This window comes from Chenopodium album, chromosome 4 (genome assembly GCF_948465745.1).
Source record: "Chenopodium album chromosome 4, dcCheAlbu1.1, whole genome shotgun sequence".
Lineage (NCBI taxonomy): Eukaryota > Viridiplantae > Streptophyta > Magnoliopsida > Caryophyllales > Amaranthaceae > Chenopodium > Chenopodium album.
In genome coordinates, this window is record NC_137837.1 from 22,049,795 (window position 1) to 22,121,883 (window position 72,089).

Genomic DNA, 72,089 nt, shown 5'->3' on the forward strand with positions numbered 1-72,089 from the left:
ATCATGCGGTCTACCACTCACTTGGCATTCATGTTTCTCAGGCACGGTACCGAGCACTCGATAAGAGACGCAATCTGAGACGTGTTCTTATCGAAGATATTTTCATATCAAAGACATTGGAACACTTGCCCTTTTTGTACACTTTTTTTTATTTATTTTTTTGCTTATTTTTGCTATTTCAATTTTTTTGAAGTACTCAAGCTTTTATTCTTTGAAAAATTGCATAAGTTGCACACCATCCCATCCCAAGGTTAGGTAGATGTAGGTTGAAAAAAAGAAGGGTCTATCATTAGACGAGGCTCAAAGTGGTTTATGAAGAAAGGATGTAAAATTAAAAAGTGAAAGGAGATATGATGTGGCTATAAGAGGTGCCTCAAATCATTGGTATACCTTGTGCTTAATTCGACATGGATTTTTTTTTTTTTTTTTAATGCAATGCAATGTGATGATCATATGTAAGGAAATAAATGCTCATTTTATTAAAAGAAAATAAAGAATCTACAAAATTAATCTAAGGAAAGGAAAAGGTGCCTATGCTAGACTTATTGGGGAAAGAAAAGATGAAAAGGAAATAGAAAAAGAGGCCATGAAATCTTGTCGTTGCAGCTCTCCTCTTGTCTTGTGTCATTCGCTTCATCATCACCCAGTCTTCTCGCTAGCTAGAGGCAATGGGACCTTGTTTGCTTCTATGAGGTCTTGAATGAGATTTTGAAACCTGTAGCATTCGTCAGTGGTATGACCGTTTCCTTGATGGTACTTGCAATAGGAATTTGGATTCCATCTCGAAGATCGATTTTCTGGTGTTGGATCTTCGGTAGAGCCAATAGGTTTGATTAATCCTCGATCATAGAGACGATCGAAAGCAGCATCGTAGGTCATTCCGATGGGTGTAAACTCTCGCCTGGGTTTCCTTTTAGATCCTTGATTGTCCATGGCTAAGACATCATTATGGTCAAAGGTACTAACATTATTACTAGAGTGGGCGTTTTCGGAAGAAGAAGGGTTGTCGCTCTTCTTTCCTTTCCAGCCACCGTGGTTACTATTGTTAGTAGCTTTTTGCTTTGCGAGGTCATCTTCGATTTCAATTCCGATGTCATAAACGACCTTGAAAGTATTCAAATTGTGTTGATATTTCAAATGCTTCGAATACTTCTCTTGAAGATTCTTGATAAACATCCTCACAGACTCCTTTTCGGTGGGGACCTCAATCATCTTGGCGGAAGTTTCCCTCCATTTATTAAAGAAAGAAGTAAAACCTTCATTCTCTTTTTGTCTCAGCATCTCAAGTTGTCTATGGTCGGTTTCAACTTGAATATTGCACTTGTATCTATCAACGAAAGTGTTTACTATCGATTCCCAACTAGAGGTTTTCTCCTTGTCAAGGGAGAAGTACCATTGTTGGCAAACGGTTTCAAGAGATAGTGAGAACAGAGAGGGAAAAACCTTCTTATCGATACCCTTGATACTCATTATTGTTTCAAATGCTCTTAAATGGAAGTAAGGGTTGTCAATTGCTCTGAATTTTGGGATGTCGTTGGCATTGAACTTATGTGGAAGAAGATCTTTGTCCACCGAGACCCCTTGTGAACTCATGCCCTGAAATTTATAGTCACTAGATAGCTTGCTTAGACTCTCTTGCATGAGGTTCATCTGTTGTTGCTTCACGGGGTCATCGACCTTAAGTGCGAGAAGCTTCAGTGTCTCAGTCACGGTAGCCAATTGGTTCTTAAGATCATTGACTTCTTCTTGAGTTGCCATTATCTTCTTAGCCTTCCTCTTTTGATGAATCAGTTTATCAAAAAGCGAGACTTGAATAAATAAAGAGGTTCTCCTTGATTAATCGCCCTTCTCTCCTCGACCAAGTACTGTGGAAAAGGAATTTGGGGATACTTATTGTTAATTATTTGACTCAAACTTTATTCAACATGCAATGGATGGAGGAAGTGAAGAAAGATTGGAATAGAATGTGAAAGAAGAATGATGGAGGTGGAGGGATATGAAGAATTAGAGATAGAATGTACCCCCCAACTCAAATGACGGAAAAGACCGACTCATGTATGGACCTACGACATGGTCATGGTGATGTGTACTCAAAGTGTGTGCTAAGATTAGTGAGTGTATGTGACATGTTAAGACTCGTGTCATGACCATGTGGCTAGACTATGTGACTAAGACTCGATTATTGATTCAATTAAACATTATTGACAGCAAAATTAATCGAATTAAAACAGAAAACTGATTAATTAGACCTTAGGTGATGACTCGACAAATAATCCGAACTGTCGGCCAAGCGACAGGACTGGCGTCACACTGTGGAGGTTGGCGCCAGAAAACATAGTTGTCGTCAGGCGCTACACACCATAGTGTGGCGCTACAACTCAGACCTTGGCGCCAATATTGGAGCTTCGGTCTGGGACTATTTTCGGTGTTATTAGTCAACTGGGGTATGCCTAAAGTCGTTCTAGGCCAATTCTGATTAAAGTATTAGACTTTATTGACTCAAATTAATTAATTAATTAATTAATTAATTAATTAATTAATTAGGCAAATTTCTTTAAGTCATTAATTTATTTAATCTCAACACAAGTCAACAAACGGTTAAGAGAAACATAGAATATATATGCACAACAAATAATGCACAATTAGTCAAGTAGGCACGATATGATGCAATGCGTTTACAACCTAACCATGGCTCTAGTTCTCTAAAGTTCGGGATATGGTTTAGTCAAAGAGGGTCCATGGTTAATTGTCCGGATGCACCGCGCGGAAGCCTAACCGTGAAGGATTGGCGCGAGTGGATGGGACACCGCAAGCTTTAGAAAAAAAAACTCGCTTCCATGGTTTGGTGAATTCAACATCTCGGATGTACCCTTTGTTGCACGGAGCGTTCAATCGGGTAGATGGAGCATGAATTCCCAGAGGGTTATGTCCATATGTAGAACACATATGGGTTTCAGAAAAGTGAGAAAAAATTCAATCAGGAAGTAGGATCGAGCAAACAATACGAAAAACCGGTCGAAATTAGAACGCATATTTCTGGATCGGTATTGGGGGAAATTGGCGCCAGCAATCAGAGACTGGCGCCAGATTTTAATTGTAGCGCCTGGCGCCAGTACTGGCATTTGGCGCTACAACTAAAACACTGGTGCCAAGCTCTGGCCCCTGACGCTACTTCCCACATGCCTCAGCAGCTTTCTGTGCTCGATAAAATCTTCCAGTTTCGCGCGGTGTTATTTCAGTCCTAGTTGTGAAAGACATTCCTCAAATTTCCTACGTGTAAAATCCTATTTTTTTTTACTCATTACGGATGGTCTTTCCAATGAGATCCTTTTTATGCATATGACAATAATGTTAATCAAAATTACGCACATGAAATACTTAGAACTTTTCGAGTCTCATCCACTCATTCTAAATCATTGCCGAAACAAATTCAGGAATTAAAATAGAAATCCTCCCCAGTGGAATCGCCAAAAACTGTAGGGAATAGATTTCAAGCTTTAATCCCACTAGCTTGAACCCCACTGTGATCATACACTAAAGTACGGTGGCGTCCAAAAGGGAAGAAGATAGAGCAAAAGAGTCGCCAACAAGTTTTAGGAACTTGTAAACCATTCACGAGGTGAAGGTTACACCCCTTAACGATCCATGAGATCGTCAACTCCATAAGGTCTAGAACCAAATAAGGGTTCGGGGATGAAGGTACAAATCCAACCTAAAAGAGATTGAACCTGCCCTAATAATAGGCCTCTACTTTATTCTGATCGTATTCATGTGCGCTTTCTGATTAACATGCAATCAATAGGAGGAACCCTAAACCTGTTTATCTATGTTGGTAGAATATTAATGCACAAGTAAATTATTATTGGAGATCACTTTAAATATAATCATATTAACCCTAACAAGATTATTAATTATCTTATTAAGCGTGATTACAAGTACCAAATTCCCTTTAACATGCATAAAAGGTGATCAAGCAATAAAGAATAATGTAAAATATCAAGCAACATAATAAATAATCATGAACAATAATTATAATCATAACAATAATAATCATCATAAATAAAATAATCATCATCAAAATAATAATAATAATAATATTCATAATCATCATAAATTATAACAATTATAATAAATATTATAATCATGTTCATGTTAACATTAAATCATAATAAAAATAGCAAGATCATAGACATGATACTAACAAGATTAATAACAAACCCTAGCATGTCACTAAGCATTAAAAATCAAATCTTTAACCCTAACATGATACTAACAATCATAAATATTAGGAAGAATATAGGAAGCATCACAACAATCATATTTAATATTAAAAATACCCTAGACATGATACTAGGAATATCATAATAACAATATAAACATGATTTCTACATCATAACATCAATTAATCAATTAAAGTACTTACTTTGATGCTTCGTACCTCTTTCTAATAACAAAATACACACGTTAGTAACTTCAAGGAAAATAATAAAAACAACAATTAAATTAAATAATTGAAAGAGAGATTTGGGACCAAACCCTCAGAAATTAAACCTTTCACGTCTAGGGCGAAGGCAACTTCGAATATGGCTAGGTGTATCTAAGTCTTGCGAATGCGGAATTTTTTATGAGAAAACCAAGTTTAAGAGGAAAAAGAGAAAGAATTGAAAGATTGAAGAATGTTAATTAAAACTGATTGTAGATGAATGATCGTGAGAATTGGTGAATGAAAACGGAGTTTTTAATACGATATTTATAGAGAAAATCAGCCAAAAAAGATAAATTAACAAAACAGAGTCTGACGCTCAGGAAACAGAGCTGGCGCCAACCCTGGCTAGCTGGCGCCAGGCACCAGCACTAGCGTCAGGCGCCAATGGCTAGCGCCAGGCGCCAGGCCTGGGGTTGGACGCCAAGCTTGATTTTAACGCGTTTTCGAAAATCCGATAAGTTTACCGTACTGGAGGATAAAATAATATAATTTCTTCGAAAATGCTATTTGATTTTGATTAAAACTCTAAAAAGTCAACAAAGTCAACTTATCAATGCTAATTGAATTAGGAATGAAAAGAACCTTCTAGAAGAATCTAGAAGACTAAAACCATTCCTAATTGCATTAGGAATGATAAATCATATTAGGCCCTCCCCTAGATCATTGGGCCGTACATAAAGCTCAAACCGGGCCTAGTTTGGTAAATTGGCCATAATTTCTTCAATATTCATCGGAATTGGGCTTATAATATATCGTTGGAAAGGTCTTTGCAAGCCCCATCCAACTACACCACTATTGGACCCATATCATGGACCAACCAAACTGGATTGGCTGTTTTCTTAAAATAAAGTTTTCAAAAACAGAGAGAAGAGAAAAGAAATAAAAACTTTCCGCAACACTAGACTTTCCACACTTTCGTTTCATTCGATTATGATTCGACGTGAAAGGTACTCATCACTGGGTTTGGTTTTGGGGAGACACAAATGGGTGTCTATAGTAGGCTATTCATGAATCATTTCTTTTGCTTAAAAGAAACATGGATGTTTTATCAAGTGTTCACGCAAATGGTTTTAAAACCTTGAGTGATTTGGTTTCCAATGTTCTTAGCGAACTGTTTCATTATCTTCTAAGAATCCTATTTCAGTTTCTCAAACTCAACAGTTACTCTCTGATCCTCATTACCATAAGCTTATATATGGTATACTTGAGGAGTGTATCAAGATGAAGTCTTCACATGAGTTGTTTCGTGAAGCGTATGGTGGTAAACAACATAATAAGGATGAAATGATGATGTTGGTGGAGTAATTCATGAAGTTAATGCTGATGTTGGTGGTGGAGTTAGTGAAAATGTTCCCGTTCGTGAAGTTAATGAGGATCAGAGAAGAGGAGTTGATGAAAATGTTCATGTTCGTGAAATTAATGATGATGGTGGAGGAGCTAATAAAAATGTTTCTGTATCTAATGAAATTGTTCCCGAGCGTATTATCAGATCCAATAAATCTTTATGCTCACTTAACTGTGGGCCATTAAGTTAGAATGTGCCTTTTGTTACTCTTTTTTTGAATGGTAATGCTCGGATTTTCAATGGTTTACCTCGGTTACATTTGGAAGTTCTTGATTATTGTTTGCTGAAGGATGAATCAATGCATAGGAAGTTACGTGTGATTTTCTATGAGTATTACTTTTTCCCCTTTTTTACTTTTATTTTTTTTAAATGTTGATCTTATTTTTTATCATTGCATTGACAATCTTGTGACTTTTGGAATGAATTTTCTAGTTCCAAGAGAAGATATAGTGTCCCTTAATGCTCCACTTAGGATTCGATGGTGCATTATTGATTACTTTGCTCTGTATTTGAATGAGAGAGCTTGTTTTGAGTCTTCGGGTCCTCAAAGATTCTTTTTTGGTGCAAGGCAAAGTGTAAGTAACTTGATATTTTTATATTTGAACACATTCACTTTATATTGGTATATAAACAAGATCTTATACTTTAATAGTTTTTTGCATTGTTGTATGTTTGTGAAAACATTGACCAAGGTGATGTTTCTAGTGTTGTTAGCAATTTCCACGGTATATGGGAAGGGTGGGTCAGCTACGAGAATCCTGAATGTGATATAATGGATGTTGAACTGGTATGCTTAATGCTAAACTAATATAATACCCTTAAAAGAGTTATTTCTATGAAATGCTTTGTCTAAATCACTTTTGATTTTTCTGTTTCAGATCTATATTCTTATTTTTATTAACAATCACTACGTTTTTTAGTTGTTAATCATTCAAAAGAGTTGTTCTATTATCTTGACAATATTATTTAGCGTGATTCTAGTCTTGACTACTTTAAAGATTTGTCTACTCAAGTGGTACGTTTTCGACTAAAAGGGTAACTTTTTTTTGTTAAAAGGGTCAGTTTTTGCAGTTAAAAGGGTTACTTTTTTACTTAAGAGTTGAACTTTTTTGTTTTTTTGTATTCAATGTATTCTAAAATTTTATATTTTTTTATCAGTGTGATCAATTGGGTGCTTTTCTTGGCAAAAGAAATCATCCAAAGAGTTCTTAGATACCTTCTTATCGCTTTGAAATTATTGAGTTGGAATGGAGAAAGGATAAGGTTGACAATTTGGAATGTGGGGTCTTTGTCATGTATCACATGCTCCATTTTGTTGTGAACCATTCAAATTAAATTATCTCAAAACAGTAATTATTCATCTATCTGTCTTTCGTTTTTCCCTTTATGTTGTTTTATTAACTTCATATTGATAAGTTTTTATTCTCCATTATGAGGTTGCTGGAAGAAAATTTCTGCATGGACAGATCTGTACCACACTTGTATTGTGTGATATGAATGAATCTACGCTGATGTCTTATCAAAATTAGCCAAGTTCAATAAGAGGAAGAAATATGCTGATTATGTCCAGGAAATTGAAGTAAGATTAAAGGCTGCAATTGCTGAGAAGAAGAAAAAAGAATCTGAGGAAAGAAAAAAGAAAGCAGAAGAACAAGCAAAGGCAGAGGTAGAAGAAGAAAAGCCCAAAGTTAAAAGGGAAAAAAAGCAAACAAAGAAGTACACTTCTTCTAATGAGTGAAATGACTTTTTAATTTAGTGATTAGGTGTAGAAGTATTTTTTGAAAACTTAATGTATGTGCATACATTAAGTGCAATAATGTAATTAAATCTTCTATTGTATAGTGTTTGGTGGGTTTTTTGTTTTTGTTTTTTTTTTTTTTTTTTTGAAAATTGAATGTATTTTTTGGTTGCTTTGTTTTGAAAACTTAATGTATGTGCATACATTAATTAATTTGAAATTTTATTTTATGGGTCGCTTTAGTTTATAAAAAGGTAACGTCTATGCATGAAAAGAGTAACTTTTGTGAGTAAAAAGGGTAACTGTTTAATTCTAGGGAAAACTGAATGTCGATGTCTTGTATTTTGAAGCACCTAAAAGGGTAACTTTATGCATTAAAAAGGGTCAATTTATGCACTAAAAAGGGTCACTTTTGTGGGTAGAAAGGGTAATTGTTTAATTCTAGGAAAAACTGGATGTCTATGCCTTTTATTTGGAAGCACCTACATTCAAAGTAAGTGGGTAACTTTATGCATTAAAAAGGGTCACTTTAAGCACTTAAAAGGGTCACTTTTGTGGGTAAAAAGGGAAACTAAACATATGCTAATTAAGTAATAAGAGTATCATTCAAAATTTTAATCAAACTAGCTTAGTCATAGAGTAAAATAAAAAAAAAGTATTACAATACAAAGTAATATAACACACTGATAAAACAAAATGTTCTAAGGAAGGTAATAAATTTTTCTAAAAGAGTCGTATGTTTGGTGTCTTTGATCCAAAATATGAATGGGGAGGTGGCAGTGCTGGTTTCTTTTCTCTCTTGCCTTTTTCAAGTCCTCCTTCTGCTCTCTTGCTTCTTCCTTTTGTTACAGCTCTTTTACATAAAGTATTATTTGTACACTTGTGCTTGTACTGGATGCCGAAGAAACATTATTGCTCTGAGTGTTGTCTGCCACATCAGGAATGTCAGAAGCAGCTTCTGCACCTTCTTCTCTCTGAGCAACAGTAGCAAGTAAGTCTTCCACCATTTTTAGACTATTTCTGAAGCTTTCTTCCATAAATGCCCTTGTCACTTCATTTTCTTGACTTTTTAAGATTAGATTGTAGTATTTCCTCATCATTGTTTGCCTCCATGGTATATATGGTTGTGCAGGATCCTGACTCTTCAACTTATTCCATGTCTCTATTTTTGCAAACTTAGTCCATCTTTTTGTAACATACTTGTATGGTATTCTTGTTACAATGTATGTGTAGAATTCTGATTCAATGATAACATAACCATCCAGATGCTTCAAAAATTTTGCAAGTACACCATACACTTTGGTTCTCATGTATATAGTTTACTTAATGTGCAGACCATGGCTTGTCTTCTAGGGTTACTTGATAAAGTATGCATTCTTTGGTTGTCCCTATCATTTGAACAGTTGTTGCCATAGAGTATCCAAATTCCTCTTCAAAGTCTCTGAAGAGTGACAAAGTGATGAATACCTGTTCACCAAAATCATGTAGCTAGATTTAAGATGTTATATATTATGTGTTATTTAATTATGAACTTTTAAGTGAACTTTTCACCTGTGCGACATGCTTTGGCATTACGGATAGTGGCAATGAAGTGAATGCTATTGACTTGCTACATGTAAACCCATCATATTTCTCTGTGCTTCTCCAACGATTTGTTGTCTTCTTAAAGATGGTATAAAATTTTGTCAAGGTAGTTGCTTTACTTGATTTGAATCCAATAGCATGATTAGTGCTTTCACTCCTTTGCGATGACAAGAATCCTATTAAAAAGAAATCTCTACTAAGGGCATGACACCATTTCTCTTTCAATTCATACACTCTTCTGTACCAAGAGTGTGTTGTGAAGTCATATTTCTACATCATTACCCGCCACTTTTCTCAAATTCTTGTTCTGTCACACACCACTTTAAACACTGGTTGAATGCATACTTGAACTCTTTAGCTTTTTTTAGAGCCTCAAATCTGGTTATTGCATTTTGTTCCAAATGCCAAGTCTATGCCTTGTATTGGAAAGCACCTACATTTTAAATAATAGGGTCACTTTATGTATCAAAAAGGATCACTTTATGCAGTAAAAAGGGTCACTTTATGCAGTAAATATAAACTTTATCACCTGCTCAATTGCATTTTCCATAGCTTGGTCCTGGTCAGTGAATATTGAAGTTGGTGGTTTACCATCCATTGCTTTCAAGAAGGTTTCTAGTAGCCACACAAACGATTCAGTTTTTTCATCCCCAATAAAAGCACATGCAAACATATAATTGTGCCAGTGATTGTTTGTGCCAACAAATGGAGCACATATAAGATTATACCGGTTGGTTCTGTATGTTGTATCAAAGACAAGAACATCTCCATATATTCTATAGTCTTATAGCATCATCGAATATCTCCAAAATATATTACAAATTCTTCCTTCATTGTCAAACTTCACTCTAAAAAAGAAGTTTGGATCCTCTGATTGTTCTTGATTTAAAATGTTGACTAAAGTTTAAGCATCTCCAACCTCAATTTGTTGCATTCTTAACCTTGAATATAAATTTAGGTGATCTACAACAATGTGCCCTATATTCTATTCTCCTCCAGCTTTAGTAGCCATGTAATTGTAACTGTCCATTATTGTAGTCAAACTTGAAGATTTCATTGTTTTGATTGCTTCAACTTTTTCTTCTGTCATTTTTCTTTCTGAACAATGCAGATAATGCCACTGTGACCTTGTTAGCTCGTGACTATGTTGTATTGCATGTGACACCACCTTGAACTGTCCTTCTTTATTAAGTTTTTCTCTTATGCTTGCCTTAATATCAGATCGTGTGATGGCTACTTGTCTTTGCTTTCTTGCTTTCACATTTAAATTCTCTTCATCAATCATTTCAACCAATTTTGTTTTCTTATCACCTGAATTTCTCTTTCCTTCAGCAGAACACACATAATATTTTTCACTTACTATCTTTATGTGTGTGATGTATCTAGTTGTATGTTTTCTTATTGAAAAGCCGAGTATAGCAGCATGCTTTTCATATAATTCCAAGATTTCTTCAAAAGTTTGTCTTACCACACCAACAAATGATCCTCTAAGATCTAAACTAGAAGCATCAATTGGATTTGCATATGTGATTTAACACTGTCATATTAGATAAGTAGTAGCAGTATATAATTATGTTTAGGGAAATACTATGTTTTATATGGGTCAATTTTATGCATAGAAAGGGTTACTTTTATGCATACAAAGGGTCATCTTTATGCATAAAAAGAGTTACCTTTATTCATAAAAAGGTTCACCTTTTCATAATAATTACAAGGTTGATTGTACGTTTTATAACAAAAAGGTAACATGTGAGTTTACAAAAGAGTAACATTTGTGTGTACAAAGGGTCACCTTTATGCATAAAAAGGGTAACATTCGTTCACACAAAGAGTAACAAAATTCAGCACATTAACTTCAAAATTCAGTTTCATTCCAATTAGAAGGTTGATTGTAATGAAATTACCTTCAGTTTCTTTTGATTTGGATGTTTGTGCTGAATTTGAATCAATTGACTTTCTGGGAACCACTTGATTTTCTTATGCATTGTCAATTTGATTACCTCTAGTGTCCTGATTCGTGCTTATACTTTATCTATCCTCGTTAATTAATGGCGCTTCTCTGTGTTCATCATCAATTCGAGTAGTTTCTATGTTATGTTCTACAAAATTCTCTGTTTCATCTTCTATTATTGTGCGATTTAGGTCGAAATCACCTAACAATGGTGTTTGAATCTGCCTCTGTTGTTGTAGAAAATCGTGGATCAAATTACTGTAATTTGATGAAATGAAGTTTGCTGATGAATCCTTCATTGATGATCGAATTGATCGAATCCCTAAGGTAATCAATTTTATGTTTTCTCTCTGCGTATTCTCAATTTCTCTCTTCTCCATTATTGTGTTTTCTCTCTGCGTTTTCTCAGCTTCTCTCTCCTCCATTTTTCTCAGTTTTTTGCGTCTTCCATGAATTTTTTTTTAAATGGCACGTGTAGCGGTGCCCGATTTACAATAAATTATTGTAAATCAGGGGCATGCAAATTTTTTTGTTTGACCAAACAGAGATTAACGGCTTTATTCTCGTTTCTCTCACTCCTTGCATTTTATAGTTATCCTCTTAAATCTTAATACGTAGACTAGTATTTACATACATTTCCCTAAATTAAGGCAGTTTACTCATATCTCTTCATATTATGTCATTATTACAAAGTAAAACTCTTCTATTTAACTTTACCCTCGGCCCACTAGTTTATGTCGCATTTCTTTAATTTTAGTTCCTTTTTCTTATATTTACCCCCACATTATAATGTACATTTTATTTGTGTGCTGGTCATAACCATTTTTTTATTTTTATTTTTTTACAAATAGAGGTAGTACATAAAAAAAAAATTAGAGTTCTCCCTCCATCCCAAATTACTTGCAACAATTTGACTTTTTGCACTATTCACACTTTTTTTTTTTACCATTTTTTTATAATTATTATATGAAAGTAAATGTTATCATGTAAGATATTGTTGGATCTATTTTAGTATATAGTTTCTTAATATAAACTTTTTATAACATATATAAATATATAATAAAAGATGTCAACGGCCAAACATGTACGTCGACAAGCGTGTCCAGTCAAAATGTAACAAGTAAACTGGGACAGATTGAGTATATTCTTAAAGCATAATTTTTTTTGTGAGATATCTTGTACTACGGGTCTGTTTTGATTTACTAAACTGAGCAGTGAACTAAATTGAGTTGAACTGAACTGACTGGAGCTGAGCTAAACCGAACTAGATATTTTATGAGAGAATGAAATTAGAAACTGAACTGAACTAAACTTACTGGAGCTGAGTTGAACTGAACTAGATATTTTATGAGAGAATGAAATTAGAAACTGAACTGAACTGAATTGATTGGAGCTGAACTAAACTAAAGTGAACATAAATTGAAGATAACATACCCTACGTATAAAAAATACAAGCATTCGATATGCTATAAGATTTTTTTTTTTGTAACAACTATAAGAGCTTTTTTTTAGGGAACGTTTAGTGCATTTCATTCATTCTCGGACAAAGAGTCCATCAAAACATAAGGGGTTATGTCACTCGGACAATGATTAACCCACGTTTGTTCTACACCAAAGGCCACTAATCTAGCAAGGTGATAAGCGACAAAGTTACCCTCCCTTTTAACATGTGACCAAAAAACAGAATTGAAAGAAGTACAAATACTTAAGACATCTTCTAAGATCGTATCAAATTCAGTGTGATGGAGAGAAACTTTGGAAATGTGATTCACAAGGGTGAGGCTATCAGATTCAAAGATTGCGCATTTAACACCTATAGGTGTAACACCCCAATAATTCTCTCTTAAAAACCTGTGAATAACCTGAACAATTCCAAGAGAATTACTGGCGTGCTACCGCCACGTGTTCAAACGCTAAGGCTTTTTCAAAAAATAGCAGCGGAAAAACTAAAACAAATATATATAAGTTTCAAAACCAATAACCAAAACCAAATTAAATCATACAACTTGGAACCATTAAGGACCTTATTCAAAACCCCACAAAAATAGTAAATAAATAAACCAGAGTTTAATAAAATTCAAACTTATGAAAAGAAATAAACTGCGAATAATAACCAACTCTCCACTAAAAATCCCACAACCCTGATGCGAATGCTGCGTGTGTAAGAACCTGTGGTTAATTTGCTCCCCAATATTACCAGTGTAAAAATTGGATCGTCACAGGGTCATTGAAAGGCGAAGGCCATGACCAAAGAAAGACACATACAAAAGCACGCAATCAGCAAAGCTGAGTACATACAAGCTGCAAAAATAAATTAAGAAATACCTAACATGCTACTAATAATCAAGCATAAGCATCATTAAATTATAGACTCAACACATGACTCAACCATCAAATTTATTAAGACCTCACTAGTTAATGTTAACTAAGTCATTTATTTACTTCATTGGATTACGCAATAGACAAGGTTGTCCAACCCATGCTCCATTTGGAACATCAATAAAAGAAAAACCCATGCCTCCTTTCGGAAACATCAATAAACATTCAACAACCACGGGCACGACTCCGTGACCTTAGTTAGTATGAGATCTCACCTAACTCCTAGTTTTAAAAAAATAATATTTGAAATAGGAGACTCGTAGATCAGACGGCCTCGATAAAAGTACACGGCTAATACCCCATGTACCCCAACCCCTGATTGTCATTACTCCAGATGTGCACCAATCCAGAGTTTTATTGCTCATCCATCTTGCTCTTTACGTGATTTACAGGTTTAGACTTGGTGATGACTCATATACATTACAATACAAACATTCCAAACACGACTCAACCAAACATGGCAAATTCCTAATTTAAATTCTTGATTTATTAGTGACAAACAACATTTATTAATTATTCCTTTACTACCTCGGTGTATAAACACCTTGAGTGCATAAGGCACCCCAAAACCTTAACCTCGTCTTATAAGACTTGAATTCCTCCTTTACTCATCCTGTTTGCATAATCATGAATGAGTAATAATTTAAAATCTTTACATCAATCACATACCTTTGCCTTTAAGCGCACCTTGCATAATTAGAGCACAAATAATACTTGCATTATAAACTAGTGCACATCATTTGAAATTCACAATGTATAACCAAACAATTTCACCCAGTCAATCCTATACATGATACTAAGTTCTCGATCCGTCCTTAAACATGCACCTACAAGCAAGGTTTCGTAACTTGTAAGTACCTTGAGTAAACGAATTGGTATGCCACTTTACTATCTAGAAATTACCTTCAATAAATTCCTCTCCTAAACCAAATAATAACATCTCAATCAATACCCAATCAATCAAATTTACAGCAATACTAACTTACTTTAAAACCTTCTAAATCCAAATCAAACAACACTTTTAAACCTTACCTTTAGTTAAAATTAAAGGTTTATATACAGTTCTTTAAATTTTCTTCATAAAAACCTTAAAATACACTCTTATACATGAAATTACAGCAAGTTTAAAGTTTAATAAAAATCTTAAAATTATTTAAAAACCCCCAATAATCTCCCTTTTTAATGGGTGATTAAACCCTCTTTATAAAACATCAAAAGTAGTACTTAGGAACTATTTCCAACACTTAAAAATTCAATAAAAAAAATATTTATGCTTAATTAACTTTAAACATAATTAATTTTATTAATCAAACTCAAGGATAATATTTTAAGTATAAAAAAACTTCGTTAAAATCAAAAACTGCCCGAAAATCATATTTAGAAGCTGAATTTGGCCACGAGAGGATAGAGCTCACTACCATAGGTAGTGAATCTTTTTTAAAAATTTTCACATGAAAAACACTACTTTTTTATCAAAATCGGATGAGTTCAGAACCTGATCGGGATTAAAACGGGATTAATATTAATGAACAGAAATCTTAAAATTAAAACACGAATTTAAGTGTTCAAAATAATCTGGAATTAAGTTAAACTAATTAGTAGTTATAATCACCAAAATTTCAAAACATCATTACTATAAAAGCCCTAAATCAATTGTTCATAAAAATCCTAAAATCATGATTTTCAATAATTAAAAACCCTAGGTTATAAAATTTACAAAATCTGAAAATTATGACCATTTATAAAATCTGAAATTATAAAGTTTAATCATCAAAATACAATTTGAGACTAATTAAATTAATTTCAAACAATAAAATCAAAACCCATAAATCAATAATTATAATTACACAAATTAATAAAAACAAAAGAGAAAATAAGACCAACCTTTTTGTGTTGGAAAATTTTGGGGATTAATGGGGTATTTATAGGGGAGAATGTTGTAGGGTAAAGAGAAAGATTGGGCCTCATAAAATTAATGGGTCAAATGAATGAAATGGACTAAACTTTAGTTGTATTAAAATAAATTATAAAATGAAGGTTCATAAAATAATTTGTACCAAAATAATTTTTGACCCAAATTAATAATTTGAATATTTTGAAATTAAATTACGGAAAAATACAAAACAATATTATAAATAAAATTAAATTTCATTTATAACATATTTAAAAATACGGGGGATTACAATAGGCGTCGTTTGAAGTGAGTCTACGTTAAAGCATGTGTGAATATGCTTGGCACTCATAGGAAGTGGGAATTGACATACGATTAGGGACACGATTATGGACAAGAAAAGTAGGGAGCCGCCAACAAGTTTTTAAGGAACTTGTGAACCGTTCACGAATCATAAAAGGCAACCATGATAAAGGGACAACGATAGGCAACAACGATTGACCCGTGAAGGTTACACCCCTATTCCTAATCCATGATATTACTAAATCCATATGGTTCGGAACCACGAAAGGAGGATCGGGGATGATGGTACGAAATGAGTCATGGAGTCACATTTGCCCGTATTGGCCTCTACTCGATTCTTATTGTGAAAAGTGATTCCTGCGATCTCAAAGGCATACAAATAAATATTCAATTTGCTCCAAACTATTATTAGGATAAATTGGTTGAATATTAGGGCCTGTTATCATTGACTGAACTCAGCTGAACTGAACTAAACTGAACTGAACTGAATTGAGCTGAACTGAACTGAACTGAACTGAACTGAACTGAGCTGAGCTGAACTGAACTGAACTGAACTGAACTGAACTGAACTGAAATGAAATGAATATTTTATAAGAGAAGGAAATTAGGAGTTGAACTGAACTGAACTGAACTGAACTGAACTGAGCTGAACGAATTGAACTGAACTGAACTGAGCTGAACTGAACTGAGTTTCAACGTAAGAGAACAGGCCCTTAATGCAACATATAATTCTAAAATATCGTGATCACTTGATTAAACAATAAGATTAAAGGAACCTAAACGGGTCGTCCAAATTATCTTATTAGGCGTGATTTTCAATTACATATATCCCTTTAAACATGTAATATGGTGATCAATAAAAAAAAATATAATAGAATAAGCATTAATATTGGAAGCAATTCAACAATAAATTGTTAGTCAAATCAAATCATAAATTAACCTAATCATGATACTAGCAACAAGAATAAAAATAAGAGCAATTAAGTGTTTAATTACTCACTTTCCACGTTTCCTTGAATTGCTACATCATGAATAAAATATTAGTAACTTCAATAAATATATAAATCAAATGGAAATTAAATTAAATAAAAAGTAGAGTTGATTTGGTACAAACCCTCAGTTAATTATACCTTTCATGTCTTGTTTTAAGGACGGAACCTCGGGTTAAGTATGGACTCCTTGGAGTGCTTAGGGGAAGTATTATGGAAGAATAGGGAGGCTAGTGTTTAGGCTAAAGAGGGATAAGAGAATGATTTTGTGATAAAGATTTTTTATGATTGAAAAAGGGGTGATATGACCTCTATTTACAATGAAAAAAGAAGGGTCGAAGAATTAAGATAAAATCCGAATTCAATCAGAATAAAACCCGATAGACAGCAATTTTTGCATTTTTTGTTTTTATCATATCTTTTGATCCATAAATTGGAATAAGATAAATAATATTTCGTTGGAAAGATATTTAAGTCTAATTTATAACCCAATTAGAATCAGATTAAAATCCTTTGTAGAATAAAAGATATGGCCGAAATAGTGGGAAGGTATCACTTTTGGATAGAGTTTGGTATTTCTTTTATATGTTTTTCGTTATAGCTTGGAATTGATATTATAATATATCATTGGGAAGATAATTTGAAGGTATATCCAACCATCTTATATTTGGATAAAAAAATATGAGGCACGAAAATCATAACTGACTATCTTTGAACGCCTTTCAATTCGGATAGAATTAGGACTTTCAAAACGAAAAGTTTTATTCAATTTCAAACTCTTTTATCTTATCTTTTCAAAAGAATAATTAAGATCTTTTAGATTCTTACTTCCAATAAATTCTATTGGTTTAGGAATGGGATTAAATCCTTTGGACCCTCCACATGATCATTGGGTCGTAGGTAAGGTGAGCTTAGGTTCAGTTTGGACTCAGTTTAGTATTTTGCCATAACTTATTCGTTATAACTCGGATTTGGGCTTATATCGTTCGAAAGATATTTTCAATCCCCATCCAATTATTAAATCATTGGACTCAGATTATGGACCAAAATAAACTAGACTAAACATTTTTATAAAAAGGACACGAAATGAATTATTTTAAAGGACACGAAATGAATTATTTTGGGTTTAAAGGCACGAAAAGAGGAAAATAATTTAAGGTTTGGGGAAATGGGATAGGAATTGGGTTGGTTTATGAAATATATTGGGATTGAATATGGATTTAAGCACTCCAAGATTAAATACTCAACCCGACCAATAATGGCTGTGAAAGGTTGTTCATCATCGGGTTTGGTTTTGGGGAGACATTTTCAGGTGTCTACAACACTGTAGACACCCATTTGTGTCTCCCCAAAACCAAACCCAGTGATGAGTACCTTTCACATCGAATCATAATCGAATGAAGCGAAAGTGTGGAAAAGTCTAGTGTTGCGGAAAGTTTTAATTCTTTTCTCTTCTCTCTGTTTTTGAAAACTTATTTTAAGAAAACAGCCAATCCAGTTTGGTTGGTCCATGATATGGTTCCAATAGTAGTGTAGTTGGATGGGGCTTGCAAAGACCTTTCCAACGATATATTATAAGCCCAATTCCGATGAATATTGAGGAAGTTATGGCCAATTTACTAAACTGGGCCCGATTTGAGCTTTATGTACGGCCCAATGATCTAGGGGAGGGCCTAATATGATTTATCATTCCTAATGCAATTAGGAATGGTTATAGTCTTCTAGATTCTTCTAGAAGGTTCTTTTCATTCCTAATTCAATTAGCATTGATAAATTGACTTTTGTTGACTTTTCAGAGTTTTAATCAAAATCAAATAGCATTTTCGAAAAAAATTATATGATTTTATCCTCCAGTACGGCAAACTTATCGGATTTTCGAAAATGCGTTGAAATCAGGCTTGGCGCCTAACCCCAGGCCTTGGCGCCTGGAACCAGGCCTGGCGCCTGGCGCTAGTGTTGGTGCCTGGCGCCAGTTAGCCAGGGTTGGCGCCAGCTCTGTTTTTTGTGCGTCAGACTCTGTTTTGTTTAATTTATCTTTTTGGCTGATTTTCTCTATAAATAACGTATTAAAAACTCCGTTTTCATTGACCTATTCTCACTAATCATTCATCGATTCTCATCATCTACATCCATCATTCATCTACAATTAGTTTTAATTAGCATTCATTCATCGTTATTCTTAAAACTTAGTCTTTTTAATACAAAATTCCGCATTCACAAGATCTAGAAACACCTAGCCATATTCGAAGTTGCCTTTGCCCTAGACGTGAAAGGTTTAATTTCTGAGGGTTTGTTCCCAAATCTCTCTTTCAATTATTTAATTTAATTGTTTTGATTATTATTTTCCTTGAAGTTACTAACGTGTGTATTTTGTAATTAGAAAGAGATACGAGACATCAAAGTAAGTACTTTAATGGTTTTAATTGATGTTATGATGTAGAAATCATGTTTACATTGTTATTATGATATTCCTAGCATCATGTCTAGGGTAATATCAAATATGCTTAATATGATTCCTATGATGCTTCCTATGTTCTTCCTAATATTTATGATGTTAGTATCATATTAGGGTTAAAGATTTGATTTTTATTGCTTAGTGACATGCTAGGGTTTGTTATTAATCTTGTTAGTATCATGCCTAGGATCTTGCTATTATTATGCTTTAATATTAACATGAACATGATTATGATTATAATTGTTATAATTTATGATGATTATGAATATTATTATTATTATTTTGATGATGATTATTTTATTTATGATGATATTATTATTATTGTGATTATTATAATTATTATCATCGTTATTATTTATGTTGCTTGATGCTTATTTATTGTTATTGCTTGATCACGCCTTTTATTGCATGTTTAAAGGGAATTTGGTACTTGTAATCACGCTTAATAAGATAATTAATAATCTTGTTTGGGGTTAAATGTTATTATACTTCAAGTGATCGCCAATAATAGATTTATTTGTGCATTAATATTCAACCAACATAGATAAACAGGTTTAGAGTTAATCCTATTGATTGCATGTTAGTCAGAAAGCGCACATGAATACGATCAGAATAAAGTAGAGGCCTATTATTAGGGCAGGTTCAATCTCTTTTAGGTTGGATTTGTACCTTCATCCCCGAACCCTTATTTGGTTCAAGACCTTATGGAGTTGACGATCTCTTGGATCGTTAGAGATCGTTAAGGGGTGTAACCTTCACCTCGTGAACGGTTTACAAGTTCCTAAAACTTGTTGGCGACTCTTTTGCTCTATCTTCTTCCCTTTTGGACGCCACCGTACTTTAGTGTATGATCACAGTGGGGTTCAAGCTAGTGGGATTTTAAAAGCTTGAAATTATTCCCTACAGTTTTTGGCGACTCCACTGGGGAGGATTTCTATTTTAATTCCTGAATTTGTTTCGGCAATGATTTAGAATGAGTGGATGAGACTCGAAAAGTTCTAAGTATTTCATGCGCGTAATTTTGATTAACATTATTGTCATATGCATAAAAAAAGATCTCATTGGAAAGACCATCCGTAATGAGTTAAAAACATAGGATTTTACACGTAGGAAATTTGAGAAATATCTTTCACAACTAGGACAGAAATAACACTGCGCGAAACTGGAAAATTTTATGGAGCACAGAAAGCTGCTGAGGCATGTGGGAAGTAGCGTCAGGGGCCAGAGCTTGGCGCCAGCATTTTAGTCGTAGCGCCAGACGCCAATATTGGCGCCAGGCGCTACAGTTAAAAGCTGGCGCCAGTCTCTGTTTGCTGGCGCCAATTTCCCCCAATACCGAGCCAGAAATATGCGTTCTAATTTCGACCGGTTTTTCGTATTGTTTGCTCGATCCTACTTCTTGATTGAATTTTTTCTCACTTTTCTGAAACCCATATGTGTTCTACATATGGACATAACCCTCTGGGAATTCATGCTCCATCTACCTGATTGAACGCTCCGTGCAACAAAGGGTACATCCGAGATGTTGAATTCACCAAACCATGGAAGCGAGTTTTTTCTAAAACTCGCGGTGTCCCATCCACTCGCGCCAACCCTTCACGGTTAGGCTTCCGCGCGGTGCATCTGGACAATTAACCATGGACCCTCTATTGACTAAACCATATCCCGAACTTTAGAGAACTAGAGCCATGGTTAGGTTGCGAACGCATTGCATCATGTTGTGCCTACTTGACTAATTGTGCATTATTTGTTGTGTATACATATTCTATGTTTCTCTTAACCGTTTGTTGACTTGTGTTGAGACTAAATAAATTAATGACTTGAAAAACTTTTCCTAATTAATTAATTAATTAATTAATTAATTTGAGTCAATAAAGTCTAATATCTTAATTGGAATTGACTTAGTACGACTTTAGGCATACCCCAGTTGACTAATAACACCGAAAGCAGTCCCAGACCGAAGCTCCAATACTGGCGCCAAGGTCTGAGCTGTAGCGCCACACTATGAAGTGTAGCGCCTGACGACAGCTCTGTCGTCTGGCGCCAAGCTCCACAGTGTGACGCCAGTCCTGTCGCTTGGCCGACAGTTCGGATTATTGGTCGAGTCATCACCTAGTGTCTAATTAACCAGTTTGCTAATTAATTCGGTTAATTTTCGCTGTCAATAACACCTTGTCGAGTCATTAATCGAGTCTTAGTCACATAGTCTAGCCACATGGTCATGACACGAGTCTCAACATGTCACCTACACTCACTAGTCTTAGCACACACTTTGAGTATATGTCACCATGACCATGTCTTAGGTTCCTGCATGAGTCGGTCTTTTCCGTCATCTGAGTTGGGGGTACATTCTACTCCTAATTCTTCATATCCCTCCATCTAAATCTTCTTCACATTCTATTCCAATCTTTCTTCACTTCCTCCATCCATTGCATGTTGAATAAAGTTTGAGTCAAATAATTAACAATAAGTATCCCCAAATTCCTTTTCCACAGTACTTGGTCAAGGAGAGAAGGGCGATTAATCAAGGACAACCTCCTTATTCAAGTCTCGCTTTTTGATAAACCGATTCGTCAAAAGAGGAAGGCTAAGAAGATAATGGCAACTCAAGAAGAAATCAATGATCTTAAGAACCAACTGGCTACCGTGACTGAGACACTGAAGCTTCTCGCACTCAAGATCGATGACCCCGTGAAGCAACAACAGATGGACCTCATGCAAGAGAGCCTAAGCAAGTTGTCTAGCGATTACAAGTTTCAAGAGCTTACATCACAAGGGGTCTTGGTGGACAAAGATCTTCTTCCGCAGAAGTTCAACGCCAACGACATCCCAAAATTCAGAGCAATTGACAACCCTTACTTTCATTTAAGAGCTTTTGAAACCATAATGAGTATTAAGGGTATCGATAAAAAGGTTTTTCCCTCTCTGTTCTCACTATCTCTTGAAACCGTTTGCCAACAATGGTACTTCTCCCTTGACAAAGAGAAAACCTCTACCTGGGAATCGATAGTAAACGCTTTCGTTGATAGGTACAAGTGCAATATTTAAGTTGAAACCGATCATAGACAACTTGAGATGTTAAGACAAAAGGAGAATGAAGGTTTTACTTCTTTCTTTAATAAATGGAGGGAAACTTCCGCCAAGATGATTGAGGTCCCCACCGAAAAGGAGTCTGTGAGGATGTTTATCAAGAATCTCCAAGAAAAGTATTCAAAGCACTTAAAATATCAACACAACTTGAATACTTTCAAGGCCGTTTATGACATCGGAATTAAAATCGAAGACGACCTCGTAAAGCAAAAAGCTACTAACAATAGTAATCACGGTGGCTGGAAAGGAAAGAAGAGCGACAATCCTTCTTCTTCCGAAAGCGCCCACTCTAGTAATAATTTTAGTACCTTTGACCATAATTATGTCTTAGCCATGGATAATCAAGGATCTAAAAGGAAACCCAGGCGAGAGTTTACACCCATTGGAATGACCTACGATGCTGCTTTCGACTGTCTTTACGTTCGAGGATTGATCAAACCTATTGGCCCTACCGAGGATCCAACGCCAGAAAATCGATCTTCGAGATGGAATCCAAACTCCTATTGCAAGTACCATCGAGGAAATGGTCATACCACTGATGAATGCTACAGGTTTCAAAATCTCATTCAAGATCTCATAGAAGCAAACAAGGTCCCATTGCCTCTAGCTAGCAAGAAGACTGGGTGTTGATGAAGCAAATGACACCAGACAAGAGGCGAGCTTCAACGACAAGATTTCATGACCTCTTTTTTCTATTTCTTTTTATTTACTCTTTCCCCAATAAGTCTAGCATAGGCACCTTTCTTTTCCCTTAGATTATTTTTGTAGATTCCTTATATATTTTCTTTTAATAAAATGAGCATTTATTTCCTTGCATATGATCATCGCATTGCATTTCATTAAAAATAAAAAATAAAATAAAAAAATAAAAAAAACCATGTCGAATTAAGTACAAGGTATACCAATGATTTAAGGCAACCCTTGTAGCCACATCATATCTTCTTTCACCTTTCAAATATGCAATCCTTTCTTCATAAACCACTTTGAGCCTCGTCTAACGATAGACCTTTCTTTTTTCAACCTACATCTATCTATCCTTGGGATGGGATGGTGTGCAACTCTTGCAATTCTAAAGAAAGCTTGAGCAAATTCAAAAGATTAAAAAAGCAAAAAATAAATAAAAGTGTACAAAAGGGCAAGTGTTCCAATGTCTTTGATGTGAAAATGTCTTCGATAAGAACACGTCTCAGATTGCGTCTCTTATCGAGTGCTCGGTACCGTGCATGAGAAACATGAATGCCAAGTGAGTGATAGACCGCATGATCGGGATTGTCCACACTTATTAAAATAAAATAAATGCTAAAACAAAAGAACTCAAGCATAAAAATATAAAGATTCAAAAGCGAGGTTGCACACCTTGGGGGCTTATCTAGGGTCTTGAGCCTTTATTCCCTTCTTCTTCAAACCTTTAGCCTAACCACGTTACAACCCTTAAAAAGACCTTTTTGAGGTATACACACTTGTGCAAGGTTCGGCTAGAGCTACGTTCGGCCTGATTCCTAACGGATATGTAGGCAACCTTACATCGAGGTGCGGCCGTAATAAACATGCATTCATATTCACATTCACACACTCACACCATGATCATATCAAGGGATATCCTATGCTCATCCCTATTCATTTAGAGCTAGACTTGGGGGCTTGATCCCTATATCATTAGCTTACCTAGCCTAAGAGTCACCATCATTTGACTCTTCTAAAAATAATATTTTCCCACACACTTAGATCTTGCGGCCTAACTTTAGTGTCACTTTCACACACTGCACAGATACATGACCAAATATACTTCCCTTAGGAACCCTTTGTCATGGAATCTTAACATAACGCTGAAGCATGCCTTGTCATATCAACATCACTCATCAATCATATTTGTCATTGCATCACAAAGTATGAAGTGCTTAGCCTCCGTGCCTAAGTTACCCAAATGCTTTCATCATTGAGTCAACAGTTGAGATAGCCTAGGATGGGTTAATCCTTGCACTTTGAGAGATAGTATCAAATGACATTTGACTAAGCTCATTCAACATGCACCTTCACACTTCGATTCTTTTTTCGCATCTTTCTTTTTCGGGAGAAAGTCGGTACCCTCCACAAAAATGACGGAAATTTTTTGCTTTTTTTGCATTTTCGAGTCACACGATCACATTACAATGCACACACGGGTCATGAGTCACACGTGTCATTTCACTTTGAGTCGAGTCAACCTCGAGTCAGTCAATCACAGCGAGTCAAGTTTATACCTTGAGTCGTGTCAAGTCGATGAGTCAAGAGACGTTAAACCTTAGGTCAACCCTAAGATAATTAAAGAGATTGGCAAAGTTCTATAGTCAAAAAATAAATACAGGTGCAGCAGAACAGGGAAGACCCTACTCTAGAAATATTCCAGCAGCGACAGAACAGCAATTTCGTGTTCCTTGGTTCGACAGTTAGCCCATATAAGCAATTGACATGATTGAGTAGTCGATTTGATTACAACCGCAAATAAGTGATCGACCTGACGAAAGATCGTCTCACTTAGCTTAAGCGCCTAAGAATTAGCTCATTACAAGCACCAAAGCATTGGTTTAAAAGCAAGAACTTAAACGACAATGTTTCCAAATATGGATTGTCACGCATTCTTATTAAACGACAAAGTTTTCCAAAGATTGGATTGTCATCCCCAACTGACAATATTTCCAAAAATGGATTGTCGTGCATCTTCTTCAACGACAATTTTTCCAAGATTGGATGGTCATCTCTGGCAAAGTTTCCAAGCGTGGATTGTCGTGCTCCTTCTTTGTTTGGCAAGTTTTTCCAAGTTCGGATTATCATACATTCATAGCTCGTTGGCAAGTTTTCCGAGATTGGATTGTCATACACCTAGTTCCCTATGGCAAAATTTCCCAAAGGATTGTTGTAGGTCTCTATTCATCATAAATTTCGGCAAAGGTTCCTCAACGTGGATTGTCATTCATTTCAGCAAGTGGCAAATTTTCCCGAAGTGGATTGTCGGTCAACTCTTTTTGCAAATGTTCCAAGACGCGGATTGTCAATAGTGGCAATATTTTCCCAAAAGGATTGTCGCATAGCGTTGGCAAAATTCCAAGGTGGATTACTTTCAAGAGTTATATTCCAAGATGTGGATTGTCAATCGTAGCAAAGTTCTTGTAAAAGATTGTTACGAAGCATTGGCAACTTTTCCCAAAGATTAGACTTTAACAAATTTTCCGAGATACGGATTATCGCTTCATCGTGGCAACATTTCCAAGGATGGATTGTTACGAAGCGTTGACAACTTTCGCTAAATCGGATTGTCATACATCACACAAGAGTTGTGTTGGCACCTATTCCCAAAGAAAAGAGGATTGTCATCACAGCAAAAGCACCGACATACTGGTTCCCCACAAGCAGCAAAGCGCCGACGTACTGGCATAGCAGCATTAAAGATTAAAAAGCAGTGATCTTTTCGAAGACTATCATAGCGGAAATTGGAACATATCAAAAATAAGCACTTTGTTCAGAGACGAGTGAACATCGAAATAGAAAGGTGGCGTTCCCTAGATTGTGGAAAGTTGTCACAAACAGCTGAGGATTGTTTCAAGAGAAGCAATCTTCTATGGTATTCCCTGGGATATAGAATATTATCAATGCGGATGAGGATTGTTTCAAGAGATTTAATCTTTGATAGTATTCCCTTGGACGCGGAATATTATCAATGCGGAGGAGGATCGTTTCAGGCGAAACAATCTTCCAAATTTGGAAGCAGTTACGGGCGTAGCGGTTTTCAAGCGGGATGGCATTCTCTGGCTTGCAGGAGGTCATCAAAACAATCGGTTACTTTTAGAGACGTGTGCTCGACGGTGCAAGATACGCGTTTCTTAACTCTTTTATCTATTTAACTAATGCTAGTTTTGCAGGTATCGGCGTTGCAAGATTGATTTAGGATCGCAGAACGTTCTGAATCATTCTCCGTCCCTATCGATACTTTGACTTTTGTATTCAAAACTTGCGTTTCTCCAAACTCAGTCAAAGTGGGGGCTTCTGTAGACACCCATTTGTGTCTCCCCAAAAGCAAACCCAGTGATGAGTACCTTTCACGTCGAATCATAATCGAATGAAGCGAAAATGTGGAAAAGTCTAGTGTTGCGGAAAGTTTTAATTCTTTTCTCTTCTCTCTGTTTTTGAAAACTTATTTTAAGAAAACAGCCAATCCAGTTTGGTCGATCCATGATATGGGTCCAATAGTAGTGTAGTTGGATGGGGCTTGCAAAGACCTTTCCAACGATATATTATAAGCCCAATTCCGATGAATATTGAGGAAGTTATGGCCAATTTACTAAACTGGGCCCGGTTTGAGCTTTATGTACGGCCCAATGATCTAGGGGAGGGCCTAATATGATTTATCATTCCTAATGCAATTAGGAATGGTTATAGTCTTCTAGATTCTTCTAGAAGGTTATTTTCATTCCTAATTCAATTAGCATTGATAAATTGACTTTTGTTGACTTTTCAGAGTTTTAATCAAAATCAAATAGCATTTTCGAAGAAATTATATGATTTTATCCTCCAGTACGGCAAACTTATCGGATTTTCGAAAACGCGTTGAAATCAGGCTTGGCGCCTGGAACCAGGCCTGGCGTCTGGCGCTAGCCATTGGCGCCTGGCGCTAGTGTTGGTGCCTGGCGCTAGTTAGCCAGGGTTGGCGCCAGCTCTGCTTTTTGTGCGTCAGACTCTGTTTTGTTTAATTTATCTTTTTGGCTGATTTTCTCTATAAATAACGTATTAAAAACTCCGTTTTCATTGACCTATTCTCACTAATCATTCACCGATTCTCATCATCTACATCCATCATTCATCTACAATTAGTTTTAATTAGCATTCATTCATCGTTCTTCTTAAAACTTAGTCTTTTTAATACAAAATTCCGCATTCACAAGATCTAGAAACACCTAGCCATATTCGAAGTTGCCTTCTCCCTAGACGTGAAAGGTTTAATTTCTGAGGGTTTGGTCCCAAATCTCTCTTTCAATTATTTAATTTAATTGTTTTGATTATTATTTTCCTTGAAGTTACTAACGTGTGTATTTTGTAATTAGAATGAGATACGAGGCATCAAAGTAAGTACTATAATGGTTTTAATTTATGTTATGATGTAGAAATCATGTTTACATTGTTATTGTGATATTCCTAGTATCATGTCTAGGGTAATATCAAATATGCTTAATATGATTCCTATGATGCTTCCTATGTTCTTCCTAATATTTATGATGTTAGTATCATATTAGGGTTAAAGATTTGATTTTTATTGCTTAGTGACATGCTAGGGTTTGTTATTAATCTTGTTAGTATCATTCCTAGGATCTTGCTATTATTATGCTTTAATATTAACATGAACATGATTATGATTATAATTGTTATAATTTATGATGATTATGAATATTATTATGATTATTTTGATGATGAATATTTTATTTATGATGATATTATTATTATTGTGATTATTATAATTATTATCATCGTTATTATTTATGTTGCTTGATGCTTATTTATTGTTATTGCTTGATCACGCCTTTTATTGCATGTTTAAAGGGAATTGGTACTTGTAATCACGCTTAATAAGATAATTAATAATCTTGTTTGGGGTTAAATGTGATTATACTTCAAGTGATCGCCAATAATAGATTTATTTGTGCATTAATATTCAACCAACATAGATAAACAGGTTTAGAGTTAATCCTATTGATTGCATGTTAGTCAGAAAGCGCACATGAATACGATCAGAATAAAGTAGAGGTCTATTATTAGGGCAGGTTCAATCTCTTTTAGGTTGGATTTGTACCTTCATCCCCGAACCCTTATTTGGTTCAAGACCTTATGGAGTTGACGATCTCTTGGATCGTTAAGGGGTGTAACCTTCACCTCGCGAACGGTTTACAAGTTCCTAAAACTTGTTGGCGACTCTTTTGCTCTATCTTCTTCCCTTTTGGACGCCACCGTACTTTAGTGTATGATCACAGTGGGGTTCAAGCTAGTGGGATTTTAAAAGCTTGAAATTATTCCCTACAAACACCATACTTTCTAGCAAGACGGGCTGCCAGCACTAGAGCTTTCCCTTCCGCAACCAGAGGCTGCCGGTAACTTCTGACTCGTCTAGTGGCAGAGAATAACACTTGACCATCCGCATCCTTGGCTATAACACCTTAACCGACCCAGACCGATTCATTAACCACGGCATCGCAGTTAATTTTCACGGTCCCATCAGGTGGCAGGGTCCATTTATTTGGGCTCGATCTTGCTGGTTGTCTTCTGCTATGCCCGTAAATTTTATCATAGTATTGCATCAGGTCCTTCGCCAAGTTCCTTGTTCTTTCCAAAACGGTCCTACGGTGAATCTCCGTACCATTGAAGACCTTATCATTTCTTCGTCTCCATATTTGCCATAACAGGATTGCTCTAGCTTGACATTTCTTTACGAACTTCTCTGTCCAAGATACAATCAAGTCAGCAAAGAATTCACCTTCCTTCCGCATGAGCTCTTTGCAGCCTATCTCCAACCACAGATCATTGATAGCAGGGCATCCAAACAAAGCGTATTGTTTTGTTTCCTCAGATTCAGTACACCAGGGGCAATAACTATCATCTAACATATGTCTATAATTAAGGTGTTGGCGCCCTGGGAAAGTCCCCGTACAAACTCTTCAAAGAAAATGTCAAATTTATTATACAAGGCAAGTGTTATTATAAAGTTTAGTTACATTTTAAAATGACGGTTTTTATACAATGATCATACTCCCTCTGTCCCCAATTGATAGTCACTTTTGCTTAAAAATCACGGGATTAAGGAGAAATAAAGAAAGTACATGGGAACTAAAACCCAATCATTTGCAAAACAAAAAGAAGAGAGAGAAACAACCTGTCATTCAAAAGGGTGGATAACAAAGAAACCTTTGGGTTTTTTTTTTTTTTGTCTTTATTACACAACCAATGAAATAAAAGCATTGCAATACTAATCCATGTGATTTATTTTAAACCAATCAAATTAGAAGACAAAAAAAAACATCCAATAGAAAAAAAGTACACAGATTCATGACTAAGCTCTAGTGAATTCCTTATAAAAACCAATCCTTCTCAAATTTTCAAATCATTTGAGAGGGAATTTTACAAAGCATAATTAGCAGAAAAATCTTTGAAAAAAAAAAAGCCCAAATCACATCATTGCCTCCAACTCCAAATGGCTTCAAACTTTAATTTGAATGATGACATGGATGAAGATACTGCTGCTTATGATGCTGAAATGCAAGAAATGTTTGAGTATGATCTCAACTTTGCTTACAAAGGTGAAATTGACTCAGAAAATATCCATGACAACATTGGGTTGGACTTAAACCAAACCCCTTCCCCTGGTGCAACAGATGCATCTAAACTAACAGACAACCAGATGGAGACAGTAGGTAACAACAGCAATCAGCAAGCAACAGGAGATCAACTAGACACAGCAAGCAACAACAACAATCAGCAAGCACCAATCAACCCACAAAATGCTCAAGTTCATCATCAGCCAACAATGAGGAGGCTCAGTAGTGGGGCCAAGTTAGACATTTTGATATGGTTGTTGACAAGGTCAACAAATGGAAAGCTGAACTATGGATCCATTCAACAAGCAGCCACTCATTTTAATCTGTGCACAAGAACTATACACAGAATCTAGAAAAAGGGGAAGCAATAAAGGGAAGCACAGCAACAGTATAATATGTCAACAGGCTTCCACAACTGTGGAAGAAAGAGAATATCTATTACAAATGATGCCATAAGGGCAGTGGCAATAGGGAACAGATCATGACAAAGGGACTTAGCAGCAATGCTTAATATGGGTAAAATCAATCCAGAGACTGATTAAGAGAGGGGAAGTCAGACCTCACACAAATGCATTAAAGCCAAAGCTTACACCAGCAAACAGAATAGATAGACTCAGATTCATTCTCAACAACATTATAGGTGATTCACCAAGCACAAAAAGAGTCTAGTAGTCAATGTACAACACAATGCACAACTGCACATTGATGAAAAGTGGTTTACACTAACCAAAAAAACACATAGGTCATACTTAGAAAAAGGAGAAAGAGGTCCACATAGAGTAATGCAATTAGCCAAGTTCATTCCCAAATTCATGTTCCAAGGAGCAGTTGCAAAACCTTGGTACAATGCACAAAAGGAAGTCATTTTTGATGGGAAAATAGGCATTTTTCCTTTTGCAAAAAAGGAGCCAACACTAAGGTCCTCAAAATATAGGCATAAAGGAGACACACTACTACAAAATTTGCAAAAAAGACCCCTAATAAAAGACTCGTTATTTACTTAACATATCTGTTTAATTTATGAGATACTATATTAATTATAACGGGTCTGTAATGTTTATTTGCACGTGATAAGAGACCCGTTCTAAAACGTAACGGGTATCTTACAAATTTTAGGTCCCACAAATTAATTAGCAGAAAAAAGAAGAAGAATGCACAGACCCGTTGTCAAACCTAACAGGTCTCTTATGTGTACTAGACTATTAGAGGTTCACATATGATAGTGATGGTTTGTCTTCTCTTTTAATTTCATTTTCTTTTTAAATATTTTATTCTCCCAACTTACATATGGTTCTCTCTCCTCAAAACCCTAACCTTAACCCCAAAATCAAAATCAAATTCGCCGTCTTTTCCACTTCTTTCCTCCATTGATGTTTTGCAAATATTCAATGGAAGGCACTCATCAGTCATAAGATCTAAGGTACTCATCATATCTTCTACTTTCAGAAAAAAAAAATGTAATCGCTCTTCCTCCTTGATTTTAATTTATGGTTTGTGGGAAACTTATATTAGCATTTTTATTAAAAACAACTCTGTATCTTTACTCTCTAAAAAAATAGCGAATAATGTTTTTCTTTAATGGTATATTCCTTGCATTTCCGATTCTCCAAGAAAGGTACTCATCAGATCTCTAACTTCATCTACTACTAATTCCTACTATTTCTTTTACTTATTTTTTTTTTCATTCACGCAATTGTACTTTTTTAAAAAAGATTTAGTTTTTCTCAATTGAAGATCTAATGGGAATCACTATGCGGTTATGTATTCTTATTTTAGATCTACATATACCAGAAATTTTGTTTGGTGATTGTTCAATTTTATGTTAATTGGTAAATTCTTAATTGAATTTTTTTTTTTTTTTTGTATTGTCATTTGCGAAGTGTCAGTTGGAGCCTATGGATATCTCATTGGTATTTCCGTTGCCAGGGAAATGAATGATCTTGGAATAGTTAACTATTGGAGATTTGAAGCTCGAAACTATGTATTGCAGCTTGTATTATTTGGAGCGCTTTCCTTTTCACCATGGAGCTACTGCAACTTCTAACTTATATTAGAGTTTGAGGCATTTTTTCCCATTGATTGCTATTTTTTAAATTGATTTGATGATATTTAATTTGCTTCACATACACTCTTGTACCTTATACTTTGTATAATGTATAAACTTTGTTGTATCAATGTCGATTAAAATAAAAATCGTAATTTTGGTTTTGATGGATTGTGTTTATTTTAATTATGAATTCATATTTATTCATTTTGATATTGGGTTTTGTTGGTTGTTAAATAAAAAAAAAATTAATGGGTTACGTTGAGATATTTTTTTTTTAATAAAATTAATGGGCTAAGAGACCCCATTTCTTAAATGACAGGTCTGAAATGATTTAGCAAATAGACCCCATTTCTCTAATAAAGGATCTCTTACCTAGTAATATAACAGACCCCCTATCTTTGATAACGGGTCTCTTCTTTCTTAAAAACAGACCCCTACTTATGAGGTGGTCTGTTTATCAAACAGACCCCTGAGATAGAGACCCGTCAAAAGGTGGTCTCTAAGAAATGTTTTGACGGGTCTCTTTGCCCAACTTTGTAGTAGTGACATGTTCACAAAGGTTATTGATCCAATCAACAGGGATGTGTCAAGGTGGATGTTGATTGAAAAGGTCATTCCAACAATTATGGAAAAATAGCCTCAAACAGGTCAACACAACACAATCTACATTCAGCAAGATAATGCAAAGGCTCATATTACTCAAGATGATGCAGTTTGGCAAGAACATTGTGAGCAGCCAGGGTTTACTTTTATATTAACTCAGAAGTCACCAAACAGTCCAGACATGAATGTTCTGGACTTGGGATTTTTCAGAAGCATCCAATCACTTCAACACAAGAAAATGGCTAAGACTCCAGACCAGTTGATAAAGGTTGTGGAAGATGCATTTAGTGAGCTACATCCTATAAGGCTGTTCAAGGTGTGGGTAACTTTGTGCCACACCATGAACCAAATTCTGAAAAGTAAAGGTTCTAGCAGGTTTGAACCTCCACATGTTAACAAAGAAAAGCTGGAAAGAGAGGGCGGACTACAAGATCCTATAGAAGCTCCTATGTGGGCTGTGATTGATGCATAGGAGAGAGTGTACATGGACATGCCAGACTCAGATGATGAGCAAGACACTGAAGAGGTCAACATTGACAACACACAGGCAAATTAAGAACACAACACACAAGCAACTACAAACCAGAGGCATATAGGCTTGTTATGGCCAATGATCATGAGGCATCTACTTCAAATGCCAATGCACACTAGTGAATAGGGGTCAAGTATTTAATATTTTGACGTGTATTTATTGCTTCTGTTTTGCTTATGACATTAGGTCACTTTAAATATGTAATCACATCCTTTATTATAAAATGAAACATGCATTTTATTTTGCAAAATATAGTGCTCTAAAAATGTCATTGGACTATGTTACGGTTAACTCAGATTGTCCCCAAGCATCACTGATACTCCAACCAAACTTCCACTAACAATCCATAGTCAGCAAAGAAAACAATTCAGGAGCACTCTGAGTTATTCTCTAAGGACAACAGAATGATAGGGCATTTAAAGTTAGGCATCTCAACAAAAAAGACTCATCATTGTTTAATAAAACTAACACCTTATGTTGTTTCAACATACGGGGTGTATAAATAGGTAAACACCATTGTTTAAACTACTTACACACCCCTTCTATTGAACAACATAAGTTATATTACAACATACATAAGGTCTTAGGGCACTTAGTGCATATCATTGAAGACTCATACAGTGGAATACAAGCTCACACATAGGACACACAAGCAATCTCATCTACCCAAACAGGAAAATAAAACACAATATCAATTATATGGCAAAAACAAAAAGCCTTATAACATCATACCCCCATCATTCATCATTGACCTCAGCAAGTCACAATCAGTAAACATAATGTACTATTACCTAATGGGATAATTGTAAACTGTTCAATAACCTGAACAGCTAAACAAGAATCCCATTAGCAATAGTACACTAAGTCAGTTAAAGGACATGTTCTTAAAAGAGGTCTCATATTGTTAACTTTTTATCATAAAAGGCAAATTGAGCAGCCAAATCAAACTTATATCATGCATTATAATTCCTTAAGGAATATGGTACCTTGTGGTCAAAATGAAATGAACAAGATCCTATATGCCTTCTCAATGCACAAAATCTATCATCACAGACCTCATCCAAGGCAGAAACTCATCATGCACAACAACAGGAAGAATATGCAACACAAACCAACCATCCATGACTTAATAAAAAAAGACCCAAAACAAAGTACAGTTATAGGCAACAACAATGCACCCAAAGATAATGCATAGGAAACCAACAAGGCATATCAACAAGGCAACCAAACATCATCAAGGTTATACAAAAACAATAGGCAACATATCCAACCAATCATGATAATAGGCAACAAAAGTAATAGGCAACCCACAAGGCATAACAACAAGGCAACCAAAGATCATCATCATCATCAATAAATAAAATAATAGGCTACCAACAAGGCATATCAATTCCTCATGTTCTAAACACAACCAACCATCATATTCAAATCTTCTCAATCTCAGGAGAAGGAAAAAAAAAACACCAAGACATTCTGAAACTTAGTTGTGTGATTCATTATTAGAATCATTTTTGTGGGACATAGGCAACTTAGAAGGGGAGCAACCACCATCATCATCATTGGAGTCTGAGAAATCAAAATAAACATTGTCGTAGGCTCTTGGCAAACCCTTCTTCCTGGCTTGCCTTCTTTACCAATTATGAGGCCAAAAGTCAGAGTCTGCAGGTGGCATGCCTTCAAGGACAATTCCAAATCTTATTCTCAAAGTTTTATTGTTGTAACTGTGCTCCCCATCACAAGCACTGCCTAATTCACAGTCACCGTCAGTGCATTGGTAGGACTCAGATGTGTAGTGAGATCTGGAATCAACAAATAGCATGTCACATAGTGAACTAGTTTGTTGTTCCAAAGGAATTCTGACAGGGGACTTCACAAGAGACTTGGCAAGAGTTTGAACAGGAGATGTAGATGGGAGTTTTGCTGGAGATTTTGGTGGTTTGGCTGGAGATTTGGATGGTTTATCAACCTCATCCCTGCTTGCCTTCTGCTTTCTATACATTTCATAGATGTGGGTGTGATGAGAGTGTGATTCTTCTGAACTAGGGGACTCACTCATGATCACATGCAACCTGAAAAGAAAAAGCAACTAGGGGACTCACTCAATCATGCCTCAATCAATATGCAAGCACTTAACACAGCCAAACATCACAACCAGCAAGTATAAATGAGTATACAAGCACTCAAGACAGTCAAACATCAAACCAGCAAGTATAAATGAGTATGCAAGCAGTCAAGACAGCCAAACATCAAACCAGCGAGTATAAATGAGTATATAAGCACTCAAGACAGCCAAACATCAAACCAGCAAGTATAAATGAGTATGCAAGCATTCAAGACAGCCAAACATCAAACCAGCAAGTATAAATGAGTATACAAGCACTCAAGACAGCCAAACATCAAACCATCAAGTTTAAATGAGTATACAAGCACTCAAGACAGCCAAACATGTAATCAAGAGGCTATAACAATGGGTCCTTTGTTCCTGTTTCAACCATGAAACATTCAAACTACTAAATTGGTTACTCTACTGAAGCCAAACATGTAATCAAGAGGACATATATTATAACAATGTCGACAACTACAATAAAACTCTAACATTGTTTCATAACTAATAGCCCTTATACATTGAATAGTGAACAATACATGCAATGAACAGTAAACCCTAAATCAAGTGAACAGTGAAGCCCTAATTCAAGTGAACAGTTAACCTTACTCAAATTCAGAATCACACATCCTCAACAAGGTCACATAACAATCGTGATTTATGCTTGATATCAACTAACCAATTCGTACTAACATGATCAACAACCTCACATAATCCGTAAAAATCATGAATTAAATTGAAAAAAACTCACGAAATCGCAATCATGATATAGGGAAAATATTTAAAATCGCAAACACAAATATTCACATACGAATCATGATTTAGGGTAAGAATTTAAATTCCCAATCATAGTAATGGACAAAATCAAGATCCATGGCAAAGAAGTACAGTAAATCAAAATTATTCCGTATAATCAAATTATTTCAAACAAAAAAAATTGAAAACATAATCAAGATTCAACAATTACTCCGTATAATCAAATTATTAAAAAAAAAAAAATCAAAAAATACATATACAGGAAATCGAAAAAAAATCGATACCTGTCACCTTTAAAAAGGGCGGATTCACAAAAGTAGTTGAGGGCTTTGATTCATTTGAACAAGTACAGCACCGATCCACAATTTTTCCAACGATTTTGAACCCCAAATTGCCCAAATTGAAGAGAGAGGAGGAAGAAATTAGTCGTTCTTCAATGGAAGAGTGTATAAAAATAGTGAAATGAAGAGAGAGAAAGCAACATTACAAAGTGAGTCAGAGTACCAAAATTCAAGGTAGACAATTCATTTAATTACAGCACAAGTACAAAGGCAAATATGAGGGTATTTCCGAAAGCACACATAATACAGCCAAAAAAAATGACGGTATATAGGTCATTTTGTGTTATTGTATGGCACCTGAAATTGTGAAATGTGACTAACATTTTGGGTGCCCAAAAATGGCAAAAGTGGCTATCAATCGAGGACGGAGGGAGTATATTTTACTTTACAAAAAGTATTCATTTCTAAAAGCCTATCTTGAGTTAAATTCATATCTCATTCAAGTGGAAATCAACTTTTCGTGCCTATTCATTTCTAAAAGTATTGCTATGGAAGCTGACTTCACTCGTCTGATATTTGAAACTGACAACCAGTCCCTCTTTTTCAAGCTAAAGGCGGGGCGAAGCGAATGATCTGGAATCAGCAAATAGCATGTCACATAGTGAACTAGTTTGTTGTTCCAAAGGAATTCTGACAGGGGACTTCACAAGAGACTTGGCTGGAGTTTGAACAGGAGATGTAGATGGGAGTTTTGCTGGAGATTTTGGTGGTTTGGCTGGAGATTTGGATGGTTTATCAACCTCATCCCTGCTTGCCTTCTGCTTTCTATACATTTCATAGATGTGGGTGTGATGAGAGTGTGATTCTTCTGAACTAGGGGACTCACTCATGATCACAGGCAACCTGAAAAGCAAAAGCAACTAGGGGACTCACTCAATCATGCCTCAATCAATATGCAAGCACTTAACACAGCCAAACATCACAACCAGCAAGTATAAATGAGTATACAAGCACTCAAGACAGTCAAACATCAAACCAGCAAGTGTAAATGAGTATGCAAGCAGTCAAGACAGCCAAACATCAAACCAGCGAGCATAAATGAGTATACAAGCACTCAAGACAGCCAAACATCAAACCAGCAAGTATAAATGAGTATGCAAGCATTCAAGACAGCCAAACATCAAACCAGCAAGTATAAATGAGTATACAAGCACTCAAGACAGCCAAACATCAAACCATCAAGTTTAAATGAGTATACAAGCACTCAAGACAGCCAAACATGTAATCAAGAGGCTATAACAATGGGTCCTTTGTTCCTGTTTCAACCATGAAACATTCAAACTACTAAATTGGTTACTCTACTGAAGCCAAACATGTAATCAAGAGGACATATGTTATAACAATGTCGACAACTACAATAAAACTCTAACATTGTTTCATAACTGATAGCCCTCGTACATTGAATAGTGAACAATACATGCAATGAACAGTAAACCCTAAATCAAGTGAACAGTGAAGCCCTAATTCAAGTGAACAGTTAACCTTACTCAAATTCAGAATCACACATCCTCAACAAGGCCACATAACAATCGTGATTTATGCTTGATATCAACTAACCAATTCGTACTAACATGATCAACAACCTCACATAATCCGTAAAAATCATGAATTAAATTGAAAAAAACTCACGAAATCGCAATCATGATTTAGGGCAAATATTTAAAATCGCAAACACAAATATTCAAATACGAATCATGATTTAGGGTAAGAATTTAAATTCCCAAATTCCCAATCATAGTAATGGACAAAATCAAGATCCATGGCAAAGAAGTACAGTAAATCAAAATTATTCCATATAATCAAATTATTTCAAACAAAAAAAATTGAAAACATAATCAAGATTCAACAATTACTCCGTATAATCAAATTATTAAAAAAAAAAATTCAAAAAATACATATACAGGAAATCGAAAAAAAATCGATACCTGTCACCTTTAAAAAGGGCGGATTCACAAAATTAATTGAGGGCTTTGATTCATTTGAACAAGTACAGCACCGATCCACAATTTTTCCAACGATTTTGAACCCCAAATTGCCCAAATTGAAGAGGGAGGAGGAAGAAATTAGTCGTTCTTCAATGGAAGAGTGTAGAAAAATAGTGAAATGAAGAGAGAGAAAGCAACATTACAAAGTGAGTCAGAGTACCAAAATTCAAGGTAGACAATTCATTTAATTACAGCACAAGTACAAAGGCAAATATGAGGGTATTTCCGAAAGCACACATAATACAGCCAAAAAAAATGACGGTATATAGGTCATTTTGTGTTATTGTATGGCACCTGAAATTGTGAAATGTGACTAACATTTTGGGTGCCCAAAAATGGCTATCAATCGAGGACGGAGGGAGTATATTTTACTTTACAAAAAGTATTCATTTCTAAAAGCCTATCTTGAGTTAAATTCATCTCATTCAAGTGGAAATCAACTTTTCATGCCTATTCATTTCTAAAAGTATTGCTATGGAAGCTGACTTCACTCGTCTGATATTTGAAACTGACAACCAGTCCCTCTTTTTCAAGCTAAAGGCTGGGAGAAGCGAATGCTCGAGTCTTGGTGTAATCTTGAATGAATTTTTTTTTACCATGCTAGTATTTGCAGTTCTTTTGATGTTTCTTTTGTTGGGAGAAAGGGCAATTGTGTGGCTCATAAACTTGCCAATGCTAGTAGAACTTTTGATGGTTTAAGGGTGTGGATCGAAGAGATCCCCCCTTGTGTTGTAACTGAGGTGGCTTTTGATGCCCCTTAAGCTTTCTTAATAAAGTCTTGCTCTCTTCTCTCGTCAAAAAAACAAAGAAATTAACTTTTCAAGATCCAATGTTTTAAAATAGAGTGTAGCTAAGAGTTTGAGACAAGTCAAACTTGAGTTGGATTCGCATCATAACCACCCCTAGTCCGGAGATGCAATTGAACAGCAAAAAAAGAAAAGAGGCAAACATTTCCGTACACAAGAATAAACAAGGTAGATTAGGACTAAAACAAACTGCAACGAGACACTAGAAGACATGTTATATACTAGTATGCACCAAAACCACAGTTTCTTAATTTATATACAGATCCAATACAAAAATTGACAATCTTTCTGTATATAATACACAAAGTGTTTGAACTCCTCATCCAGCAATTTCACCTAGTTGAACAACTTCATCTTCATCAGGCTCACCTACTGCTGAAGAAATCAAAGACGCTGACTGAATCTTCCCAAGATGATCAAGCCGCATGAGAATAACACCTCTGAAAGAAGAAAATGAGAAACATGTTTAGATCAGCAAGCCGAAACTAACATCAAAAATATCTTGGCCAAGACAGCACTCAACACCAGAATTCTTTTAGTTACCTGGCATAACGTGATTGTATCGAGATATCACGAACTTTAATCCTGTTGATGGTTCCGCTCTGGCTAACCAAGATGATATGTTCATCACTTTCTCCATCTTCTGCCAAAGGGATGCAAGAGTATAAAGTTAATAGGAGTCAAATTTATACGCATGAAAAGATTAGAAAAGAGTAGCATACTTAAATGCAAGATTACCTGAGAGTGAAAATCCTACTACAAAAACAGCAGCTAATTGGTCTTCAGATGCAAACTGAAAATGCACATGAGATTTATATTTACAATCATACCCAAACCAAAATCCGCTAAAATTGTTCAAGTAGATCCAACTTACTTTATATCCAATCAAACCAACCCTATTTAGGGGTGACAGGCGGAAGCTGCTCAATGGAACCCGCTTCCCATAGCCGCTTTCTGAAACAAAAAGAAGCCATGGACCACTCGTTCCCTTCTTCCTGCATCAAACAAACACATATTCTTATAAGCTGCACACTTGCAGAGTTACTTTACAATCTAAGGTAAAGAAGCTAATATAAGAGACCACAAGGAAAAGATCAAGCAACTCCTCAAATGCCTCAATAAGGTGCAGATAATCTTACCATATACCATATTCATCTACATTTTGGTCCAACTCTTTTCTAAATGTTGCAGGTATGATATCCATGCTTGCCATCTTATCCCCATTTTTTAGTTTCATGGCAGTTGTACCTCTTGTATTCCTTCCAAGGGATCGAATCTGGAACCAATAGTACGACAACACAAGTAAATAACATGCTATTTCATTATTGAACAGCACCACTGCAGCATGATCGAGTATTAAGTGCACAACAGAAAGTGCAGATATCCAGATTATTATAGGCCTTATAGCAGTTAGATGCAACTTCATAACAAAAAGTATGTCTAGAAAGAGTTAAGAAGTTGTTACTTGGCAAACATAAACTAAAAATTGCTAGTATGTTCAGTATCAATAGCTTCAGTAGAGTAACCAATTCAGTAGTGGTAAGCCCAAGCGGTTAGTATGTTGTTCTTATCAGCTTTCAGTTCAATCATGTATATTCAGTAACTGTAACAAACCTAACACTACCAACTGAGTAAGCTAATAGATCTATTTTGAATTGAACTGCTAAAAAGTTTATAGCACATTCCAAATGCTCTTTGCATCAACAGAAGAGCTATAAGTACTATTAAAAGCATCACTACTTTGGTCCTAGTAATGGACTGAAAGTGACCAGATCAAACCATTATATTACACATTTTAGGTGCAAAATAAAGTCATGAATTTCATACACAGTTAGATACGTGGATCATCTATGCAACTTACAGTATCACCAGAGCTAAGAATGACCATTCCATTTTGGGAAGCCATTGCAATTAGGTCATCATTTGTGCAACACCGTACCCATTTCAATTCATCATCTTGAACCTGTCAAATAACATGTGGAGCATATAAATAAAACCTAGCTACTCGTACTTGTTGAATGGAAAGTAATACTTAAAATAATTGAATAGCAGATTATGCATAAGAGAAGACCGACCAACTGTATAGCGATTATTCCTGTTGATCTGATTGAAGAGAAATAGTTCAGTGACACTTTCTTGATGTACCCATTGGCTGTGAGCATTACTAGATATTGGTCATCAACAAATTCACCCACGGGAATGATGGATGTTATTCTTTCACCATCTGACAATGACAAGATCTGACATCCAAATAGAAATCAGAAGAGACCACAAATATTCCATGCAAACTAAATAGTTACATGTACCTGTATCAATGGTGTGCCAGCAGCAGTGCGTGTACATTCTGGAATTTTATATGCACGGGCAGAGTAAACGATACCCTTATCACTGCAAAACAAATCATGCAGAACAATTCAGTATAAAAACAGCTGCCTACACACACATGATCAAATAAAAAGAAAAACGCATACGATCAAATAGAGGACCTGAACTAGAGATTTGCATGAAGCATTCAAGGCTAAGGATGCATGAAATTAAGTCCAATCATGACTCATGAGGACAAAATACATTGAATTGCTAGAAGAATTTTCATACCTGAAGTAAAGTATATGATCATGAGAATGGCAGACAAGGAAGTCAGACATCATGTCATTCACTCGCATTTTCCCAACAGATTTACCTATAGTTCCACGTCCTTGAGCAGCAAATGTGTTGGGTTTCATTCTCTTAACATAACCCTTTTCACTGATAGCCTGGAATATAAAGGGTATCAATAAGATTGAATATTCAGCAAGAGGAAAAATAAGACAAAGGAAGTCCAGCACAAATTAACTACCAAGATCACTTCGTCATTGGGAATAACATCAATGTCGTCCACCTGACCACCTTCGTCATCATCCAGCATGGAGCGCCTGGGAGTTGCGAACTTGTTCTTCAGTTCAATAGCCTCTTGTTCAATTAACTACAACATACAGTAGGTTAGCTGTTAGCAACTTTGCAGCTAGACTAGTATTCTTCACTTGACAAAGCAATAGGCAAATGAGAGGAGCATAAAACTAAGGTTCCTAGTATGATAGATTATAATAGTTTTTAAAAAGTTCTCCACACTGGTAGAAAGAACATCATGTGATCCAGATGGAACAAGGCATGTTGGAGATAGGTAACTTGAAGATGGAAACAGAAAAGAAATGGGAACAAGGACACGGAAACAACCATTAAATTGGAAAAACAGGAATGGTAATTAAAAGATTTCTTAAGGAAAAAAAGTTTACTAATAGTTTGGCATAGTTTTGAAAATCAAATCAACAAACACTTCTAATCCTATTCTTATAATCCCCTAATTTTATCTTCGGTTAAAAATAGTTTGGAAATTCCATACTGACCAGTGGAAGTTGAAGGAGCAATGTGTAAATGGTATCACACAAGAATATTGAACAACATTTCTGTCTTTACCTGAAGAATTTGTTTCTTGCTCGACAATAACTCTTCCAATTTACAGATTTGTTCCATCAGCGATTTACCCTCATCAACAAATTTGTTTCTCTGGCAGCATCAGAAAGATTTAATTTAAGTATACAAATAGCAGGTGCATGTAGCCTAGCATACTAATGTTTGGAGAAAGATTTGCAGCACACCTCAAGAACAGTAAGCTTTCTTAGATTAATATCCAATATAGCTTCAGCTTGTTTCTGAGACAAACTATACTCTGCAAAAGTGGACACGTTAATATAATTACTCACATACTATTTTCGTTCCTTTGAGTTAGTTGCAATTACTATTTGCACAAAGATTAAAGAGGGTAGGAGAGATAATATTATAATTGGAGTTTTATGTAATAGAAAATAGGAAAGAGAGTGTTTAAAATGGATTTATAAGAAAAAATTAGAAAATAGAGTGTTGCATGTGATGTAGGTAAGGGGTAAAAGTGTAGAATACTTTACCTGAAATGGATGAGAGAGGAAGTGCAAGTGTGCAACCAACTCAAAGGAATGGACAAAAAAAGAAAGAGTAACTACTAACCAGAGCAAAAAAACTTGCGTGGACATGAGGTTTATACGCGCACAACTGACGTTGCATTGAACATAGTGGCCTTTATTTTAACATAATAACCTTTATTAAATTTCTGTGACTTTAATATTATTGTGAAGCTAAGTACGACATTATGTTGAACATAGTGACCTTTATTATTCATATTGACCACTATATAAAAAATTTCATTAAAAAAATTACCTCTTATTGCCTTTAAAAAACCAAAATGACTTTAATTTCAACATAATAACCTTTATTTTAATATAGTGACCCTTTTTTTTATTAATAAAACATCTTAGTGTCTGTAAAATTAGTGGTCCATAATAAAGTAATGTAAAGCAGGTCCATTTAAGAGTTTGTATAACGCGAGATACTGAGGTAGTATGTAAGTAAACCTCGTGTAGACGTTAAGACAAATCTAAATAAACCTCGCATGACTATGTTTTATCTTTAGATTAAATGACTAATAAAAGTCAAAGTAACCTTAATAGTGCCAAAAGTCAGAACAAGTAAACAAAAACCAAAGGAAGTATTATAAAAAAAAATGGAAAATGTCTTAGAAAAAAATATCTTAGTTTACACTATTCATTTCATTGACTTATCTTGTCAAATAGTACCTTAAACATCATTGTCTTTTTCAAAACTATACCTTGTTTCATTTTTCCGGTGAAAAAGTCAATTTTCCGGCAAATGACTTTTTTTCGACTTTTTCTTAGTGTGTGTAACACTTAACACTCCCTTCTTTAATTTCTTTACCTCACACAGTAAACTCCCTCTCCCACTAATGTATTGGCTCCAATTCTTATCCATCTGTACATCCTTGTTGCTTCTTTGATCGTCTTCCTTGAGTTCTTTCTCCCTACGGGTTTCCTTTCTTTTTATTCAATTTTTTTTTTTTAGGCAAAATGCTGGAAACTAACAAGGTTTTTTCAATGAACTTTCAAAGACCTGAATCGAATAGTTAAATCAAATTTATACTTTCTTCTAGTTTTTATTACATATCATATATCATACTTACAATTAACACAGCAAACATCCTTTTCCATCCAACAAAGAAAGGGATTAAACCCTAAACGTCCAGATATGTAACACAATTGGAACAAGTACGTACCACCAAAAACACCTACAGCTCCATTCCTCACGCTCTTTTAATTTTTATTGAATGACTTGCTTATAATCAGAAGATAACATAGAGAAAAGGAAGGGGAAAAAAGAAAGAAAAAACAGTGAGAAGAAAGGCGATTAAGAAGGGAAAAAATTTGGAAGAGACAGATTTAAGAACAGAGATCAGATGCGAGCTTCACCCGCACAAAAATGGGAGTAGTAAAAAAAGGTCAATAGCTTAAAATTTGACTTCTCCACTGGAAAAATGAAACGAGGTACTTTTGTAAAAGGGATGAATTTAAGGTACTATTAAACAAAAATATAAATTTCAAGTAAGGTACTAGATGGTCTAGATCACAAAACAAGCACAAAAATGAGGTACTTTTTGACAAATTTTCCTATAAACAAATCGCAATCACTTTTACCTAATATTTTCAGTTTTTTCAGGAGTTTTTTGCTTATTTGTTGATAGTCCCTTCAAGATCATCAGAGGTTAACTCTACCATATACAAGTGTAACTGAATTCTAATTTGTTGACGAAAATTAACATCACACTCATAGAAGATGCTCTCCCAAATACAAACTCAGAAGAAAGTTTCAAACAAATCTAAAATCAACCCCTCTTTTCCAACATCCCTTAAACAGCATTTAGGTCATCAAAATCAATTTCTAGAGACGAGTATGTATCGTTAACACAGTTGTTACTTGTCTCATGATAGAAATGATTCCCTTAAATTAAGTACTCCCTCCATTCCTTAAAAGTTCTTCCCTCTTTCCAATTCAGTCCTGCCCCTGTTGGCTTCATTACAACTTTGACAAGAAAAAACTCTTCTGTATACCCCCACTATCCATCTCCTTAGACCTGTTTATACCCTACCCCATTCTGCCTCAACTAAAATCACCATATCACCAATCTATTGTTTCTTTCTCTCTCTTATCTTCCCTCTCTCTTCTTTTTTTAACTCTCCTCCCACCTCCATTAGCAGATCATAATCCCTCATTCTTGCTCACTCAGCTACTTAATACCAGCAGGTTACAAAACTTACATATTAGCCAACTTTCAATGAGTCAATGCATTAATTTATTAATCATGACATAATAATTCAGGGTCAATCGGCTCTATGGGTACAATCATAAATACCCAATTGTTTGTTCAGAAACTACATAAGAACAATAGGGCCAATCAAATATATGAAAAGCAAATTAGTACTACTACTACTACTACTACAACAACAACATTAATCAAAGACCAAATTATGAGGAATTTTATTTTTTTTTCAAAGGGAGTTGAATGAGAAAGGGGAAGAAAGGAGGATGGGATTATATATAGGGTCCTGTGTTTAAGGGAGGTGCAGTTATTAGTTCTTCACTGGACAGGGTTTGAAGATGCGTGTTTTTACGAAGAGGAGCCCTAGGGACATGGGACAATAGGCCAACTTCTGCCTTTTTCCTTGTTATTGCATACCATAGGTCATACAAATTGCAAATTCAAGATTATTACATTATTTACGTGGAACTGTTTTACACACCTCGTCACCTTCCGTCAAAGAATATAGTACATTAAATTGGAAAGAACGACAACCTGACGTGATTTAACAAATTGCAAACAAGGTATCAGAAGCTTACTATTCATCAAATCTGCTGATGCCATTGCATTGCTTGATGCTTTCCTGATTACTTGAATAATTTCATCTAAATTATCAAGCCCCACAATGATACCCTTTATATAGAAACACAAGGGGGAAAAAAAAAATCAAACACAAGCTACATGTACAAGGAAACCACATAGGAAACATTTCAAGCTTTAACATTTTAAAGTACCTCCACAATATGCTGTCTCGCTTGTGCTTGTGAAAGCTTAAACTGAGCACGTCTTTCAACAACTGAGCACCTAAATTCAAGAAATGCCTGCAAGATTAAAATTCACAAAATCTGAGATGAGCTCAAAACAAGTAGCTAGTAACGTTTTACAAAACTGGAAAGTGTTGGAAACTGTCCGTCATGCATTCATATTCTAAACAAAACACAGCTTAACAGACACCATTAAATCCCAGTTTCCACACAAAGCCAGGCTCCATTAGATATCACAGTGAGTCAGTGACCCTTCTACAATCGATTGTACGGTCAAGTACAATTTATTGAAGAATATTTTAATTAAGTTTGTATTAAACGGCTGGATCCTCCAATAATGATGAATAACCTTCATCTCTTCACTTAAACAACCAACTTTCAGAAAATTGCTCACTTTCCAAGGTGCTCTATCTTTGGGGTTTGGGAACATTTGGGAGAAATCAATATACAAGAAAAAAAAATATACTTGTTTTTGGGCGAAAGCAATAAATTTAACAAGTTTAATGAAGTCAAGGTTTTCATTCGTCATTTTTACCCAAAGTTAGATAACGATTAAGTTAATCATTAGGATTAATATGCTCAAAAAGGTGCAAGAGGAGAGAAAATATCATCATTTGATACTCCTATAGGAAAAAGTTTTTTCTTACAAGTTTACTGTCCCCCATTTATAAGGTAACTGCTTCTACTATAAGGTACCCAGGCAGCTTATAATATGATCCCTTGGAGGACAAACGAATGGCTTCGATTACTTCATAATTTCATTGTAGAAGAGCTATGTTGGAAATTACACAATTACAGGCAGAAGGAAATAAGAATATCAAATGTATGCATGTAGGATAAGGGATAGCAGTCATAGCACATCTCAATATACTATATCAAGTTAAGTTACAGTATATCTTTATGCAAACTGCCATGATCTATTTACCTAGAGAAGATTATTTTATGCAGGCCCGTTATGTAATATGATTAGGATTAAATTGAAGATAAAGATTGACATGCTAATATCTTCAGACCAAAACTCCTAGACTCCTAGTACCAAATTTCTTTTCCTTTAAGGACCTGTTTAGATCATTGCAGGAGCTTTAGCATATCACTGACCATAGTATCTACAAACTAAAACATATTTACATATCTACTTTATAAAAGTGACCACAAATTTTACCCCGGTCCCTCCTTCCCCCAACCCTGTTCTTGCTCCTAGTTCTCAATATAAATGTTTCACCACCTTTTTACTGTTTTCAGAATTTATTTTATCCTTTAAATATTCCATTTGAAAATTACGTTAAATGAGCATATGCTAAAAAAGAGTGAAAACAGCTTCTTTTTTCAGTAGTTTGAAATGGTTACAAGGAGCATTGCATACATACAGATCTCCCTTCACCCAACAAACAGTGGCATGTGCTTTTGTTTTTATATTTGTAATTTAGTATTTATATCAGAAGATAAAATGTCAGTCATGTACATACTGAATACTAGTATCCCATAAGTACTTTTAATGGTAGTTTCTAGAAAGCACACAGATGCAACCTGCTAGGACCTCCACAAAGTGAGGGAAACTAGATCCAGACTGACGAAGAATTTCTCGTTGGAGATTGGACCATCTGAATGACTTTGTTTATCTCTAATTATAAATCATTAGGCGCTGCTAGATGCTACCTTTAAGAAAAGAATATTGTAGAACATTGATGCTAGTTCCCTCAACAAATTTATGAATGGGGAAGAGATCAATGTACTTTAAAGAAAGTTTTAGCTTTTCTTAGCACTCTTTTGTTCAATTATGAAGATTATGAAATATTGCACACTTGTTAGATTCCCTAAAGAAGTACAGGACTTGTTATTTAGCTAAAAGGCACACTTAGCCAATACATAATAAAGAAAAACTTCCTTCGTTTCTATTTAGATGACACGTTCAATTTAGGCACACACTTTAAAGAGAGGAGAGAGAATGTTAAAGCAAGCGGGTAGACCATGTGCTTTAGCTTATTTAATCAAGTTTGTAGTGGGGTCAACCAAAAATAAGCTTCCCAAAAAGGAATACATGTCAACTAAAACAAAACTTCCCAAAAAGGAATACGCGCCAACTAAAAAAAAAAAAAACGGAGGGTAAATACTATAAGTAAATAACAGAATCAAATTGTTACCTGAAGCAACTCTTTCAAGCCCATCAGTTTAGGTTGTCCATTAAGAATCCTGTACGTTTAATGATAATTAATTATCAAAGGAAGCCTCAGAAAAGAAGTGATCTAGTTAATTCATTTAAAAGGAAGGAGCACATCAAAAGTCTATTTAGCAAGGACGGATGCAACTTTACATCATTTTCATAAATTTCAAAAATCATCAGTGGATGAGAAGTATGATGAGGGATACCAGAACTTACCCAACCATGTTGCAATTGAAGCTGGACTGAAGTGCAGTAAGACGGTACAAGTTATTTAGAACAACTGACGGTTCAGCTCCCCGCTTCAACTGCAAAAATGTTATAATAATATGGATAAGTGGATCAGCGATATGGTAACATATTATAGATTTAGCTTACCAACACTAGGAATTCCCTACCTCAATCACTATACGCATCCCAGAACGATCACTTTCGTCACGGATGTCACTTATTCCTTCTAGATTCTGCATAAAAAATAATGGAAATGGTAACATGTCAAGTTAGCATTCAGCATGTAATAGCATGTAGTCCATTTAACTATTTAAGAGTTACATGCATATTAGGCATTAGATACACAAAAGACCAGCAGAAGAATAGGGATAAACATTATTCCTCCTATTATCATAGAATCAGAATCTAGTCCAGTCACATAAGCACAGTAAAATTTCCATAAGCGCTTATAAACAGCACTCATAATTTCGGGCAGCTAATTCATGTTATCTATCAACCTCTTCCTCATCCTCCACAACTGGATCTTTGCCTTTATTCCAACTTTTCCTTGACTTTATATTAAATAATAATATAACATTATGTCACTTTAGATTACCAATATTAAAACAATGTTACTCTACAATATCTATGTAATTTTCTTAATGTGTAAAAACTGCTAAAATGACCCAACTACCCAAGACTTGGATCAGAAGGAGTATGTAGACTGCTAGAAATCTCTCCTGTGCAGGCAGGCTTCATTTGGTCAAGGTGTTTTCTCTAGAAAGGAAAAGGCAATCCTTCAGGAAAGCTGTGGTGTCCTAGAAGCACACGTGTCTTCCCATTTTCCTAAAGTATGTGGGGGATAGAATATCACTTCTTTGGGTGAATGGAATAAATCTGCAGTGGTTAAGCTTCTTTGGGATCCTTCTCACAAGGCTGACAATATGCAGTTTATATAAGTGCATATATTTATTTCAACAACAAGAATTTATGGTCCGCTGGTATTCCTAAGAAATGTTCTTCGGTTATGAAACTCTGAAGTGCCAGGAGTTTATTGATGGTATTGGTGTATGGTCCTCTTTCATTCATAATGGTAACCTCAGTATCCTAAGATAGATTGAAGAGAGGTTTCCTCATGATAAGGCTTCCCCAAAAAGTCTTTTTATTACATGGCTTGCTTTGTGGAACAAGCTGGTTGCTAAGCACAGGTTGACTTTGTGGCCTGCTCCTTGTGACCCTCTTTGCTTCTTTTGTTTGACTGAGAATTAGTGTGTGTGTCTCACTTGATTTTTGCTTGTTCTTATTCTAAAAACATTTGGAGACGGGTGAATGATTTCATTGGTTGCAGGGAGCCAGCGCAGGGGTTTACTGAGGAAAAGCAATGGCTTATTAAGCATCGCTGGAAGTCAAGTGCAAAAGGAGGGTCTATGGCCATGTATTTACAGAAGCTATTCACAGCATCTGGATACAGAGAAATACTTTGATGTTCTCAGGCAGTTGCAAGTCTTCAGATTCTGTCTTTAGGGATAAGATAATTGTTAGTATAGCACTGATGTATGGTTTTCTATTTTTCCTGGTCCTTTACTTTGAGTGAACCCTTTCCTAGAAGGTGGCATCCAAAGTTCTGAGTCCAGTTGGGGTTTGTGTGGCCTGTTTAGGATGTTGGTGCTTGGTGCTTGTTACAGTCTTGCCTTACGAGGCTGTAATTTTTTCTCCTTTTGGCAATTTGGCCCAAAAAAAAAAAAAAAAAAAAAAAAAAAGAGTATGTTAAACAGTCAATTCTCATTTTATAGCATCAGATCAGTGATTCAGTATCCCTTGCAGGTTAACAACCTCTTTTAACAAAGGACAGAAACAAAAATCTTTAGTTTGATAGCCTTTATAGTTTATATTACCAATTTATACAGCATATGGTTGGCTGGATGGTCAATCTTTAATAGCCATCCGGGAAATTTAGAAATCTACTCAAATAAACAAATCTAAGCACAGATAAGCAACTTAGAGAGGACAATTGAGATTGAGAGCTTGAAACAAAAAATAAATAAAAAAACATTAGCGTACAGGCATGTTCATATGGTAAAATTATTCATCCACGCATATTGGACATAGTACAAGTTCCCAATTATATGCTTTATAGACCATGCAATTCACATGTTGGAGGAAAAAGCTACCTTATTTTCAACATGTTCGGCTATCTTCTCAACTAGAGTGGCTTTGTTTGTCTGGTATGGTATCTGTTTCATTTGTAAACACCGCAAATTAGATCATACTTGGGAGGATAGGAAGTATCATTCAAAGAGAAAAGGTAATCACAAGACAGATGCAGACCTCTTTTATAATAATAGCTGTACGTTTAGTCTTAGAATCGAATTGTTCTATCTCAGTTTTTCCTCTTATGACAATGCGTCCTTTCCCGGTCCGATATGCATCAAGGATTCTATAGTGCATTAGACAGAAGTCCAGGTTATAAACCAAAATACCAAATACATAACGACTTTGATAAAACTTTTTTTTTTCAAAAAGAAGTTACTAAAGAAACTATTGAATTTGTTTTTAATATTCCACACATATTAGATTTCTAGTATTAACTCTATCAGTGGGTTCCCTGATCGTTTAGGAAACAAATACAACAAAGCCTTAGTTCCAAAATGGGTTAGTAACATGAATCGTCATAAAAAACCGTACAATATTATTAAAAAATAAATATAAAAAAAAAAGGACATAACAAGGATAAGGGAATTTGAAAAAGTTTGAAAAAAGGTGAGTAAAGTGAGAAAAAGGAAAAGCATAAGGAAATTTTAAAATAAAAACCCAGAATAAGATTTAAGAAAGTTTTCAAGGAGAGGTTAAAATGTTGGGAGTAAAAAACATACAGGTTTGAGAAAACTTTAGCAAGGGAAATCAATACAGTTCATAAAACATTAGTGGTATAAAATAATAAAATAAATACAAAAATAAATTTAAAAAGTATATATATAATCACGACCCTCCACAACGCCTATCCAACACAATTATTTCCTCAATCCCCAAAGCACTCATGTCACTCTCAAATCACCTTTTTCCAAGTTTTCTTAGGTTTTTCCCTACCTCTTGCAACCCTAACACTTTGCGATTCAACTTGGTCTCCTTACATGGCCAAACAATCTTAAGCGATTCTCCTCATCCTGTACTCAATCCATGTTACTCCTAATAGTTACAGTTAGTAAACGAAGGGAAGGGCCACACACCCATCACAACATACGCATCTTCGGCACCTTCATTTTATGCATGTGGAAATGCTTTACGGACCAACATTATGTACCATATAACAATGCAGGCCTTATTGCCGTTTGTTAAAAGTTCCCTTTTGATCTATGAAGCACACTGGGATCACATAAAAAAACATGTCGCACTCTTCCACTTCAACCAGCTCGCTTTAGCCTATGAGCTACATCTCCATCCAATTCTCCATTATTCACGCACTCTTCCACTTCAACCAACCCGCTTTGATTCTATGAGCTACATCTCCATTTTTGTCTCCATCCTTTTGAATAATACATCCCAGATTCGAAAAAACCTTGAAACCTTGGACAATCTTTCCAAACAAGGTGATCATCCCTACCTCACTTTTTCTCACACAGCTAAACTTACATTCCAAATACTCCGTCTTACTTCTGCTCACCTTAAAGCCACGAGACTCCAAAGTCCGTCTCCACAATTCCAACTTACTTTTCACGCCTTCTTTTGTTTCATCAATCAACACAATATCATGCACCAGGGTATGTCATCTTGAATTGAACTCGTCAATTCGTCCATGACTATAGCAAAAAGAAAAGGACTAAGTGTAGAACCTTGATGAACTCCAATTGTAATAGGGAACTCTTCGGTCTTCCCAACAATGATTCTTACACTTATGCTAGCTCCCTCCTACATGTCCAAAATGATGTCAAACGCCTTTCCTTGTTAAAGCCCACCAAAGAATCTCCCTTGTTAAATCCCACCTTATAATACCAAAAATATATTTCTCATCCCTGATTATTTTATCACAAGTTAATTCAAGCAGAATGACATTCCCTTAGTTTCTCTCCCTTCTCGTGCTTCTTCCATAACTCTTCTTCCCTTCCCTATCTCACATCTGTCCCTTTGTTACCCATCTGATTCCCTTCTATTTGAATCATTTTTAGTTTATCATATAAACATTTGCATACAATATGAACAAGGAGGACTCATACTTCTCACTTTCTCAATGTCATTCACTACTACGAGATCGGGTATTGATATGCAATTCACTAATATTAGACCAAAATGTATTGCTTTCATGTATAATTCACCTTTTTTTTAATTTGTGGTGGCATTAGCAAATTAAGTAACTACAGATGGAGAAACATGATCATTTCTCACATTTGGTTTCAACCTTTAAGGTTTGGTTCTTTCTGCCCTAATTTGCTTTGCTGCTGACATACTGTAGTTGAGACAGAAAACATAGTTGAATTTGCCTGAAAGATTTCTTCGTAATTGAATTATATTTCATAATGACATTAACTTCTGTTCTTCCCCTCTTTTCTATATGTTCAAAAATTATTGTTCCTTGTATACTCTGCTCTTCTACTTTTAACATCTTCCATTTGATGGGGGAAAGGGAAAGAGCTTGAGTGATCTATAAGCAACATTGGAGATTAAATAATTATCTCTTATTGATATTTTACCTAAATCTATTAGAGTGTTTCCTGAAGCAAGTGTAGCACTACAAACAAAAATTAGAAAATAAATACAAAAGAAGCAGTCACAAATGATGCAAAAACAAGTCAACCAGGAGGACAAAAAAAAAAACTTCCTCCGTTTCCTTATAGTTGCAACACACACTTTACATGGTATTTAAGAACAGTGGTCCTCACATGACATAATACACTTAAAATGGGTTTAAAATGTTGTTAGGAGTATAATCAAGTGGGCCATGTGCTTTAAATTAGGGTAATAGTACAATTTTCACTTTAAAAACCTTCTTTTTATAGTGTGTTGCAACTATTATGACATTTCCATTTTAGGAAAGTGTTGCAACTATAAAGAAACGGATGAAGTATAAAATAAAATAAAATAAAAAATGACAACCACTATATAAAAGGAAAGGAATTTATGTTTTTAAAACAGTAATTTTAATAAGATTCCTAAAGAATGGAAGGACTAAACAAGAGATATTTGCCACAAAATGTATAAATAATGCAGGCTTAGGTGGTACGAGGAAAAAACGATGACATTAAAGGGAAAAGAAGAAGATCTGGTAATGGGGCTAGTGGATGCAGGGAAGGATCCCAAAAACCAATATTGTCATATTTCTTTAAATCCAAATGGCCTTATCTAACCCATTCTGACCACAGAAATTAATATTTATCCCCGAATTCTGTAACTGCCAAAACTCCCAATAAACGATTACACCATTGTCTGTCTTACCAACAACGGTATCACAAACTAATTTATTTTGTTTTAATGTCCTTTTTTTCAAGGGGCATAAACAGTCAATTTACATCCAAATGAATTTGCACTTTAGACAGCTAAATTGCCACAGTAGTGACAAGTAAAACTACCACATCAAAATTAGTTGGTAATTTTACAATATTGGCAGGTTTTTTTTTTAACTTCTTCTTCCAGTTTTTTATACAAGAAATATTTTTTTTCCCTATAATAGAAGTTATGTTAAAATGTTGCCGATCCATTCAGCAGATGTTTCTGTAGTCTAAGGGGAAGAACATGAAGGGACTCCAAAGTCTGAATCTCAAAGTACTTCAAACTTTAATCACTACAAGCAGCGATATTTTAGTGTTCTCCAGCTTCTCCCATCCCTTTAACTCCCAATAGAGTAAAAACAAAAGATACCTAGCAGGAATCAAGCAGGGTAGGTATGCCAGATGCATCATTTTTGTACCCACCCATCAAACCACATCCATGCATGTCCCAACTGAAGGTGATCTAGAGAGACATTTATCCATCTCATTGCCATTCTGAAATTCATTTAACCCTTCAAAATGTAGGAAGAGAACACAAGAATCCTCTAAAACTCATTTACAATTTCAGTAAATATTCAAGAGGAGCCTATAACTCTCTCGCCTGTAACAGAAATATAGTAGCCACCATATGGATATAGAAACAGATAGGAATCCTGAAATTTTAGTTCCAGTAGCTATAATTTCCAAAATAATCAATTGTCTCTAATATGACCCACTTTCTTTTTCATAACCTCATAATTGGTTTTTTTTTTTTAAAATCTCAAATAACATCAACAGATCTCATAAGCAGATATAGATAGTGAAGATTACAATAACACCCAGCGAGGAACCCAGTCAAGCCAAGGCCTTGGAATGTTATGTTCTACACCAGCATTACCCTTGAAAACCATGAAGTGACAATGATTGTGACTTTTACAAATTCCATCAACAAGAACTACCCAAGGAATTCCCTGTTGTTTTTGAACTGTATCTATATCACAAGACTACAAGAGTGTTCTAACTGTAAGTAAATTCATTTATAGATTCTAAACAAAAAGGATATGATACAGTATATAATCACTGTAAGAGTGTTCTAACTATAAGAAAATAATGCAAACAAACATCTTGTTCAGGTTTTCCAACTGAACAAACTATATAATCACTACACAAATGACAGAGAAGTCAAGCAACATAAAACTCTTACCATATTTAGAAAAGCAACTAAAGCAAGCTTAAATATTAGGGGCGGGTGCTTTTCCTATTAAAAGTAAAATTATATTTTGAAGATGACAAAGATGAACATAAGCTTACCCAAGGTTACCCATAATAAGACCTCCAGTCGGAAAATCAGGTGCTGGCATGGATTCCAACAGCTCCTGAAGCTATTACAAAGGCCCCAAAACAAGATTAATAGATTTACCCAAAAAAAACAGAAATCTTAATTATTTTCACATATATGTAAATAACAGTAAGAAAACTTGTACAGAACTGCTATGAACTTTTCAAAAGCATATAAAGCAACACATCACCGTGGCATATTATTAAATAAAATGTTAGTTAAAAATTATATCAAGTTTTAGATTGATCAAAATAGATATATATATATATATATATATATATATATATATATATATATATATATATATATATATATATATAATGGTTAGGATAAGAGAATAATAGAGTTTGATTGTCAATAAATAATTCAAATTAACTCTAAATGTAAATTAAATACAGCTATGTTAGGTAATTTGAAAATTAACAATTTTTATACCATTGAAAGAAGCTCAAAATACGCTTTTACATAAGATTCATTATTATATGCCTGACAATATTATCAGGGTTAGAGAGAGAGGGTGGGGGGAGAGAAAGTGAGAGAAGGACAAATAAAAAATTAAAGACAAATTACGTCTAGAGAAGATGGTGATAATGCAGGTAAACGTTTTTAATAAACCATGTTCAAAGAAGATGGAAATATATACATATATTGATAAAGTTGCTTAATTTTTCTATTAATGAAAATTTAATTATGTTGGTGATTTTCCTTATAAACCTTGAAAAATTAATTATCTGTGTGCATATATCTAATAATTTAAAGAGGGAGAAAACTAAAAATGGAAACCAAGCCTCACAAGACTCTGAGCTTATATTCATTGCTACATGAAAGAGAAATAACATTGCAGAAGCATGCAGTGAATCCTGGACTTCCCACAAAGGCTTCATAACATAGATCCATGAGGCAAAGTGGAGGCATCAACAAGTTCTAGCTTTTGAGTTTATCAGAGAATCTCTAACAAAGGGAGGAACAAGGAGGAATGAAATTTACATATACCCAAAAGATATTGGGTACAAAGCCTAAACACCACTACCATATTGCATCAAAGATCAAACGAGAGGCATGTTTATCAAAAATATTTGAGGCTTGAAGAGTAGAACTTACTGTAGCTTCTGGATTATGAATCAACACAGAAAGTGCATCGACCAACTCTCCAAGATTATGAGGGGGGATATTAGTAGCCATTCCTACCTGGATACAAGGATAAAGCAGCGTTAGTTCAAATTCTTGACCAAAAATTGAGCCAGTCGACATACTAAGTATAGGTGCAAGGAGGATTGATAATATTGATAAGATTATAATACAAACAGTACCGCTATTCCAGAAGAACCATTCAACAATAAATTTGGTATACGAGAAGGAAGCAGTGATGGCTCTTGCTGTGAGCTATCGAAGTTAGGAACAAAATCTACCTGCATCAATAACAATAGATTAATAAGTAAAACTCTAAAGCATAGAACTTGGTAGTATAAACTCTTGAGAGTGATTTGATAGAGAACTGACAGTATTTAGGTCTAAATCCGCCAACAACATTGCTTCAGTTAATGCCTGCATAAAATAAATTGAACAATAAAGTAATACCTAAAAGCCTAGCAGCAATGAATCAGACTATAGAGACGTGTACCAAATATGATCAGAACAATCCTTTAAGGTAAAGCATGGTGCAGAAAGATAACAGGAGTTTACTTGTAGTCTACATTCTGTGTATCGCATTGCAGCAGGAGGATCAGAATCAATTGAACCAAAATTTCCATGTCCTTGAATGAGTGGGCTCCTTAGAGAGAAATCCTTCAAAACAAAGCAACAGTTTCCAGTTGATTCTTGAGTTATTTCAACATATAGATAAGCCAAGGAAAGAAGCTTGCAGCAGAGTAAATCATATAAAGACTATGCATCTAAATAAAAAATGCAGGCATGGCTTCTTCAATGAAATGAGAATGTGGTTTTCAAACAGTGGCTCGAGCTTAGTTGCTTTCTAAAAGGTCTGTACATATATTCTCTCAAGTCTATTGTATATGGGCTTTGAGCCGTTTACATTAACCAATAAATCAAACATCATGCCAACAAGAATAACCACTTAGACATAGAACGTATGATCATGATAACACTAGCACTTAAAACATATCTATATATAGCCAAAAAATATCATGTCAATAATATACTTGAGAGATCTTCATACAAAGGTGTCCAAAACTTTTTCAAGAAAGACAAGTCCTTTTTTATGGAAAAGAAAGAAAAGTTCTCTTAGAGGAATAAATGATCAACATTATTTCAAAAAGAATTCTTTCAAGAGCCTAATAAAGACAATATGCCTTGACATTTTTCAATGATAGATTTATATGAAACAAATTTGGAGGAAGCATCATCCTTGGATTTTAAAACCCAAAACACAGGCACTCAACAAATGTACCTACACTCCTACAGAGCCAAGCCTCATTTGACTTTTCTTTCTAGGCCCACTTGAAAGAACATCTCTTCTAGAATTCACTCCACAGTCGCCACCTTGTCGGCCACTTCAGATAACAATTAAATTTTTCTACATGCCGCATGCATTATGACATGAAAAACTTAAACACAATTCCAGATTATAAGAAAAAGATCAGTCATATATCAACATTCATCATAAAGCTAACAGACATAATGTCCTCATTGGAAGACCAATGAGAACAAGGCATACTCAAGACAAACCCCCACATCTGATTTCCTCCATTAACTCAGCAGGTGAAAAACCATGCAACAGCAACAATCAAAAGAAAGCTTGCAACAAATTATGACCAATTAAAAGCCTAAAGAAACAAAAGAGTTGATGATCCACTGAATAGTATGAAACTATGGCACGTATCTGTCTTACCTGTGCCATTCGCACCAATGACTCGTAAACAGCAACATCTCCATGCGGATGAAATTTTCCTAAGACCTTCAGTGTAAATATAACATATTATGTGTTCAGCTTGCCAAAGGGCACAAAGATTTCAAGATATCAATCAGATTACTGTTCAGTTTTTCTAACCTCTCCAACAACTCTAGCACACTTTTTGAAAGGTTTTCTAGATGAAAGGCCCAATTCATGCATTGCAAATCTGCACCCAGAACATCATACAAGCCGGTCAATATCGAGGTCTCAAGACCACGTTAAAGTGTGCAATCTCCTTAAAGCACAAATCTTTTGAATCATAATGAGATTGTTGGGGGTTGGAATGGAGTTTTATACCATCAGTATGAGACTCCATAGCATTAAATGCTCAACCAACCATTGGAATGGATTCTACAACATTCCAAAAGGCCCAAACAAACAACATGGTATCGGTTCCCAACCCATTCCATTTCCAATTTGTTGAACCAAACGACAACTTAGTGCAAACTACACACTACATTGCACGATGCTGAAAATGGGTTTATTTCTAACAATTTAAAGAACAAGTACTCCATATAAGAACGCTATACGCGATTAAATTCTATGAAAATTAAGCCGAACTAGCTCAATGCAAGTACACTACACCAGCTTTTTGCAAATTCTATAGTCAAATGAAGTCAATATTCCAATATCCTGTTCAAATAACTACAATAAAAGCATAAATTTTCCCAAAAATAAACCATCAAATTAAAAAAACGACACTCACAGAATTCTCCGATGAACAGGCTTAAGTCCATCACGAACATCGGGCAAAGCTCGGCCGAGCAAAACCGACATAGCATACGCCATATAAGCCTCAGTAGCCTCCTTATGAAGCTCAGTAGGTACAATCCTCTCACCACTAATACCCCTATCCAAAAGAGAAACACTACCATTACCATCTTCTCCATTAACAACCCCTGCTTCACTCTCCTCCCTTCGCTTCGCTTGAATCGTTGGACGCCGAGGATTTTTAACAGAGAAGAAACGGAGCTCCGAAAATGGCCGAAGCTTCGAGAAACTAGGGGACCGCCATAAATGGTGGTTGTAGCAGCGGAAGAGGCGAATGCCGGCGGTAGAGAAAGCCATGGAAGAAGGATTTGAAGGAAGGAGATTGCAATTGAAGGAATGGATGTTCATTCCATTGAAAAATGGGGCAAAATGGAAAGGATTTGAGACTATTGAGAGTAGAGAACGAGAGGAAAGAGATTGTCTGGATAATACTAAACCCTAAAATTAGGGTTTATGTTAAAGCTTTATGGTTATGCGCGCCAAATTTTTATTTTTTCTTTTTTTGGTTACTTAATTTTTTTCATAATGCTTTTGTAGTTTTAACGAGTCTATATTGGTTCGTGTTATGCGCAGGTTAGATACATATAGAAAATTTGGAAAAGTTCAATAGTAATTTTCGTCCCTTACAATTTCAATGAATGTTTTTTGGAAAAAATTTTGTAATCGTTGCAGGGGTGACTAAATCTATTGAGATTGTCTTAATCTCTACTAAGTAGAGTCCACTTGGTCTCTACTCACCAACCTTTTTGGCGTTTGGTATTGTTTTTAATGTCATTGGTGTACCAAAAATAACCAAGACAAGCCTAGTTGGTATTCTTCTTTGGTACCAACGAACTTCTAATTGGTATATCTTTTGATATCAACGACTCTGTAATTGGTATTTTACTATATGTCTATATATATTAATATAGATTAACGTCCACCTGTGTCTATGATGGAAATTCTTAAACAGAAAGATAACTCATTTGATATATAAAGTTCAAGGGGATAACTTCCCTTCTTGAACGAAACTTTTATTTAACTTGAAAAGATTACAACACTCAATATATATATATATATATATATATATATGTATATATATATATATATACACACACACACACAACAAACAAACTGAAATCTTAAACAGACATAAGCTGAACTAGAGTTTTCTCTACTCAAAGAGATATGGAGAACCAATCTGTCTCTTAAGGTTAGTATTTTTCTCTAGAGGTCTCTCTAATGCTTTCAAAGGAATTCTCTAGCTAACTCTTCCAACTCTGCCTTGACTTCTTTGCCTAATGCTCTTTATATAGGGGAAGTCTCACAAAGGTCATTGACACTTCTATGGCTTACGGAAACCATGACTCAGCAAGTGAATATCGTTCACTGCTTTTCCAAAGATTTTATTAAACAAAAAAAATGTGCTACAACAATAAAAGTAGGATACATTATTGCTGGTGTGGGCTCAGGACTTCATCACATCTTGTAGACCACCATTAATGTCTTCATAATGGACATACATTTGGTTGTCTTCTTCTATACTGAGATCCATCACAAATTTGGCAACATAGGATTCATCCCATGTGACAAAGATCTCCAATAAGTGTTTTTTCCTTCTAAAGATAAATAATTCCTAGCTTAAACTTGTTCAAGATAATCATACACTGATTCACCATGTAATACTCCTTCTAAATAATTTCTTAACCATTAAGGTGCTACTATACTATTGTAGTATTTCCCACATGTATTATGACGGGTGGTTCTTCCTTTATTGCTATATATGAATTGGTTAAGATACTAAGCAATATAGAAAAATCCATAAGCTCTTGCCTCTGTAGGATCTTTTACTCATCTCTGCTGGATATAGATTGGATCTTTGACTTTGCGATGAACATCTTCAACTTCCTTTGTATCTTGTTGCATCATAAATTATCCTAAATACATACTTCTGGAATTTTGTAAGCTTCTCAAAGAAAATAGTATTATTATCAGGAAATGGTACAATACTATGAACCATTCCATAATCCCAAGCTCGGTAGTGCTCCGCCACATATGGTCCCCTCCATTCCAGAGATCGAATGTGGATGAATTGACACAGTACCCACTCTGGAATTAGTGTTGAACATTATTCTACTTCCCCATATATCATAAACATTATACAACTTGTATCACCTTGATATAACTAAATTGTACCAGAATTTAAAATCGTTATCGTTTATTTTATTTAGTATTATATCCTGAATATCATGAATGAGTTGCAGGATAATGACTATTACTTCGTACATTAGAAACCTTCGAACTGCTACATGACAACTTTTAATCAAATCATCTCGAGATCTCCTCTTTGATGAAACAATCATGGCCTCCATCAAGGCCCAAGCTAAGTGGAGGGTGAAACCCGCTCCATTGCTTTATTAATTTCTTTAATAAGAGTTTTTCTCTCTGCCTCCATCTTATCTAGTTGATGGGTAGGAGGTTTTTCTGATGTCTTGTGCTTCTTCGCCATTGGCTAATTCTCTAGTAAAACTATATGCAAAAGAATTCTTCGAGCCCTGTATATGTTCAACAGTAAAAGAGAATTGGTTAAGTCATAATTGTCAATGTAGGAGTCTCCCTTTGTAATACTCCGTATTATTTATGTATTTTATAAATTATTTAAGTATTTATAAAATATATTTCTAAGGGCTCGGGTATTTTAATTAAATATTTTAAAGGGTTAAAGTATTTTAATTATAAGGTTTTATAAAAGTAAAATACATTTTGGGTCAAACGTTTACCAATTATTGGGCTTTATTTATAATATCATATGTAATAAACTAATCCTACATACTCTTATTGGAATAACCTATTTCATTTAAATAAGTCCAACCCTTCATTTGAGCCCTTGTGGGTCAAATATCCCATAGCTTAAGTCCAATTATTTATTGAGCCCAAACTTAAACCCTATTCTCTACTATATAAATACCTCTCAAAACCCCAAAATTTTCCCACACAAAGAGCCTTATAAATCATATTTTTGTGGTAAGTATTCTTTTTCCCTTTTCTTTATTTTTCATTTTTTTTCTCTTCTTCTTTTTTTTCTCCTTTTCTTATTTTTTTTCTTTCTTTTTTCTTGCTTTTTTGGGATTTCATGCGTGAAACTTCCATGCATAGGAATTAGGAAGTCACGCATGAATCCTTTTGTTGTCGTCGAACTCCCGCTGCCATATCATCAATCATCACCGGCCAGCGTGCCACGTTACCCTTCTGGCGTCCCATGCCCAACCGCCGGCCTGCCACCCATGGTGGTTCTTCCTTTCTCTCTCCTCTTTTATTTTGTTTTAATTAGTATTCTTATACTTTATATTTTGGGTATTGATTTTATTTGTTTAAACATGATTAATATGTTTTATAATTGTGTTTTAATGATTAAAGATTGTAAATTTTAGATTATAAATGTTTAATTTTCAGATTTTATAAAGTATTAAAAGTTAGGGTTTTAATTATTAAAGTGTTGAATTTTAGGGTTCTAACTTGCAATTGATTTGGGGGTTTTATATACCCATTGATTGTAAGTGACAATAAAGCTTAAAGATTGAATCTTTATGAAGTTTTAATAAGTTTTTTATTAGATTATTATGCTGGAATTTTGCCCAAAGTACTACTTTTGATGATTTTATGAAAAGGGTTTAATTACCCATAAAAGAATTGAAGAGATTAATTAAGGGTTTTACTATAATTTTCAGATTATTATAGGTTGTTTAAAGTGAGTTTAAGTTGCTGAAAATTGTGTATACAAGAGTAATTAATATAATATTATTGTCCCTCTATGCAGGAGACTTGGTTCGAGAGGTGTTGTAGTGTATTTGGCCACTTTAAGGGCTTAATTGAGGTACGTTTGCGTACTTAGCATATTTTTTATGATGTAGTATCATGCTAAGACTGTGATTGGAAATTGTGGATTTATTGATAATGGTGATTGAATTATGAAGCATAATTTATTTGAGATGGATTAATGATTGGAAAATTATTGTTTGGCAGGTTGTATATGAACCACACTTTTATTTATGACATGATAGAAAACATGTTTAATTAAACATAAACTATATGTTTAATTGAGTTTGGAAGATTGAAAAGGAATTTATTATGGTTCATATAATATTTATTTATGCTTTAAGCATGAGGATAGAGCTATTTAAGTGTCTTTGTACACGAGGATTAAATTATATTTTGGTGCCTTAGTGCACTTAAGGTGTTTTCAACACCGAGAGATAGGATTTGCGGCGCTTTATGCGTTTAAGGTGTCTTTGACACCAAGGTAGATTTAAAAAGGGTTCAACATTAACTATTATGTGATCACTAATTATTGAAGAATTAAATTGCTATGTATGATTGTTTGAATAATTATTATGATTGATTGTGTTATGGTTTGACAGTCATCACCAAGTCTTAAAAATATGTAAACAACGTAAAGTGAAAGAGATTACGCACCAAAACTATTGGAACGTATATACGTTGAGTATGAACACATGGGGGGAGTTATGGGGTTTTATATTTATCATAACTTCTATTGGAGTACAGGACATTGTACATTCCTTTTTATTAATATGCGCAGGGTGTTCCACCATTTACGAGTGGTTCTTTTATACCGGCACGATTAGCTCCCCTGTTAGTACCCCTTTATTGGGGCAGGTTAGGGGTAAACCCGTTCGATGCGTAATCAAGCTAAATAAAGTAGCTATGTATTAGTTGGTCATTGAGTATGTTGTATGCTTGTAAACAGGTGCAACAAGCTAAGATAAGTTGTGTGATGATATGGTGAAAGCATGTTAGTGTGTTTTATTTACGCTTATGTACTCATTATTGCTGATTGTGTGTTTGTATGTTTGTTTGTCCTTATCTTTAATTTGGCCCTACGACGACCCATTCTAATGACGAGTATCGGGGACAAGTAGAGATGAACTTTTCAGGCGATGAAGCATATTTATGAAGAGCATGAGTGAAGAGCGAATCATGCTTAGTTTCCATAGGAATATGATGTGTTTTATTGCTTTGAATATAGTTTATTTATTTATACTTGTGAGACTAACAAAAAGGTTTTGGTATTGCTCGGTTTTAATAAGGGCTTACAATGGTTCCAAGTTGTAGGTTGACTTCGTTTTGCTTTGATTTAACTTTACTTTTGTTTGGATGACTTTTTAAGTTGACTTGTTTTGAATGGTTTTAAAGATAGTCTTCCGCTATGTGTCTTGGATAATTGCCTTAGTTGTTTTCACGGTGGTGGTAATGTCTTAGATTTTTCTATTTTGGGTTTAAAAAGAGCAAAACAAGTATTTTAAAGGAAAACTATTTTCATTTTAGGGTGTTACACCCTTGCGCTTGCATATTAGACAAATTCTTTTTAACATAACCAAGTATGCCTTTGCATTCTGTTCTTATTAAGAACTGCTTAGGGGCTAAGAAGATTAAGAATTTCTCGATCCCTCAAATGACTGCAAGGATTTCCTTTTGCACTATAGGGATAATTTAACTCAGCTTTATTAAAACTTCCACTACTATATCTGCAGAGTCTTTCTCCTTCTTTGAGTTTTAACACAGCACTCCAGTGCTCATTACTAGCATCCATTTCAAGGATTAAATTATCCTCACTAGTCGGTAGTGTTAGTACAGGAAGATCTTTACACATAGCTTTTAAATCTTGAACAATTTTGGAATCACTTTCCTTCCAGTTTCAAGTTATTTCTTTCTTGAGTTTTTGTTGTAATGGTTTTTTTTATTAGAGAAATATTTTCTATGAAATCAGAAACATAGGTTAAACATCCTAGAAATATTTCTAGTTGTTTTCTATTTTCAATTTTATCTGAATTTTTCAATCTTTTCTAGAACATTCTTTGCAAAATTATTTGTCCTGCTTTAATCTCTAAACATAGAAACTCAATTTCTTATTTAGCATAAACACATGTATCCTTCCCGGAAATTATACCATACTCAACACACTTCTGAGTTACAACTTTAAGATCATTCTATGTTGTTCAAAATCTTGTGAGAATATTAGAATATCATCTTTGTAAACCAAACAACGATGATTAAGTTCTCTAAAAATATTATCCATTATTCTCTGAAATATCGTTCTGTATAGCATTTTTTAATCCAAAAAAGGCATTACTAACCATTCATAATGTCCTTGAGCGGATCTAAATGCAGTTAATGAAATGCTTTCTTCTTCCATTTTAATCGGCCTGTAGCCACTCTTATAATCCATCTTAGAAAACCATGTGGCTCCTTGTATTCTATTAGATAACACAATTTTATTAGGAATGTAATAGTCATCAAAGACAGTATTGTCATTTAACTGTTTATAATTAATGACCATTCTAGCTTTACCTCTTTTTTCTTCTGCATGATTCCTTACCATGAATACTGCACTAGTAGAAAAAGGCAAAAATCCACCAGCTCAAAAACCCCTTATGCCACCATTTTTGAACTGTTGGGCATTTGAGGGATGCCAATACCTCCTTCAAAAGCCACCGGTGGCAAAAACAATTATTGCCACCGGTTAACTAGTGGCAAAAACAATTTCCGCTTTATTTTTTTGTGTATTAAATATAAATGCCACAAGTTAACCGGTGGCAATGTATTTTTTGTTTTGCCTTTTTCAAAAAGAAATATAATAGTTCAATTAAAGCAAAAAAAATTACAACATCAAAATATAAATCGAACAATATAAATCAATATAATCGAAAATTTACAATATATAATAAAAAAAATTACAATATAAATCAATAAAATTGATCAATTACAACATATAAATAAAAAAAAATTACAATATAAATAAAAAAATTACAACATCAAAATAAAAAAAAAAACCCATACAACATCTAAATCAATATTCTTGCATCTTGATTCTTCGATTTAAGATCTAAATCAATATACCTGCACCAATTAAAACAAAAAAATAAATCGATTAAAATAAATAAGCTGCAAAAAAAAAACCCAAAACGATCTGCATGTACCCTTAAATCGAATAAAATCAGTTAAAAAAAACCTTGAAAAACCCACAAAAATAAAATAAAAACCCAAAAATTAGTTAAAAACCCATAAATTGATTTTCAAGAACTCAAGAAAAAAAAACCCCAGAATTAAAATCGATTTAAATCATATAAAAATCGATTAAAAAACTCAGAAAATACCAAAATCGATTAATTAAACCCAGAAAAATCAATTAATTAAACCAGAAAAATCCAAAAAGCGAGCAATTAAACCCAAAAAATTCGATTAAAATCCAAAATCGATTAATTAAACCCAAAATTAAATCTAGAAAAATTGATTAAAATCGAATTAAACCCAGAAATTAAACCCTAACCTCGTATAATTTTAGACTAAAATCGAATTAAACCCTAACCTCGATTAATTTCGATGTTGCTCATGCATGTGTTCGTGGTGGTGGTGGAAAAGTCGGTGTTGCTCATGCATGTTATTGTTGCGGTGGTGGTCTACAAATGAAAGAGAAGGAGGAGAGGGGAGAGAGGAGAGAGAAAGAGAGGGGAGAACAGAAGGAGACGGGGAGAGCAGGAGAGAGAAAGAGATCAACGATTGAGAAAGAGAGGAGTGAGTGAAGGTTAGGGGATTATAAGGGGGGCTGTTTTTTTTAATAACAAACCCACCGGTTCAAAACCGGTGGGAATAATATTTTCCCCACTGTAGGGAATATTTCAAGCACCCCACGCTTGAGCCCCACTGTGATCATACACTTAAGCATGGTGGCGTCCAAAGGGAAGGAAGCTAGAGTAAAAGAGTCGCCAACAAGTTTTAGGAACTTGTAAACCGTTTACAGGATGAAGGTTACTTAACGATCCAGGAGATCGTTAACTCCAATAGGTCTGGAACCATGACTGGAAGTTCGGGGATGAAGGTACAAATCCAACCTAAAAGAGATTGAATCTGCCCTAAAAATAGGCCTCTACTTTATTCTTCTCGTATTCATGTGTGCTTTCTGACTAACATGCAATCAATAGGTTTATCCTAAACCTGTTGATCTATGTTGGTTGAATATTAATGCACAAACAAATCTATCATTGGCGATCACTTGAATTATAATCAAATTAACCTAAACAAGATTATTAATTATCTTATTAAGCGTGATTATAAGTACAAATTCCCTTTAAACATGCATAAAAGACGTGATCAAGCAATAACAATAACATCAAGCAACAATAATAACAACCATCATAATAATCATGCTAACAATAAAGCATAATACTAATAGTAAGATCCTAGGCATGATACTAAGAAACAAACCCTAATATGTCACTAAACATTAAAAATCAAAGCTTTAGCCCTAACATGATATTAGGAAAGAAATAGGAAACATCATAATAATATCATAAATATTAGTTAACCCTAAACATGATACTAGGAAGCAACAAAACATCCTAACATGATACTAAGAATCAACAAAATAATCTAAGCATGATTTCTACATTAAAAGATCAATAAAGCAATTAAAATACTTACTTTGATGCCTCGTACCTCTTTCTAATAACAAAATACACGCGTTAGTAACTTCGATGAAAATAATAAAACAAACAATTAAGGGTTCGTTTGGCATCACTGCGGTTTTATGTTTTTTGGTTTTTAAAACCATATAATATATGTCTGTAACACCCCAATAATTCTCCCTTTTCTAAACCACATACTTTAAATAAAAATAGAGGAGAATCATTGACATGTTACCGCCACGTGTTAAAACGTTAAGGCTTTATCAAAGTATTGCAGCGGAAATCCAACTTAAATATTAAAATAATATAATTTAGAAAACCAATAAGTCAAAGCTTACAAATTGGAACCATAAAGGCCCTTATTAAAACCAAATCAATATTCCAAAATCCCAAAACATAATTAAAATAGTAAAACATAAATAAGTTCAACACAAAGAACGAATACTCTCAATCACACCAATCCCTTGACAATGCGTATGTCAAATCCCCGAACTTCACATCATCAAGATAACCTGTGCAATACTGCTCCCCAATAATACAAGTGTAATAATTGGATCATCACAGGGTCATTGAAAGGCGAAGGCCATGACCAAAAGAAAACACACAAAAGCACGCAATCAGCAAAGCTGAGTACATACAAGCTACAACGTACCAAGCCTAGCATGCTCAACTAATTAAAGTAAATAAATATACAACTCGAATTCATTAATCAAGACTCTACACTTAAACAATTCAAACGACTCAACATACTTGCTAATAAATTCCAAACACTTGATTCTTTATACTTAATTTAATTAATTTAGTTTGGAGTAAGCAATAGACGAGGTTGTCCAATCCACCAAATCATTTTGGTCTCAAATGACCATTTAAAATAAAAGTTTAGCGCGATGCAAGAATGGGCGCGACTCCATTCTCACAAAGTTAGTCTAGGATCCCATCTAACTTTCATTATAAAATAAAATGTAAATACCAAAAGAGAAGAGGACATGTTGATCAAACAAGCCTCGAAAAGCCACGGGCTACCACCGTGTACCCCAACCCATAATTGTCAATACTCTAGAAGTGCACGCTTTCCAGAGTTTTATTGCTCATCCATGTTTCACTTTACGTGATTACAATTTTAATTAATAGCCGACTCAATCAAGAAGACCATACATAACAATCATACATCAATTCGCTTTTAATCTTATTTAGGACAATGGTGATCACATCACAAGTTGACCTTTAATTCCATTAAACTTCCAAATTATCCAAATTGTTGAACATAGTCAACTCACCTAGCCATTTCGGCTTAATCCACCTTTACTCAACATACTAACAATTCATGATTGATTAATAAATAAATAAATAATAACCTTGTGGAATAATTAATAAATTCATTCCACTTAAACCATTCAATTCCAATCCTTTAATAATCCAAATGTGGTTAACAAACCAATCCAATAAAATATGTTTGTATCAACATTCCATACAAACAATTAATCCAATATAATTCAACATGTTTGCATCCATAATTCCATACAAACATAATCAATTCACCAAAACATGTCTCATAAACATAAGCACATGAATTAATTAAATGTATAACCAAACAATTTTCATCCAAGTGTTCTCTAATCATGAAACTAAGTTCTTTTCTTTGGTACCTAAACATGATACTACTTACAACGAAGTAGACATGTACGTACCTCGTATAAACAATCCTTTGTGCCACTTTTAATCACTTAAAAGTCTCCTAAGAAATAATCACTTCCTAGAAAACAAGCAACAATAATAAATTAATACTTAACCAAATTTCCAGCAATATAATTTAGATTAAAACTCCTTAAAAATTCATTAAAAACATGTTTTTATGGTTAATTATGCATTAGAAATACAATAGGAACAAAAGCCCCAATTTAATTAGTCATAAGAACCCTAAAATCCCAATTTAAATAAATTGAAACCCTAGGTTTTTAAACTTATAAAATCTGAAAATTATAACAACAATTATAATCTGAAATTATTAGTTTAAAACATAAAAACATGATTTTGATACTAAAAATATAAACTTTATACTATAAAATCAAAACCCAAAACTAATCATAAACATTAAGCATAAAAAAAACTTCGTTAAAAATCAAAAACTGCCCGAAAATCATATTTAGAGGCTGAATTTGGCCACTAGAGGGTGGTACTTACTACCAAAGGTAGTAAGTCTTTCTTAAAACATTGTTTCCACATGGAAAACACTACTTTTTTGTCAAAATCGGATGAGTTCAGAACCTGATCGGGATTAAAACGGGATTAATATTAACGAACCAAAATCTAAACATTAAAACACGAATTTACGTGTTCAAAATAATCTGGAATTAAGTTAAACTAATTAGTAGTATAATCACCAAAATTTCAAAACATCATTACTATAAAAGCCCTAAATCGATTGTTCATAAAAACCCTAAAATCATGATTTTCAATGATTAAAAACCCTAGGTTATTAAATTTACAAAATCTGAAAATTATAACATTTATAAAATCTGAAATTATAAAGTTTAATCATCAAAATACAATTTGATACTAATTAAATTAATTTCAAACAATAAAATCAAAACCCATAATCAATAATTATAATTACACAAATTAATAAAACAAAGGAGAAAGAAAATAAGACTAACCTTTGTGTGGGGAAATTTTTGGGGATGAATGGGGTATTTATAGGAGAGAGGGTAGTAGGGTAAGTAGGGATATTGGGCCTCATTAAATTAATGGGTCAATTAAGAAAGTAAACTGGGTTTGGTTTGTTTGTTGGACATAAATTATAGAAGGAAGGTTCATAAAAAGTTCTTTGTAATAAAATCGTTTATCAACCCCAAAAATAATTTGAAACTTTTGAAATTAAATTCCGGAAAAATACAAATAAATATTATAAATAATATATAATTTCATTTATAATATATTTAAAAATATGGGGGATTACAATGTCACATAATGAGTCAAAAGTTATTTAAACTTATTAAAATTATGATAATTTTGAAAACTGGCAACAGGAAAGTGGAAACACCTTTTTCTTGTTTCTTGTTTCATGTTTTTGGTTTTTAGTTTTAAAAAAAACAGGAAACTGAAAACAAAAACGATGCCAAACAAGCCCTAAATAATTAAAATATGGATTTGGGACCAAACCCTCAGAAATATTAAACCTTTCACGTATAGGGCGAAGACAACTTCGAACTTGGCTAGGTGTGTCTAGAACTAATGTATGGGGAATTTTGAGAGAAGGAAGGTTTAGAAAAAGAATAGATAGAGAAAGCTTCTAGATTTTAGAGAGAGAATAGAGAGAGATGATGGTTGTGAATGATGAAAAACGGGAAGATACAACCCCTATTTATAGAAAAAATAGCTCGGGATCAAATCAAGTCATATTCGGAATAAAATACCATCTGTCGCCAATGACAAGAGTTAGCGCCAAACAATAAGAGCAGCGCCAGGCGACAGCCTTGTCGTCTCGCGCTAAGTCAAAAGTACAACACACTTTCGCAGAATCATCTTCTTAAAACGATTAAGCATGTAATTCCGCGTTAAAATCATATTTGTGACAAATCACATATTTTATTCAAAATAAAACATCTTTAAAATATAATTATCAATCCTAATCTTATTATAATTAAAAAGAACCTTCTAGATATTTCTAGAAGATTAAAATCAATCCAAATATTTTTAGGAATAATAATTAATAAGCCCTCCTCTAGATCATTGCATTGGGTCACATGTAAAATCATTGGGCCTAATTTACTCCATAACTTCCTCATTATTAATTGGAATTGGGCTTATAATATATCGTTGGAAAGCTCTTTTTGAGCCCAATCCAACTACACTATTATTGGACCCTTATCATGGACCAAACCAAATTGGACTGGCTATTTTTTATAAATAGAGTGAAAGAAGAATATTTTTGAAAACAGAAAGAGAGATATTTTAATAAAAACATCCATATCACTAGACTTTTCACACTTTCACTTCGTTCAATAATCAAATGACATGAAATGTATTCATCACTGGGTTTGGTTTTGGGGAGACACATTTGGGTGTCTACACCCAACGGTTCGGTTTAAACCGGTGGCAATACTATATCCCCACAATCCCGCCCATTTTCCCCCTTTTTCCCCACCGGTTTTTGAAAACCGGTGGCCATTGAGGGGTGCCTTTTTGCTTTTTTCTACTTTTGCTTGACTATTGTGAGGACTTTTGCTATTCCTAATTGTAGACACCCAAATGTATCTCCCCAAAACCAAACCCAGTGATGAATACCTTTCACGTCATTTGATTATCGAACGAAGTGAAAGTGTGAAAATTCTAGTGATGCAGTTGTTTTTTTTATTAAAATATCCCTCTTTCTGTTTTTGGAAATATACTCAATTTATGAAAATAGCCAATCTAATTTAGTTTGGTCCATGATAAGGGTCCAATAATAGTGTAGTTGGATTGGGCTCGATTAAGCTTTCCAACAATTTATTATAAGCCCAGTTTCGATGAATAATGAGGAAATTATGGCCAAAATACTAAATTGGGCCCGAAATGAATTTTATATGCGGCCCAATGATCTAGAGGAGGGCTTATTAATTATTATTCCTAAAGTTATTAGGATTGATTTTAATCTTCTAGAATATCTAGAAGGTTCTTTTTAATTCTAATGGAATTAGGATTGATAATTATATTTTAAAGAGTTTTATTTGGAATAAAATAAGTTTTTTATGATAAACCCGATTTTAATTTGATAAACGTGGAATTTGCTTCTTAATCATATTAAGAAGAGGATTCCGCATGCAAAGCGCGTTTTATTTTTTTGACTCAGCGCAAGACGACAAGCCTGTTACTGGCGCTAACAGCTGTCGCCTAGCGCTGGTGCCTGTCGTCTAGCGCTAACTCCTATCATTCGCGACAGGAGGTATTTTATTCCGAATGGGACTTAATTTGTTTTCGATTGGTTTTCGGACTATTTTCAATAAATAGGGGTCATATATCCCCGTTTTTATTCATTCACAATCTTCATCTAATTTTTATTATTCTCTCTAAAAGCTAGAATCTTATTCTCTCTCTATTCCT

General features: G+C 34.6%; 1 protein-coding gene across 1 annotated transcript; it reads right to left on the reverse strand.

Moving 5' to 3' along the window:
• Positions 1 to 38,869: 38,869 nt before the first annotated feature.
• On the reverse strand, positions 38,870 to 58,976 carry LOC145626834 (DNA gyrase subunit A, chloroplastic/mitochondrial-like). Its single transcript, XM_081679299.1, has 27 exons — positions 58,487 to 58,976; positions 57,877 to 57,946; positions 57,718 to 57,783; positions 56,553 to 56,654; positions 56,370 to 56,414; positions 56,180 to 56,278; positions 55,971 to 56,057; positions 54,842 to 54,912; positions 50,400 to 50,508; positions 50,243 to 50,305; positions 48,260 to 48,325; positions 48,081 to 48,169; positions 47,845 to 47,893; positions 45,674 to 45,760; positions 45,479 to 45,572; positions 42,355 to 42,425; positions 42,173 to 42,262; positions 41,556 to 41,681; positions 41,315 to 41,472; positions 41,026 to 41,107; positions 40,795 to 40,959; positions 40,581 to 40,682; positions 39,859 to 39,995; positions 39,594 to 39,714; positions 39,458 to 39,512; positions 39,263 to 39,362; positions 38,870 to 39,159 (listed from the first exon to the last, which is right to left on the reverse strand). The coding sequence occupies exons 1-27, from the start codon at positions 58,897 to 58,899 to the stop codon at positions 39,039 to 39,041; spliced, it is 2,838 nt and encodes a 945-aa protein (XP_081535425.1). The 5' UTR covers positions 58,900 to 58,976; the 3' UTR covers positions 38,870 to 39,038.
• Between the last annotated feature and the right edge of the window lie 13,113 nt (positions 58,977 to 72,089).

Coding starts and splice junctions, on each gene's coding strand:
- LOC145626834 (XM_081679299.1), bottom strand. CDS start 58,899: ATGAACATCCATTCCTTCAATTGCAATCTCCTTCCTTCAAATCCTTCT. Junction 57,947..58,486: donor CCTGTTCATCGGAGAATTCT/GTGAGTGTCGTT, acceptor TTCTGGGTGCAG/ATTTGCAATGCATGAATTGG. Junction 42,263..42,354: donor GAAAGCTTACTGTTCTTGAG/GTGTGCTGCAAA, acceptor TGATGCTGCCAG/AGAAACAAATTTGTTGATGA.